Source organism: Saccostrea cucullata, unplaced genomic scaffold (assembly GCF_032062105.1).
Source record: "Saccostrea cucullata isolate Sc308-1 unplaced genomic scaffold, CSIRO_AGI_Scuc_v1 ctg5127, whole genome shotgun sequence".
NCBI classification, from domain to species: Eukaryota; Metazoa; Mollusca; class Bivalvia; order Ostreida; family Ostreidae; genus Saccostrea; species Saccostrea cuccullata.
Window position 1 is genome coordinate 1 of NW_026937415.1, and position 72,089 is coordinate 72,089.

The 72,089-nt window shown below is 32.0% G+C and overlaps 3 protein-coding genes and 1 long non-coding RNA gene across 7 annotated transcripts; 3 read left to right on the forward strand and 1 right to left on the reverse strand.

Annotated features, from left to right (window-relative positions):
• The first annotated feature begins 683 nt into the window (after positions 1 to 683).
• Positions 684 to 7,344, forward strand: LOC134248181 (uncharacterized). Of its 4 annotated transcripts, none has more exons than XM_062730606.1 (3): positions 684 to 1,644; positions 3,448 to 3,718; positions 6,026 to 7,344. In XM_062730606.1, exons 1-3 carry the CDS (start codon positions 1,642 to 1,644, stop codon positions 7,051 to 7,053), a joined length of 1,302 nt encoding a protein of 433 aa, XP_062586590.1. In that variant the 5' UTR covers positions 684 to 1,641; the 3' UTR covers positions 7,054 to 7,344. The 4 variants fall into 4 exon arrangements, with proteins under 4 accessions (XP_062586590.1, XP_062586591.1, XP_062586592.1 ...); XM_062730607.1 differs by having other exon boundaries at positions 684 to 938; XM_062730608.1 differs by having other exon boundaries at positions 3,448 to 7,344.
• Positions 7,345 to 10,161: 2,817 nt separating this feature from the next.
• LOC134248178 (nacrein-like protein) lies at positions 10,162 to 17,505 on the reverse strand. Its single transcript, XM_062730603.1, has 10 exons — positions 17,318 to 17,505; positions 15,415 to 15,585; positions 14,871 to 15,043; positions 14,495 to 14,591; positions 14,223 to 14,287; positions 12,803 to 12,865; positions 12,537 to 12,651; positions 12,057 to 12,283; positions 11,478 to 11,555; positions 10,162 to 10,381 (listed from the first exon to the last, which is right to left on the reverse strand). The coding sequence occupies exons 1-10, from the start codon at positions 17,466 to 17,468 to the stop codon at positions 10,349 to 10,351; spliced, it is 1,173 nt and encodes a 390-aa protein (XP_062586587.1). The 5' UTR covers positions 17,469 to 17,505; the 3' UTR covers positions 10,162 to 10,348.
• A 5,385-nt stretch (positions 17,506 to 22,890) lies between these two features.
• LOC134248179 (paramyosin-like) lies at positions 22,891 to 24,993 on the forward strand. Its single transcript, XM_062730604.1, has 2 exons — positions 22,891 to 24,235; positions 24,854 to 24,993. The coding sequence occupies exons 1-2, from the start codon at positions 22,891 to 22,893 to the stop codon at positions 24,991 to 24,993; spliced, it is 1,485 nt and encodes a 494-aa protein (XP_062586588.1).
• A 39,668-nt stretch (positions 24,994 to 64,661) lies between these two features.
• LOC134248182 (uncharacterized) lies at positions 64,662 to 69,924 on the forward strand. The gene is made up of 3 exons (XR_009987992.1): positions 64,662 to 65,062; positions 65,357 to 65,487; positions 68,173 to 69,924. It is a non-coding gene; the product is annotated as an uncharacterized LOC134248182 (long non-coding RNA).
• The last annotated feature ends 2,165 nt before the right edge of the window (positions 69,925 to 72,089 follow it).

Consider the following 72,089-nt stretch of genomic DNA (forward strand, 5'->3'; position numbering starts at 1 on the left):
AATTAATGACAAATACTCGTCTATAAAATTTCACGCTCTTTTGTGTAACGTTCTTAAATATTGTTGAACTTTGAATATCAAGTAAAATACATAAGATTCCAAATATACTGTTAAGGTCAAAATCTAGTAAATAAAAGTTACCTAAAGATTTCTTAAATTTGAGAAAGAAACTATTTAAGTGATGCTTTATAAATTTAACTTGATTATATCAGATGTTTTGGGGCATAATTTGTAGAGAAACAAGACGAAAAACATAATATGAACAATATTTTCAATAAAATGTTAAGAAAACCAGTCATGAATGCAGGATTCTTTTCCATATCAGACAAAAGAAATGTATCCAGATTGCCTACAATTTTTCGGAAAACTTTAATTTGTATGTTCTTGGCCTCTTCTCATAATGATGATGATGTTGATAATAATGATAAGAATATTAATAATTTATTTAGAAAGTTGGTAAGTTGGCCTGATTAGAGTGACACACTACTCTTCCTCATGGCCTTCTAGATACAAAAATAATATTAAATTGAATATATTTCATCATTTCGAAAAATATTAATTGAAACCAGATTAAAAACATCACTGGATTTACTTGAAATTGTCACCAGATTTTGCCAAAAAGTTGTACTGACTTATAAGCGGGTCAATAGCAAGTCCCACCAAAATAACGTCAAAAAATACTTGTATTTATGTGAAAACATAAAGTAATTTATAGCATCTCGATAACTGTTAAAAAAATTTCCAATTTTTTCCGGAATAACAAATTTTTCCCATTATGGTTTTGTAATCTATCTTCATATTGATCACGTGATATTTGTTTACTGAACCAATGTAGCCACTGTTTTAATGTGCAGAAATTTTTTGGATTTGTATGATATTTCCTTGCTTTGTGTCTAAAATTCTTATGCAAGACAATTGCTAGCATTTGACGGTGCATCGTAAGTACATTCTCCTTAATTTTCTTTAATGGAAAGAACGTTGTTTTTAGAAGTTGTGGATGCGTACAAACGATTACGTAACTCGCCCTCATCATGGTTATGAAACTGATAGTGTTAGGACATTCATTTGTCAGTAGATTGGAAGAATTTGTAAGTAATTCTACGGATAATCGTGTGACAAAAAATTTGAACTTAAGTTTGGAGACCGTTCACGTTTCATATGCAGGATTTAGGGGAGCGACATTGTCAAAGATTAGGGCGCAAGGTCTGCGTTACGTAAGACTGATTCATCCAGATGTGGTGGTATTGCAAGCCGTATCAAATGACCTCTGCGATCCTACGAAATCAGTAGCAGATGTCTTCAAACAATTGATTGACTTTATTATATCCCTTCGTTATGCAGAATCAGTGAAACATGTTGTAGTTCTACAAACTTTACACAGAAGACCCCCCACTTACCGCATACGCTATGAAGTGGATACTACTTGGTTCAATGACAGAGTAGATGAACTTAATCTGAGATTATCATCCTATTTATGTAATGTGGATGGATCAAAATTTTTCCGCTTATCAGGTTTCTGGTCCCCTGCAAGTCAGGACATGGTGTTTTCTAATGATGGTGTTCACTTGAATCCGCAAGGACTGAAGAAATATTATAATAATTTGCGAGCAGCAGTAGTTTCTTCAATTAAAACCATAACATATGGTGGGTATTTATTTTGTATTGAAACACAGGCGGATAATTGAATACACATGGCAGTCCAATTTAGTCAGTTGGGCCTATGGTTTACATTTTGTTTTAAAATCTCTCAAAGGTAGAGCTAAATACATCTTTGAATATACTTGTAAACAGCATAAAGGCTTTCTATTGCTATTCAATACAGGGCTTACAATATTGTCTCGTTAGAGTAAGATCCCAAAACTTTGAATTGTTGTTCCCCTATATGGTTGGGGTAAATAGTCGTGGCGAATTACAATAATATTACCCCTATGGTTAGGGTTAGGTTTTTTAATCATATTAATAATCCATTGGTCTTTATTTGCTCCATTTATTATATATATTCACGGTTTTATCTTAAGACGATTAATATCACTTTATATAGGTGTGATGCATCCGTTAGATATGTCCTATTTGTGCATACCCCTATATGGTTGGGGTTTTTGTTTTTATATATGAATTAATTATTTTACACTATTTCTACCGGATGTTTTTTGGATATGAACAACATATTATCTTACCCCTATATGGTTGGGGTTTTCAAAATATCCTGGCTAACTGTTTGGAGTTTGTATAACATATTATCTTACCCCTATAGGGTTGGGGTTTTCAGGATATCCTGGCTAACTGTTTGGAGTTTGTATTTATTATTCCCCCACCACAGTTTTTTCAAGGAGTATGCTTGTGCTTCTTCCTGCTTTATAATATGTGTCCCTATATGGTTGGGACATATTTTCTAACTCTGAATATTTCATAATCATATGGCACAGTACATAAATGATCATGCTTGATTTCTTTATAGTAATTATAAGTTATTATTATGTCTATATATAATGTGGGTTTATAAAAATCTGCCCCCCTTTATCTTTGGGGCTTCTCAAAAAAGGTTCAGTAATACATGTATATATCGTGGGGTTATGCGCTGTTGCCTAATTGTGAATACAGGTTTATGATTGTGCCCCTATATGGTTGGGGACTTAATGACATATGCTCTATAGATATGGCAGTATCTTTTATGTTGATTGAAGTATATGAATATGTGCCTTAAGAGATATGCTGAGTTTCTCAGTTAAGTTACAGCTAAGTTATGATTATGCCCCTATACGGTTGGGGTTTTCTGTTCATATCCATGCTCCTATATAGTTGGGGTTTCTTCCTCTACTTGATTATCATCAGGATGATTCTCATAAATTAAATTATTTGTGATTCAAGTTGGATTGTTACACCTAATAGGACGTGTAATAAGACTATGGGTGATTAAAATTATGTAATCACAAACAATGCTGAAGTTTTCATGGCACATATTTTTTTGGGGCTCCTATATGGTTGGGGCCTGAATGTTTTATCATGTGTATCTTGCGATGAAAATTGTTTACCCCTATATGGTTGGGGAACACTGACAATTGATAAAAGTTACAAAAGTATTATGCACCTATATGGTTGGTGGGCAAGTTTAAAATTTTGAGTGCTTAATTATGGCATTCCTGTTTATAGTTGCTTTTGATAAGTAATTTTATCAAGTCCACAGTGAATATGTTCATGGAAATGAACTAAAATGAAGATTATAAGTGAATTTACATACATGCTTGTATTGCATGATGAAAGTACTTATATATAATAATTTTTACACATTAATGCTATGTTTTTACATAGTCAATGAAGTTATTGTGGCACAATACATGTGTTTGATAAATACAGTATTTACTAATGAAGCCTAATTTATCAACCAGAGCTGTGGTTAAGAATAAAATATATTTTATTTACGAATATCATTTTGATAACCAATTGCAGATGAGCGAACTCAGACGCCAACCAAGAGGGAGGCGGACTCAGAAGAAGCCAGCGGCAGCAGGGTCAGCAGAACAGGCTGCGGAACCGACCGAAACGTCTGCTCAGGACCAACTGGTGGCGGCGGTGACCGACAAAGTCCTGGAAGCAATCAAGAACAATCAGGAAACCCAACAAGTGGTGGAAAATGGTTCTAGAGGCAGGAAAAGGCACAGAGAGCCAAAGAAAAAGAGGAGAAGAATGGCGTCACCTGACAGATCAAATTCCTCTTCAGGTACCAACTCTGATTCAGATGAATCTAGTGGTGAAAGTTCCCCAGGTGCAAATACAAGTACTGATGATTCCTCATCGGAGGAGTCTGATAACGATGACAGTTATTTACTATCAACGCCCATATCCGCACAAATTGAATCAAAAATTAAGAACAAAATATGGCAAAATAAATATATTGACTTTAGTAAACTTTTGCCAAGGGATGATGTCGCCTCAGACAGGTCGGTTAAAATTAAAAGTACAGGCAATTCTGAATTAAAATTACTTTCAGCAAAATCAAAAACTGTTATTAAGTCCATAGATCAATGGACAACAGCTTTCCTCAAATTTCTGGCAATCTATTCAGAAAAATTTCCAAAACAAGTTGCATCAGTTATTAAACATGGAGAAATTGTCAGAGAACTGGCAAATAGGCATGCTGGATTGTCATGGATGACATATGATAAACAAGTACGTAAAGACATTGAGGCGAGATCTATCCCTTGGGGACAGTTACATTATGAATATTGGGTTATGGCCACCACATCTCGAAATTTTCATCAGAATTTCCAAAACAATTTTCGAGGCAAAAACTTTCAAAGAAGAGGGGGGCCCCCAAAAAGTAGGAAAACACCACCTGGGTTCTGCTATGCATTTCACAGGAATGGAAAATGCTATCAGAACAACTGTCAATACAAACACACATGTTACCAGTGTAAGAAAAGTCACTCAGTCGTTCAATGCCCAAGAGGTAATCAGTCAGCCACAAACAGCAGCTCATCAACCTACCCTTCAAGTTCAAACTCATCATCTACCCCTGCAAACAAATAGTTATGTTGTTACTCCAGTTCGGACAACTATTTTGAAACAGCTATTAGAAGGGTATCATCAAAATTTGAAAGAATTCTTATGTGAAGGTTTTGAAAAAGGATTTAGATTAGGTTATGAGGGTCCAAGGCAACCACGTTTTTCTTCCAATTTGCTATCGGCCAAAACTCTTCCAAATATAACATTAGAAAAATTAAACAAGGAAATTTCACTTGGCAGAATTGCTGGCCCATTTGACGCTCCTCCTTTTGCTAATATGCAGTGTTCACCAATAGGTCTGGTTCCCAAAAAAGAAGCTAATGAATTTAGAATGATTCAGCATTTGTCATTTCCTGACGGGCATTCAGTTAACGACTTTATACCTGACGAATTATGCTCTGTTTCCTATACAACAATCGATGATGCTATCAAATTGATAAGACAGATCGGTCGTGATTGCCTTCTTGCAAAAACTGACATTGCTTCTGCTTTTCGGATAATACCTGTTCACTCACTTGACCATGAGTTACTAGGTATTCAGTTTCAAAATAAGTTTTATTTTGATAAATGTCTTCCCATGGGTTGCTCAATATCATGCTCCATTTTTGAAACTTTCAGTACAGCATTGCAGTGGATAGCTTGCAACAAGTTTGGAGTCCCTAACATGTTGCATATATTAGATGATTTCTTATTTATAGGGCCCAGGGACTCTTCAATATGTGGTCTAGCATTACAGCAGTTTATATCTTTGTGTGAAGTGTTGGGGGTTCCAATTAAATCAGAAAAAACTGAGGGCCCTTCTACAGAGATAGTTTTCTTGGGAATACAACTAGATACAGTGAAGTGGGAAGCTAGATTACCCCAAGATAGAGTCCAAAAAATCCGCGAGGCAGTTAAACTAGCCAAAAATCGCAAAAAAATGAAACTTCGTGAAGTTCAATCTTTGATTGGGCTGTTAAATTTTGCTTGCTGTGTTGTAGTACCAGGGCGTGCATTTTTGCGTCGTCTCATCAATTTAACAGTAGGTGTAAAAAAGCCCCATCATAGGATTCGTCTAAATAAGCAAGCAAGGTTGGATTTGTTAGCTTGGGAAACTTTCATAGACAATTTTAATGGCAAGTCAATCTTTCTAGACGATCAATGGCAAAATTCCCAAAAACTTCATCTGTATACCGATGCAGCAGGAAGCTTAGGTTACGGGGCTATCTTAGGTAAAAAATGGTTTTTTGGAAGTTGGGAGAACATAAACCTTCAAGATCGCAATATAACATTCAAGGAACTTTTTCCAATTGTGGTTGCCATTGAAATCTGGGGAGAAACCTTGGCTAACTGTTCTATATTGTTTCATTCAGATAATATGGCAGTCGTCAACATTATTAATAGACTTTCTTCAAAAGAACCATCAGTTATGTCCTTAGTCAGAAGACTGGTTCTAGCTTGCTTGAGATTTAATATTTTATTCAAATCTGAGCATATTCCTGGAAAAGATAATATTTTACCTGACTTACTTTCGCGTTTGCAGGTAGAAAAATTCAAGGAGTTGGCACCTTACATGGACAAGTGCCCAGTGAACATCCCTCAGGAGTACCTACGCATTTAGTAAAGTCGACATCAAAACTACTTGATGCTGCAATGTCAAAAAATACCCAGGTGTCATACGAGGTTGCTTTAAATGCTTATCATAAATTCTTTTGGAAAAATTTCAGCTCAAGTCCAACATTTCCAGCTCAGTTGAATCACATTATGTCTTTTATAGCATGGTTATACCAACATAAAAAATCCTACAATACGATAAATACCTACATTGCAGGTATTTCTTACTATCACAAAATACATGGCCTTTCTGACCCAACTCAGTTTTTTGTCATCAAAAAGCTCCTTAAAGGAGCTCAGCATTTATCCAATGCACCAGATATCCGTTTACCAATAACACCTCATATTCTTGTCAAGATAGTACATGCGCTTAAACACACAGTGTCTGGGAAGTTTAACAGACGCCTTCTGACAGCCATGTTTACACTCTGTTTCTTTGCATTCCTGCGGGTAGGTGAAGTAACTGTGAAATCTCAGAAGAATTCAAATAGAAATCTTGTTCTTCTTCAAAACTTGTCTATTGATCCAGTAAGAGGGGGAACTAAATCTATGACATTAACACTCAGACATTTCAAACATCATGACTCAGGTAGACCCGTGTCTTTGCAAATAGCAGCTCAGACTTGTAAAAGTATATGTCCAGTAAAAGCTATGCAAAAATATTTATCAGTCAGAAGTAAATGTCAGGGTCCTTTATTCAGTTTTGATGGTCAAAAACCAATTAGTCAGGCTTACTTTACAAATGAACTAAGAAATGCAATATCATTTGTGGGTCTTGACACAACTAAGTACAAATCACACAGTTTTCGTATCGGAGCAGCATCTTATGCTTTTAACTGCAAAATTCCTGAGGATAAAATTCGTTTAATGGGTCGCTGGAATTCTAGTGCTGTCCGGCGATACTTTAGAATACCAGTTTTCGACACCGTAGAAATTTCGCCCGTTAATTGTGTGTGATTCACATTGTAGAAAGTTAATATGTTGACTTTGCTATGGTACAATTGGCTTTTACTTTATAATTGGACTGTCTGAGGCAGCTGATTATGATATAACGTAAATGAAAAATTGCGTAAACGGAACTAGCTTGGATTCTAAACGCAGTTGATTTAAGAGTAAGTTGACAATTTTTGTATTATCTAGGCAGACTGTCTGAGGCAGCTGCTGAGTGAGCAATTTTTTAAGGTGGCCATTACCCAATACCCTTAGTTTTTTAACATTACATGTTTGCAAATGACTGTCTGAGGCGGCATTTGAATATGGTAGTCAGCCGATAGTAGGCCTTTCAACTAATTTTATAAGTTGCACATATAGTAAAAAGCATTTCATTAATAGATTTATAGATACATGAAATTATCAAAAAAGATTAGAATTTATGTATGCATTTAATTGAATCTTTAAGAGTTTTATTATTTATAAATGAATTGTACGATGTTGTGTTTTAAAGACAGGGAACTCACGTGCTAAAAATGACAAACTAAGTGCCGATTTTTAAGTTATCGTTTACAGAAATGACATATAGGCTACTTCAACATTGGTATTCTTATGTACACAAAAGGGTTCATTACATTGTTTTGTACACAAAAGCATTGGCCAAAAGAAGGAGAATGTCTTCACTCTACCTGAAATAACAGGGTCAAATGAATGGAGAACAGACTATATTTAAAATAAATTGACATGATTTTGTGCGCACTTTTGCGCTTCCTATATAAATATATATATATATATATATATATATATATATATATATATATATATATATATATATATATATATAGTAAATATGTAAGTATATATAGTAAAAATAATTAAAAAGAAAACACGAAGACAACAAAGTAAAGCATAAGCGCTTTCATTTAAAAATCTTCAGATGCTTTACAATCAAGTTTTTTAACTGTCATATATATTATATATATATATATATATATATATATATATATATATATATATATATATATATATATATATATATATATATATATATATATATATATATATATATATATATATATATATATAAAGCACTAAAAAACCAACAACACTGTATATCCTAAATGTCGGATCTACCAAGTAGATACAAGGTCACGGATGGAAATTTATATAAAGCACTAAAAATGACCAACAACACAACAATAAAAATTGTCAAATTTTCGGGACGCCCTGTCCCTTCCTCAGGACAAAGAAAAAAGTTAAAAAGTCATAAGAACAAAGGAAAAATAGAAACAAAAACAACTAGCACTACTACTAAACTACTAAAATACTAAAATATCTAGTGTTTAGTAGTTTAGTAGTAGTGCTAGTTGTTTTTGTTTCTATTTTTCCTTTGTTCTTATGACTTTTTAACTTTTTTCTTTGTCCTGAGGAAGGGACAGGGGTCCGAAAATTTGACAATTTTTATTGTTCGTGTCGTTGGTCATTTTTAGTGCTATATATATATATATATATATATATATATATAAGTAAATGCAACAATTAATTATCGTATTTGTGTTACCTAGCTAGGAGGGTAGATTTAACTTTTTATTTTAATTTAAAATTTTATTTATATCTAATTAAGGTCAGACGAGACGTTCCTTAATAATAGACAATCTTTTCATGGATTTTGTCATTGAAGTATTGCTACTTAAACATGTTTACTCACAAAAAATTGAGGTACCTTACCAGGCAATTCTGCAAGATACCAGGGGTAAGTGTTCCTTCTAGAATTCTTTTGGGAAGAAAAATAATTTTCCAATTTCAAATGTTTAAGTGTTTTGTAAAAACGTTTAGAAACTGGTTTAGAAATCAGAATGTTATTAAGATTTTGAATATATTTCATACATTACGAAGATATACAAAACAGATATTGAGTAACGTCTCTTCTGACCTTAAACGGTGTCCACAACTATATATAGTAAATACATTTAACATTAGTGCTAAATTTTAAAACCACTGGATTCTATGGACAGCAAAAAAAAAAAAAAAAAAAAAAAAAAAAAACACACACTTGGGAAATGCTAAAAACTGACTTGCGTATAAACAGTTAGAAACCTCGGACCTGCTCTCAACAAGTTTCAGCAACGAGTTATCGTCCCTAACAGGGAACCCTAGCGGCAGTTGAAAGGCCTAAATATAGGTATCGGGATAACTTTTCAAATGATTTCAAATTGAATTCAATGAAAATACTTTATGTTGTACATAATTCTATTTGAGTCGTAAAGTACGGGAAAAAGAAATATGAAATTGATTATGACGTCATAATGGATCTCACACAAAAACTTAGATTAAAGTCATTTTCTTGATCTTGACCTTAACACAAGGGAACTAATAGTACGAAAGCAAATGGTAAAAAGAGAAAGATAAGTAAACTAATCTTTAGAAATACTTAAAAAGTTAACCATTAAAATTTTTTGATGTCTTTTCAAAAATCAAACAATATTATCAAATATTGCACTGATGCAGATTTTGAATTTACAGGGAAACCTTTGACAGGTCCTTGTTTTGTTGTTTAAATATATGTAGCTTCTTCTTTAAAAAAGGAAGCCCATATCATACATTTTATAAAGTATAAAAATCTTAAGATATGCAATTAAGATTTGAGCAAATATAAAAAATAAATTCCTCAATGTTTTGAATTAAAGAAGCGCTTTTCTAACAGAAATTTATGTTGACGATTGTGAAGAATCCATGGTACAAAGAGAAACAGGGAGAAAATATATATAAAAAATTAAATTAAAAGAAAAAACAGAAGTAAAAATCGAAAGAAATAGATGGGATTTTTTTGCATTTTAAAATGTATTTTGTGTTTCATATGCACATTTCGCCATGTAATTTAATGAATATTCTTTAAAAAAAAATTCCATTGTTTTTAACAAAAAAACAAAAAGTAATCATTGTAAATAACAAACAAACATAAACCCAAAGAGAACAAACACGAATATATATGAACATTTGCATATAGTAGATCAACATACAAATAAGCAAATGCTGCATTAGCTAACAACTTGCCTTCTATAATATCAGAAGAGTAAAAATGACAATAAAACAAAATGAAAAAAAACAAAACAAAACAATTTATTGTCTTTTAATTAAAAAAGGAGTAAACAACATCTATTTACAAGTTCTGTGTATTAACAATTCACTCATTTCTAAATAATTTTAAAATTACTAGAAACTGCAATTATGTGATCATGGATAAGTTAAAAAAAAGTAATGTGTTTTCTTGAGGTACATGTATCCACCAGGCCGATGATACCTCTGGTGTGCTTCAATCTTACTAGAAGTTTTTGAAGACAGGATGTTTATTTCTCTGAAGAAAAAATACTTTAACTTATATGAACATACAATACATGTATACATGTATGATATACATGTGCATATCATGTTTCCTTAAAGTTAGCTTAATGTTTATTTTTATTACTTTGAAGGACTATATATCTTATTTGAGGTACATAATATTAATATTAAAATGAATATAAATAACAAAATCATGTTCTTGTTTTACTGACTAAAATCACGTTGTTTAATGTGTGATGGAGGTCCGTGGAATATTTAGCTATAAAAAACATTTGCAATTGATATATTTACAGTGTTTATACTGCAAAAGACGACACATGATGCGGTCTAAACAAGTAATTCATTCTACAGCCAGACATGATGAATAAGATTTGATACGTGTTTCTGATCTGATAAATGATTGATTTAAAATACTTTAGTTTTCAATAACCGTCTGATCCTCATAAATCACCTAATCATCGATAGGCGCGGTTAAAACAAATCACGTGCAGGCCGAGACATGCAAATAGAGACAGAAGCAGGACTTGTAGCACGTAAATTTGCGGAATCAAGAGCATGTAAATATAAGAAATAACTGTCAGATTTTTTTTGTTTCATGACGATGATCAATCGATTGGCTTGGATAATAATTATATGCATGAACGCCTTCGGCAAATTATCAAGCACGTCACTTGATTGATCACATCAGAGAACCGAAAAATTAGACAACTATTCCATAAATATACCATCACATCGAGAAATTATCTAAAAGAATCACTATATTAACACTTCTACTTTACTTCCAATATGTAAATACTCGTGTAAGTATAACCTTGATTTATATACTGAGAGTGTTAGAATTGTTTTCTTTTTAAAATAAAACTTATGCTTTTTATGCCATAAGCACCAAATCTCTTCTGATTAAAAACATATTTCAATTCTATTTTTTGTTTCTCGAGTTTTTTTAATATCTTTGTATCATTTTAGTGCATTAAATCGTAGTGATATTTTTAAGCACATCTGGCATTAATCGGAATAATTCCTAAATAAGATAATTTTGTTTACTATTGTACTTTTCTGTCCATATACACAATTACTCTCATTTCTAGTTTATAGAGCTTTACACTAACCTGTTGTGGTCTTCTTATTCCCATGTCTGACAGCGGATCAAGGTGAGAATCCTGAACATTCCTTAGTGCTTGAAATGCCTAGAATTGCATTTGTTTTAATATAACGGTTTCAAAGATAATGTGCTTCTGTTGATTTGAATTGTATACAAAGAAGAATGCTTTTAAAAGAATAACACAAGAAACATTAGATATATTATATTTTTTTTATAAACTTTAGATTTCTTTACTTAAACTTTTAGTTTTTTTCTATTATGAAATAATTTAATTCTGGTTGTAACACTGTATTTGATTGGATAAAAAAATTACTTAATATCGTATAAAATGGGTTGCCTACGTCACAATGACTTGCGTCTAAAATGTATGAAATCCTTAGAAATGCATTCAAATTTTTAATATAACATTTTAAAGAACAATTTGCTTCCATTGACATCAAATTACCAAAAATTAAATCATAAGCAATGTTTTTAAAAGAATAATACAAGAAATAACTGGGTATGGAATATATTTTTTTAAACTTAAGATTTTATATTTATTAAAATGGGTAGTTAAATTCATTTAAAGGAAAGTCTAATTTCTTACCTCGCGTGTTACTTTTATTGGGCATTTATGAACTATCCATTGTACAGTTTCAAAACATGGGGGTGTGGTTAACGATCCCTTATAGGTATAAAATCTACGGTCGTAGGGGAGGACATCTAGAGGTGATATTCCACAAACTGGGATTTTCGCATGTGAAGAACCAACTTTCATTATGCAGTGTTCTTTGATGAAACTTTGTTGAAGTTTCTCTGGATGACATGGCGGTTCTACAAAAATGTTACTTTTCTGTTCACACAGAAATTGTATGCAAATAGAACCTTTAAGCTGTTTGACAAAATAAAAATAATCCATGCAACATTACTGTAAGTAAACTTTTTTATGAAACAGACAATCTATACTGATGATAAAGAAAGAATAGTTTTAACTTTGTAATTAACATTCTCTGCAGATTATTTTTTAATCATCATAATAAATGTTATTTGATATTTTATACACGTACATACATATAACATGACTCACGTGTTTCTCGTGTCTCTATTGTATATCCTTTACCATTATACATCCTTATTTTCCTGTAGTATGTAGTCATCATTTCACTCAGTGTTTTAGCAAACCTCACTTTACAACGCCGATGCTGAATAAAAAATGTTTATAAATTAGCATATTATGAATCTATATATGCAAAAATAAAGAAAGATTTTCGATTTAACAACTACTTTTACAAAAAAAAAACAAAAAAAAAAAAAACATTGTAAACATTTGAACAAGTGAAAGTTTTACAATACCCCTTTGTAGCGTCTCCTTTCGTAATAACGTGCATAGTCCTCGTCGAGCCCTTTGTTACAAATCTTTAAAAAAGCAGTTTCCTATGAATTGATGTGTGTAAACAAAGAATATTGGAAAGCAAAATGCATCTAGCTCACCTGATCATGAGCTGAAGACTCAAACAGGCTTTTAAAAAAATTATCCATTGTCGTTAACTTTTGTATTTTTTCCAGAACCACTTGGTCAATTTTCGACTTAAAAGAATTCAAAGTCAAACGTTTTAATTAAGCAACACGTGCATACACTCATATCAGGAGGGAGAACCTAGATTATAAATAACCAGTGTAAATTTGATGGGGAAGTTTTAAACCTCTTCTCAATACATCTCGGAAAGGTCAAAAGAAAGAAGAGTGAAAAAAGCTTTATTACCATTTTTACGAAGCTATTCCCCTGGCTGGGTTAGAGCGCGAGTTTAACAGTCGATGAAAGCCTTTCATTGGACTATATAGGAAAACTTCTTTTAAACAAGCTCCTTGTCAAGAATAAAAATTTAATATTAAGTCATTTTGTAGGGAACATTCTCCTGTACAATGTGGATTCAAATTGGTTAATCTTAAGGGGAGATAAGGCTGAATAGGGAAATGAAGAACTTAATAAAGGAAAAGAAAGGAAAGATCTTGACATATGTTCTTAAAGGATTCATATTCATATGGAAACGTCCTCAGGTAGAATAGATTCAAGTTTATTCAAATCATAATCCTGAGGGTATGAAGAGCCACATCAGGCAACTACATGTATTTTTAATTTTATCTTTAAAGATGGACGCCCCTAGCAATATGGTTAAAACTTTTACTTCAGAGTCGTGGTGTAGGGTGTTAAATCTTATGTTGTTTGTATCAGGCTCAAATAGGTCATTCCGATAAGACCGTAAGTATAAACAGAGGTACCATGTCAAAGTAAGTGCAAGAACAAAACAATAAATCTCTTACTGCTTACTGGCCCTAAGGTCTTAGTTCAAATCTAAATTCGAAGCTTTTCACCAGATGTATATGCATGTACATGTACGTAGATGCATCTGATTATGAGTGAAAAATTTTCGGTTGTTTTTAAACTAATAATCGGCAAACATGTGGAGGCTTCCTCAGCTTGTTTCGCATGAGATTTTTTCAAATGTAGCGAATTCATAATTAGTCATTTAAATAAGTAAAACTTATCTAAATTTTAACGAATTTTTAAATGTTGAGACAAATAAGAGGATTGTTAACAATCTTGACATATCTTCTTCAAAAGACAAAAGCTATGAGAAGTCCTATCATGATACCCCCTCCTCCTTTTACCTGGTATATACTTCAAACCAATAATTGGACCAAACATAATTTCTACAAATTCCCTAAATATTGTTTTTATGGATTACTAATTTAATAATATTATTTTACAAACATCTTTATCGTCTCTTATATGCCCTTGTTCATCTTCTTCCTCTTTATTGTTGTCATTATCATGTTCTACCTTGAAACATGATAGATGATATATTATTTCAACTGAAAATGAATTTAAAATGTTTTTTACAACTGTATAGTAAAACCAGAATAACATTCACAAATATATTCTCTTAATTGTGTATCGTAACAATTAATTTTATCTTTATATTTTGACATACTGTTTTTCCACGTTTTAAATGCTAAATGCCAGAAATCTTTAGATGAATGTACTTACTTTGATCATTACGGATAGGACAACCAATCCTTCTGGCCTGAATTTAGCGTATGTTATGTTTTTGTACCTCCTGTCATAAAACACTAAGTGAGCCTGAAAGGAAAACATATCATAACATAAAATCCATTTCATGCATTAAAAGAGAAATAACTACCCATCTGTACAATATAAAGAAACAACCGTTGACATGGTTTTATATATTTTTTTTTTACATAAACGATAATCTTATGCATCTAGCGCTTTAACCGTTATTCCTCTAATTTGAATAAAAGATTTTGTTCTACATTCAATTGCTAAGACATGTAAACGGAAATGAAATTCAGAATCTTTTGTTGTTGTATTTAGGACTAACAAGAAAAATCCTTGTCATACCTCCATGGGATAAAATTTGTTGTTTATAGAGTGTTCTGAACCTTTACTCCTCTTTTTGCCAACATGAATGTGCAGCTGTTCGAAGTTGTATGTTCTATGTCTTCTAAAAGGAACATGCGTAAGAGTTATTTTTCTTCGTTCTTCTTTATTCACTTCGAAGTGCGGTGCATGTCCTTTTGAATTAAAGAAAACGGAGATTGTTTGCTTATTAGTGAAACGTTCACGTGATTTTCTAATGTTAACAGGTCTTATAGAATCTTCAATAGCGGATAAAAATTATGAACAGTGCATTTACTTTACAAGCTACATGTATCTAGAATTGTTAAATTAAGAAAATTCAATGGATATATATTAATATAATTTTGTATATACCAAGCTGTGTGTTAATCATAATTTTTTTTACATTGTACCAGTTAATCCAATAAGAAATACAAAGCAAACGACAAAAACACAATTATTAATTTTGTTTAGTGCAACACGTTTTTAATCATGTTGCTGCATCGTAAACATTTTAATGTTAATAAAAATTGTCAGTATCTGATACCATTATTGTAGATTTTGGCATTCACTCTTGTATCAAAACCCTTTAACACAATGTATCCACGGTACCGATTTAAGGACCTTGCCTTTTTTGTTTTTATGTTGATGGGCGACTGTCTTTCTTTCGAGCCACAGGTTGTCCAACATTTGTTTACATTGCACCATTTAAAAGGACCTAAAATAAAAAAACAAAATGTACGCTGGGAAATTAACTACTCTGATCACATGATCAAATCCTGTGAAGCCCGAACAATTGAATACATGTACATGTATCTGAATTTATGTTCAGTTCAGAAATTCTCTGTTTACATATATAATGAAAAAAAAGATGGATACTGTGAATAATCTCCATTTTTATGAATTTTTAATATGCACATATATTTGAATTCAAAAGCGGTGGGCTCTCCCGTCTTAGCGCTCCCTAACATCATTTCCAATCATTTCATTTTTTCCATCACTATTAACTTAGAAGTTCAAAAACTAGTTGCAGCTCTGACATAAATCAGAGGCACCTGACTTTTTGGCTATTTGTCTAAATTCTACCCCTAGTATTTTGTTTTGATATTTGGCTCTTCGAGTGACTGATTGATAAAAATCCAGGTCCCTGAGGAGAAATATGTCGACAAAATATCATCTCGCTCTGTTTTTCGGTCATGCTATAACCTCTGAATCCCTAATAAATTCATACAGAATTGAACATATTTTCTCTTTAATAGATTCATATAAGAAAAATATTTGCAGATGTAAATATTTTAAGTTGACTGATAATTGTCTGCGTGGCACAGTACAATAGCATAATAATTATGCTCTGAAGTGGCTGAATAAGAAGGTGATCCTTACGTCGCGAGTTTTAATCCCATCGCAGGACATGGTGACAGGTCCTTCGGATAAGACCATATAAACCGAGTTTCAGAATCCATGTTGCAGTAGGTTTTTGCACAAAAAGATAAAGTTCTGCTGGGTGGCAAAATAGTTCAAATTTGTAGTCCTCTAACGACAAGTAGTAGCATCTCCATATAAATGAAAACTTCCCGAAAGAGATATGATGTTAAAAAATAGACACGCATAAACATTCTTTGATGTTCTACACACGTTGTCCCTAAATATGTTTTTCTTAAGAAGCATGAACGCTAATTTGATTAAGTGATTTATTGTATGTTGTTTCACGTTCCATACCTAAATTTTCTTTCATATAAAGATTTTTCGGCTCTCAAAAACATTCATCAGTGTGTGTGTGTGTGGGGGGGGGGGTTATCCTGGCAACGCCTATCTTGACACGGGGTTTTGGTATTTAAGATTCCATCCAATGGACTGGCATCTTTCACTTCAAAGAACCCATCAGCGCCTGGCAAAGAGATAGTGTTGCTTCCCGTTCTATTGATTTAGGCTAGACGCGACGGATATTCAAACTCTTGAAATTCCGATCACGGAGTGAGCGGTCTGCCGACTGAGCTATCGTTACGGTCTACTCTACATCAAACCTCTGATCAAAGCATGCACGGGAACTCAGTTTATACGGTCTCATCCGAAGAACAGGTCTCCACGTCCCACAGTGGGATTCGAACCCGCGACGTAAGGATCATCTCCTTACTTAGCGACTCTAGAGCAGACACTCTATCCACTGCGCAAGGTGGGCAACAATTCTTCAAAAGAAAGTATTTATTACCTAATATATTTACAGGTTTCTTAAATTACAAGTTCCCTAAATCAATTTAACATTGTTTTAAAAATACATTCCAATAAATCCTAATCTTACCCTCACAGAAATCTGCTACGCGGACGACAATTCATCAAAAAAAGTATTGAATAGCTTTCGTTCTATATTTTCAGGTTTCTTAAATTATTTCAAAACAAGTTCCCTAAATTAATCTAACATTTAAATCCATTCCAATTAATCCAAATCTTACCTTCACAGAAATCCTTTCTATCGTAACTAAAATGAGCGTCCTTGATATTTTCGTAATAGCATTTATTACGTGAAGAAGGTCTGACACCAACATAGCCTACCCCGTCTACTGTACTAAAATACAGCAAACAAAGGCAAACTAACACTAACATTGCCAATTTGATCTAGTGAGACGAATACAAAATCGTTGCTTCTTTTATGAAAAAAATAAATGTGTTTTAAGCCACGTGATTTTGTGATAACCTTTGGATGGAAATATACTGCCATAATTTTACCGTCATTTATTATGTGTCGATTACTTTTAACTAATATTAACACAAAAGTTTAGAAACATTGCATGTAGGTACCATTTATATGAATTTCATTTTGTCAACGCTAACACATGTAAGAACTAATTTCTTTAAAAAAATAATATACAGTTATTTAGCTTAATTCTAATGAAAGTGCTTACGCTTTCAAAAGTTATAAATGATTAAAAAAGGATAATTGAGTCATATAGTATACAAGAAACAGAAGACTATGTTACTTTGTGGAATTGATTAGAAAACATATGAAAACTACAAAGATAACAAGCATGTAAGTATTGGGTTTTTTGGGGTTTTTTTTATAATGTAAAACGTCCGTCTGGAAATGTTTTCATTCTTCTGGAGGCACTCAGTGACGAATTTATTTTGCGCCAGTACTTACTGCGACACGGGACCTCGGTTTTAACCAAATGACTGGTCCTCCAGTCCTGCAGTGGGGGTTCATCCCTCGACATAAGGACTAAAATTCTTGCTCTGCGACTCTCACCGTCGCGCCATTGTGGAGACGTAAGGTGTTATGATGTAAAATATCATGAAAATGTATCTACAGAAACTGGAATTTTTCTGAAAGTTTATTATCATGGTGAACATATTTTGTTCTCAAACAGAAAGAGAAAATAGTCAAAAGTATTTGCCAATAGCAGTAATTGTTACATGTAAATTTTAATTATTATCATGAAATTAAAATTTTAAATTAAATGATTTAATAAATCTTTTGAAACTTAAAAAAGAACAAGTACATACATGTATAAAGATAAAATTTGTAAAGATAATATAAATGCATAAGTGAAAATAATTATAATTGAAGAGTGGGTAATATTAAATTATCTTTACATTTGATATTTTGAAATTTAATGCACATTTCATAAAAATGATTGGATATTTTTCTTATGTACAAAATACTTTCAAAACAGATGAAAAACAAACAATTGAAATGGCAGCTTAATTCAGAAGAGATGCACAGGTTACATTTACATGTAATAGCTCTACTTTTAAAGAATAGAACTTGATTTTATGTAGGTCTTGTTAAGGTCTCTTTCTGTCTTACAAAAATGTAAACCAATATTTCAACAGATGGTTACATTGCTTGCATTAAGGTACATGCATATTAAATATTATATTCTTGTTAAATAAACGAAAAATGCAAAATTCTTTAAAATTCACGACAATGGTCTTAAAAGCCTCACGCAATCTGCTGATGTGTTATGTTCATGTTTAAGTATTTAGATAATTATATGTGACATAACGTATTAAGGAAAAGTAAACATAAACTAAGAATTACAGAGGAACAGTGAAATGAAAAAATAATTTTAAATGCATTGATGTAAAAGAGAAACTTCAGAAAAAAATCAACAACATGCGCTTGATACATGTAATATAAATAATTAAACATAATATATTGACATATTATCACTTCAAATTTCTAAGATATGTGCAACTTTGTTTCAAATGTCTATTCTAGAACGGTTCAAAAATATGGGGACATCATCAATATCTGATGAAACGATTTCAACCTGTATTCATGAAAAGTGCTACAACTTTTATTCTTATTCAATAAAAACACACACTGGAGTTTTATTATTTATTCAGCTTTTCCTATAAATTTTGCATTTACAGTGAAATTACATATGTTATTAAGATAGCATTTATTTACATAGCAAACGTTTTTAATGAGAATTATTATTAATAACAATCATTAATGTAATATGTTAACACTTTTTGTCACTGACTACTGAAGAGCATAATACATTTATTATACTTAATACATGTAATGGGGCTTTGAATTCATCATGTTAATTTCTCCCTTAAACAGTGACATTCAGAGTTTATAATAATAAGCAATGAGGACTTGACACCGAATGGTTTTTATACGACTTTCCATCATATCATCAAAAAGATTTTTTTATGATACAATGTAAGCATGGGGAAAAAGATTATGCTAGTCTGACTATGAATCCGTTTCAGAACTTATCAATTATGAATAATTGATGTCGAGATTTTCAATTTTTTTGACTAAATATCTAAAAAAAAAAAAAAAAAAAAAGCGGTGATAAAAACTTGTACGAGGGTTGTTTGAAAGTTCCTGATCGATGTCAATCTTCGTTATATTACTCACTAGAAATTTAAAATAAGCACAAATATAATATATAAAAATACGAGGGACATTCAATAAATAATGTCATTAGCCCGATGACATACAAAATAAAAGTCATAGGACATTAAGCTTGATTTTCTCTCACTATTGAATCTTTAATGAATTGAAACAGTTTATGTGACCACTTCTTATCGCATTATTTCATTGTGGGAAGCTGGAAAACAATGGCTATTCGAGACACTCCATGAAAAATGAATGGTCAATATTCAGTAAACTAGAGTAAAATTAAAAGCTTCATTAAAGCAGCTGTAAAACTTGTTAATATCCAAAAAATATATAAACTGAAATATGTGAAATTTACAGCAACATATGTCTGTTTTATAGACACGTAAACAAGTAGATTTCAATAAACAAAAATTATATGATGGGCATCAAAAATGGATACCGTCCTTGACAACAATGACTTACAACGACCGATGTAAATTTGCGAAAATAAAACAAATTATCACTGATTATGTTTTATTGACTTTAAGACACATAGCAAAATTAATAAAAATCATTTTGAGTAGTTCACACGGTTTTAAAGAAACATTTGATAGTAAAAAAGTTAAAAACTCAAAGGTCAAATACTCAAATACTCAAACTTAGAAAATCATCTCTCAGAAAGAAAAAAAACCAAGTACAGCAAATCATAGGATCTGCCATATTCCAGTATACGAAGGAAACTCTAAAATGTGTTCTAAAAACAATTAGAAATTGAATGAAAATGTTACAGACATGTGTTTTAATTAAAAAGGATATTTTAGTTTAATCATTAAGACTAAATCATAGAAAAACTTTTTTTTGGTTTCTTTCCGAGCCCCAATGACATTATTCTTTGAACATTATTGAACGTCCCTCGTATTTGTTGTGTTTATGTGTGCAGTTACATTCTATTCAATTTAACAGAAATCAATTTACTTATTTTTAAAATCAACATGCCTGTTTTGTACATATGGAACACACTTAACGGCAAGTAATGTCAAACATAGTGTCAATAATTATTTCTAAAAAATATCCCTATAGATTGTCCTCATCTAATACAGAGTATCTGTTATTTAAATACTGCCTATACTATTTGTACATACATGCACAACTCGCGTGTGACATATTTTTTCATTCTTCCAAGATTCTTTTAAGGTTTATTCAGGATTTTTGCTGAGTAAAACACAAAATTGCATCGTTATCTACTGCACCGCGACGTTCTTAAATGTCATCGTTTTTGTCGTTTTCCATGATTACTACCTATATTCTCAAGTAAATTTCTTTTCAACAAAGCAAAATATCAAACAATAGTTTTGAAGACGAATTTATGTGACAATTCTGAATTTGAATCTCTCAATCTTTCAAATGAAGGTTGTTTGACTTGCTCCGCGATCCGATTTTTGCATTTTTAAAATTTTTAAAATCTGACGTTTTCCAGGCCTTTTTATGATTTTGATATTTTACATAACCGGCGCCATTAAATCTGGAAATCAAACAGAGATATCTAAATGCCGAAAAAATTTATTAATAGCACAATGTGTTCACCAAATCGATGAAAAGAAAATATCACTCCACATTTCAATACAGATCTTGCAAGATTTTTAAATGCACGAAATGAAGACAAATTTGATAAAATGTTTTAATCGGATTGCTATTTTAATGAACCATAAAAACGATATAAGTAAATACTTAAGGTGTTGTACTATTGATAACATCTGACTTTGAAATTTAATTCGATTCGCAAGATATCAACAGATGCCGCCTCTGGTTGGAGGCGGACGTATTGGCACCGGTTCTGACGGTTTCCTGGCATGTAAAATATCAAAATCGTAAAAAGGCCTGGAAAACTTCCTGTTTTAAATAAATCATGATATCTAAAAAAAAAATAGTGTTTTGGATTTAAAAATTAAATTTTGATTACTCATGACGTCAAATAAAAAGATATAACATCGAACAAATTTCATCAAATTTTAAGTATTCAAATAAATTAAGGAATTTGACAAATAATGACAAACGATTGAACATGTGCGATAAGTCAACAAATATTTTTTTAAATGATATGGGATTTGAATTAGACATTGAAATAAATTACGTAATCTGAACTTTTTTTAAAAGAAAGCGGGGGGATGTGTCAACAAATAAACCGTCAGATACTAAATTATTTTTGCATGTGCATGTATGATATCTTTTGCTGTCAATTATCATTAGGAAAAGAAAGAAAATCATACATTTTAATTTATAAATAAAGTCTATAAGCTCTTCTATTAAGGGAACCAATATAGTCTTAAAATGGCCAAAACCACCCAGCCGTGTTAAATAGGAGCTGGATACGCGAAGTGAAATGTTTAATTAATGCTTTCAATTCTAGTAATGCCTACCGGACAATCTTGATGATTTCATTATCCACAGTTGTACAACAACCTTCCCACACTTGAGATCCCAGATCAGTATTTTTGAGCAATTGATTTTATAGAATAATCATTACAATTTATATCCTTTGTGCAATAAAATATATCTATCAAAATCGAATGACAACTTGTTATCTCAAAGGAGAATGCATATTTATACGCATTAAGTCAAAGATCAAATGCAAATGTACATTTAAGTAGGAGTTTACTCTCAGAATCAAATCACAACTTAATCAAATCAACGTTATTGATAAATGTTATATATTCTTTTCACTTCTCATAAAAAGTATTGTTTATAAGGTTACTTAAATTGTCAATGATGAATTAAAAAAATGTTATAATTCGTTAGTAACCTTTGTACTGATTAGGTGGCTTGTTACAAGTATTTCTCTGTAGACAAGCAGGAAGTTCTCTTCTGTGAAGAGAGCTACTAAATAAGCTCGTTGATGGAAAGTGAAAGTGTATCATTAAACTGAAGTATATGTCATAACGAAGGAGGATGAGATCGTGGAAAAGATCTACAGTGTAAAAGCTTTCCTAAACCAAGTAAGTGCCATATTGAATTACAGAAGTTTCATATCTATAAAAGCCAAGGATAAAAATCTTAACATCATCATCCTAAAGTTAAGATATTGTTCAACTTACCCATGTGATTTGTTTTGAATACTGAAAGGAAATTCACTTCGAAGGAGAAAAATCTAAGACATTTCTTTTCTTGTATATTTCCTAAAGAAGATTTAGAATGGATAGGATTTTATTATCATTTGTTGTCATTACTGGTGCAATACCTAGGAGCACACAGCAGTTGCTTTACGATGACAAATTGGCAGGCACAGATAATAGAATGCACCGTGATTATGAAATGTTCAGTCAAATGAAAGATGTGATGTTAAGTAAATTATCTTCTATTGAATCCATAATGGAAGAGAACTGTGAAAAACGTCAACATTCTTTAATTGGGAGTATACAAAATGAAATGTCTCGGATTGATCAAAAAATTTCAAATCTCAAAGAAAATATAAGCAACGAAAAAAGTGGATACAAGGATTTTGTAAGGAAAGAAATAAATGTTATCAAAAGCAAAACCGAAGGTCTTGAGTCGAATATCAGCGAATTAGTGAAATATGAAAGTATGAAAAATGAAGAGAAACTATCACAGTTGAAGAGTATAATGACATCTTTTACCAATGAAAAGACTAACAGCATCAATGAAACATTGCATCTATTACACCTATCAAATGGTACAATGTTAAGGATTTCTAATATGGAGACATCTTTAGCAACAGCAATGAAAACGCTTGGCAATGATACAAAAAGTAAATTAAAGGAATTACAAAATGAACTCAGAAATAGCAGCCTTCAACATTATGGATTGATAGGAGAGCGAATTGATGAGATTGAAGCAAAAACATTTGAAGTGTCAAAAGATATCGCTAAAAACAGTCAAGTATTAAGTCGAGTTTCAGAAAATGTTTCTTTTATAGAAGATAAAGTCCGAAATATTTCTGGTTCATTATTTGAAGCAAGAGACAATATGTCGAAAAATTTCCACGACATTGAGATTCAATTTGAGGCAAAAATACATGAAAAATTTAATCAATCCCAGAAAATTGTATCGACATTGGAAGTTTCCTTAAATGATCTCACAAACAACAAAATTAAAGAAATTGAAATGCATTTAATTGAGACCAGCAATCTGACTCTTCATTTGAATGAAACATTCTTAAAAGTTGCAAACAACCTTACGGCATCATCGATACGCGGACTGCCGTTTTGCACGGAAACGACCAATGAAATAAGAAAAACATTAAATGAGACAATTCAAAATATATCATCTGCAGATGATGATATATCCCAAAACTTTAGAAACATTAGGAGCAAAATAAGCTTACTGGAATCGGATACTTTGGCACAGCAGAGTATCAGTATCAATTCTCTTACCGGAGATGTGTCGAGTTTGCAAACATCGCTTCAGAATATCCAACAGTTGGCTTCAGATCGCAGTTCAAGACTAACCGCCATTGAATCACAACAGAGATCTTACAATATATCATTGAATACTATTTCAAATGGTTTGAAATCATTTAGTGAGTATACATAAATGTTTTCGTCAATTTTGTCGGTTAAATTTATTGTAGTTGGTTATTAAACTAAAGAATTTCACGAGTAAGAGTTTGTAATTACGATTTATTTTTTACGATTTCGAAGTACGGGGTACAGGAGAAAATCATATCACAATTTGGCCCCTATTGCTCAAAACCCATACTTCCTTAAACTAAACCTTCGCAACATGTTCGAGATTATAGGTAAGCGGCTGTAAGGTGTCATTACTACATGTAGGGCGTAGCATTTACTATTTCATATGTTACAGAAAGTCAAAAGTTTTAACCTTATATCTAACTGACACTTTTTAAAACCCTCTTGAAACAATTTTTTTCTATATGCACATAATTGATTTTTTAAAAAGAAACTGTTATCAAGAACATATGTTATCTATGCTATTAATTTCATTATCATACATCTAACATTAAATAAATAAAGTTAAAAACATTGTCAAAAAATACTAATGATCCTCGCTCTCTATATTTCTGAGATTAAGACGTAGCTCAACTGTACATGTGCGTTTAATGTGTTGGTAGAGCTGATAATTAAACAAGAGTTACTACATTATGGTATAATATTTTAATATTTTTTTTATTTTATAGTTAATGTACGAATCACTGCTGGTGGGTCTACCTACGGGAGAGTTGAAGTATACTATGATGGATCATGGGGGACTGTTTGTGACGATGCCTGGGACGATAATGATGCACGAGTTGTTTGTAGGATGCTAGGTCGCAGGTAGAAGTGTTTTATAGAAATATTTCTTACAAGGCCTGCCGTCACTGTAGCTCAGTCGTTAGAGTGTTCGAATGGCGTCTGCAGCTGATCTACGTCTAAAAAAAGCAGCTGTTCCAAGCGCTCAGCATTTTGAAGTTAATGCTGCTGGTCATTCTTATAAAACCTTAAAAACCGAGGCCATGTATCACGATAGGCGTTGTCATGATAAAGAACCTTGTGTTCTGAGTAGCCATAAAAAGGTTTAAATTTGATGCCTTTCAGCTTCTCTGGTACTTGATAACGTGTTTATACGAGTGAACAATTCTCGAAATGGACGAAAAGCATCAATTAATCAATCAATTTTACATAGCCTTATTCATCTTAAATGTCGAACCTGAACCTATGAAAATTTGTACAAAATCATTTTAGTCGTCCGCGTGTTCAGTGTTAAAGCATCTGCGTTAGCGTAAGGATTGGATCTTTAAGGATGTACAACACACCTACCCCAAAAAATTCCTGTCGTTTAATTTTCGTTATTTTCGTATATTTAGTACATGACTATATCTACTGCATGTATGCATATTTTGGACAAAATCGTTCGAGTGGTTTTTGGACAGGAACTTCCGAAAGTTACCCCCCTTTAGTTGTTTACAAGGAGAGAAAATTTTTAATCAATGAACTACTTAAACCTTGATTTTCAAAAAAAACAGGTTAGATATAAATGTCAAATTTCATTGGCTTATTCCTTTAACCATTTAACACAAAAACATAGTCATCTTTTTGATATACATATCATCAAAACAATTTTTAAAGACCTTAAACTGAAAAACTATGAATTTTCCAAGACTTGAAAATTGCGTATTTTTCAAATTCAAAATTTTTTTGTGAAAAAATCTGTCGTTTAATTTTGGTAAAAAACTTTCTTTAGGTAGCTGGTAGTAAAAATAATCTTCATAATTTTTTGTATAATTTTTGTACGACCAGTTTTGATTTAATAGAGGAAAATTACCCCCTCCCCCTTTCTCAATAAATCACGTTCCCGCGCGTCTTTTTCGATCACTTTGTTATATGACTCTACAAATACACATTAAAAAAATTAAATTGGAATATTGCTTTTGCTTGAAAAATATATTAACTTACAAATTTAAAAGTTCTCATATGTAAAGCGTATTTAAATGTAGATTTTTAGGCAATTTTTGAATACCCCTATCACCCCCACCCCTTCCTATTTTGCGTCGCAGACCATTAGCGTTTGGCGAAACGTCGTTTACAGTGCAAATATACTGGTATTTCGTCAAGAATCCCGGAGGTATGCATTAGTTTTGAAATTCATGAATGCAGAATAGATATTGACTACTCTTTTTATATGTATCAGGAAAAAAATTACTGAAAGATTTTAGTGTTTAGTCCATATACATATGCGTTATGCATTCCATATCACCTGAAACCTGGATACGAATTCAAGTTTTGTTGAACTTGAATATGTTGATTTTTAATTTTATTTCTTTAATTTTATTCATTAAAAAATGGTGTTTGTTCAACTCTCCTGTGATATAAATGGAATAATTGTAGTTTCTTTCATGTCATTATTTTCAAACGAGACAGTATGTGGCCGTGGGGATACATCGACATTTGCATTAGATGTACATACACCCCTCACGATATTGTACGCATTTCTTTCAATGTCGTCGCTTCTAAAGCTAAAATGAAAATTCCGTATTCGTCCACATTAACTCCAAAATATCAAACATTAAACTCTTCATCTATTTCAATTTATATCAAATCGCACATTGATATTTTTTAAAATCTTATAGGCTACGTTTTGTTTTGATTCGAGGAAATGCGAACCGACATTGTTGACAGAAAGTCAAAGTTACGATTTGCTGCAATAGGATATTCATAAATGCAGATAATTTCAGTACAAGTGAACAATTCTTTTCAATTCTATACTTACATTGTGTATGTGAGGTCTATAGTATTCAATTCTCGGATTTATCAGGTCTTGCTGTAAATGTATCTGATTCTGTGGAAAACCGTGAATAAAGGGAGGAAAATAAACATCTCCTACATTTTCAGAGTTGTTCCTCTTTGATCAGTAAGGGTCTGAGAACAACATCGATTTTACATTGTAAAAAGTTTTTTGTTTATTTATTGTTGTTTTATTTAATTAAAGAAGAAAAACAATACATGTATTTATATCGTGTATGCACAAATTGTAATGAAGGTCATTAATCGGAATGTTATATAGCCAATTGTACATAATGAGAATTTCGGCAATGTAAAATAAAATTTTCAGAATAAAAGAAAATTCTGCGCTTTGATAAAAAATACAATCTATTGTATATGAAATGAAATGAAATAAACATTAAGGGATGGTATTTTATGTCTTGCTTTTTACGGAGTTTAATCGGGTTAATTAAAAAAATACTTATTGATTGAGTATGGTACGCACAATCACAGCCAAGCCCCATATCCCAATTTTCTTTCATGATTGATATACATCGGGATCGTTTTACTCGTCGTTTTGACGCTTTATTTTTGACGTTAAATTTGACGTCACGTCAAACGTTCAATTGAAATCGCAAGAGTTATCTCCCCCAGTGTGTTGTACGTCTTTAAGTCGCGGGCTCGAATCCAATTGTAGGGTATGGAGACTGGTCCTTTAGAACGTATAAATGGAGTTCCCGCTTGTTGCAGTTGGGGCTTGCACGAAAAAGATCATGAAATTCATTACACACTGGCCCTTAGCGCCTAGTATAGGTAAACAATTTGCAGCTCTCCGACCGGGCAATACGAGGGCTTTCAATAAATAATGTCCTGGACTGTATGACATACAATACAGATATCGTATGACATTAAACTTAACTTTCTCTCATTATTGAATCTTTAATGAATTTATAACAGTTTATGTGACCACTTTTCATCACATAGTTTCATCGTGAGAAGCTGGGAAACAAGGGCTATTCGAGACACTGCATTATAAATCAATGGTAAAGTGTCAGTAAACTAGAGTGAAAATAAAAGCTTCATTAAAGCTGCTGTAAAACTTGTTAAAAATCCCAAAGAAATATTCACTGAAATATGTGACATTTACAGCAACCAATGCCTGTTTTATAGACAAATGAGCAGACGGATTTCAATTATAAAAAATTATATAATGGGCATCAAAAATGGGTACCGTCCTTGCCAACAAAAATTATATCAACTTATGTACTGTTTGCCAAATTTCAACAAATAATATTTGATGATGTATGATTGACTTTAAGACACATAGCAAATTTGAAAGACATCATATCGGTAGTAGTTTACTCTGTTTTTAGGACACGTTTGACGGTAGAAAAGCTTAGTACTCAAACGTCATTCTATATTTTGAAATATGAGTGAAAACGACAGCGTGCACGAATGTCTTAACAATTCTTTTAAAATATCAGTAATTGTAGTTATCCACCTTTGTTTGAAAATCAAACAGATGATGAAACTTTAATCTATTGGTTAAAACACTCAAAACAAAATTTACCATAAGATGTACGTTTACTTGATAAAAACAGCGAAAGTCTGACAAGAGCAAAGATATGCAAGAGCAGAAAGACAGATCTATATGCAATTTTCTTGAATATTAGTGGTATTGTTGTTCAAATTCGTATTTGGGGAAACGGTTTGATTTCTGGAGGAGTCTAGAAAGCAATTTTTTGCAAAGAATTCGAAAGGTTTATTGGAGGTAGGACCAAGAATCAGGAATCCACTATATTAAATTTCTTCATGACAGCGTCCAAATCCGCACGCCCTGAAGAGTAAAGAGGTTTTTGGAATAGAAAGAAGGTTAATGTTTTTTCACATTAACAATATTCGCCAGATCTTTGATCTTTTGACTTGTTTCTATTTCCAAATTTGAAAAAAAACACCTTTCAGAAGGAAGGAACAAGTCCTTGAAATCATAGGTATCTGCCATTTTCAAGTATACTAAGGGTCATACCCAAAAATGAGTTCTAAAAACAATCAGAAATTGGATAAATAATGTTACGGACATGTGTTTTAATTAAAAGAGATTAATAAGTAAAATCATGAAGACTAAATCATTGAAAAGCGCCTTTTGCTTCTTTTCGAGCACCGAGGACATTATTTATTGAACAGCCTTCGTAGTTGGCGTCCACACAGTTAAAAATTATCGAGAAGGATGATAAGCAAAAAATAACCACCTCTTTTCAAGCAATGGTCATTTCAATTGATTTTATCAGCATTATTTACTAATTAATTATTAGTATGACTTTATGACTTTAAACGAGACTGCTTAATATATTCCTGTTTTATCAACTTGTTGTCAATAATTAACATCGTTTTAGAAATTGTTCATACTCAGATCATGCTCTTGCGTATCGAATCAACTGCGATATACAAAATCCATATGCAGGTGATGAAGGTATAAGAAAGGGAAGTTGACGATAGATAAGTTAAAGTCATCACATTTATCATAGAGCTTAGTTATTTACCATTTACGTCTTTTTCAAGTAAAATATCAAGTATGAAATATGTGTGTCAGACTGTGCTCTGTGATATATCGTATCGACATGGGAATGGAAATTACTCTTGTTAATTGACAATACCTCATCGATAAATCTAAATGTCGAGTTGAAGGCCACAACATGTGTTTTCTTCCTTTCACGCATAAGGTTTTGCACAAGTTCTGCTTCATATACAAAAAGAAGGTTTCCTAATAAGGGAACGCAGTTGGTACCCCTGGGAATTTCAATAGATTGTTTGAAGACCCGGTCTCCTGTCAATCAGAAAGTCGAGCATATTTTTATGTCAACTTCAGAGTACTTGTGAGTGCAATCAGAATGTAAAAACTTAAGAGTGTATAGGAATATCGTGACAAATCTATCATAATTGCAATCAAAACTTTTCAGATGTATGTAGTCATTATCAACTGATACAAAACATGGAGAGGTTTTCCTTTATAACACTTTATGCATATGAGAAGCTGTGCTAGAAAGACTTTTTTCCAGAGAAGCTTAAGTTATTTTGAAGCTTGGATTTTACCAGATCTACGTCATAAAAAAAAATGCCAAATGTCCAATCACTACTGCGCCATGTAGCATTTATCTGTTTTTGCCCTCTTAAATATTCCCCACTTGTTAATATTAAGTGGTACTTTACTCTTAAAGATGATCGCGTACAAGGATTAACGCTGGTCGATGAATGCACTAGAAACTAGCAATAACAACAACAAGTTGCTGTCCTTTAAAAACGGACTGCAATACGTGGACCATATGCATGTTTTTCTAACCGAAATTCAATTAAGAAAATTTCTAGGTGTAGTGAATATTCATGTAGGTTTGTTAACATTTTCTACAATGATCTGCTTCCTTATGACTGATTGTAGTCTCAAAGCAAAATTGTAAAATTTTATCTGCGATTAGCGTCGTTTAGTTTTGTCAGTTTCAAAAATCGGGCTATTTTGATACATGTAACCCATAATGAGCTTGACACCTGTTCTGAAATCTATCAGGGGAAAATAGAGATCTGTTGGTTCACGTGTATCACAGCTCTAGCTGTATGTAGCACGCAGATTTTTTTGTCCCCCCCCCCCCCGCATCCACACATACACAGTAAAATTCGTTGCTATAAACCTCTATCAAATGGTATTTGGATTGCTGGAATGAAAACTTATGTTGCGAGCCTTGATGCAAAAAACTAATGGCGGTGAAAACATGGTCTATCTTTTAAAAGCTAGAACTTGTCGTTGAATGACGTTTTTCAATCAAGTTGTTAAGTAACATGTATCTATATACTGCAAGGTCTTCCTACTTTTTAAAATGTTTAAAAAATAGAATCAAAGTTTAGTTTGTACCATAGAATCAAAGTTTAGTTTGTATATAAAGGTATATGTATAAGAGGGAAAATCGGATCCGCCAATGAATATGTCAATGTGATACGCGGATTTAAAATTAAAGCGCGATTTGCCAATGAATGGCATATTCTTATTCGAATAGGGCAAATTACTCTACGGGCAAATTACCTAAGGTGCGAACTCTCCAGCATTCTCGCGCATGCGTAGCCTGTCGTTTGCCCTTGGCATCCAGTTTAGCCTCGCTTATATATTTACTGCGTGGACCTCAGGGTCTACGCAATGATTTTTTTTAAAACTGTGAATAAAACTTACAAGCACTAGGATCACAAGAGGGAGAACTCGGTCAGAAATTGGAAAAATGTCTACATATTTATACACGAAAGAGCATTCCTAACTCTTTCACCACATTAATTTTGTAAAGAAATATAACAAAGCTTTGCTTCAAATTCTCAAACTCCAAGTGGTTCAACAATTTTGTTAACAAACGAGTACCTTCGGATGCACGATAGGATATTTAATTTAAACAAAATTTTATTCACGATAGAATACGGGACTTTGTAAATTAGCACAATGTACACCGATACTCCATATGTATAACTGCAATGTACAATGGATCTAAATTTATTATACCCCCCCCCCTCCGCTTGAAAAGTGGGAAGGTATACTGTAATCGGTACGTCCGTCCGTTCGTCTGTTACGCTTTGGGGTACCCTTTAATTATCCGCAACTACTCTTATACCACTGACTGAAATTCAATGAAACTCTCGCAGAATCTTTGTCACATATTGCCATTGTGCAGCTTTTATTTTACTTTTTGATCCTACACATATCTTGGGTTTCCCGGCCACAGCAAAACATGGACTTTGCCATTATAACGATGTGGGAGGCGGGGGGTATCATTTAGTGAGCTCATTGCTCACAGTACCTCTTGATGAATAACATTTTAAACTCTATATTTATATTTTTATTTCACAATCAAATGTAAATATAGGGAATCACTGTTTAATTTAGTGGGTATTCCAGGGACATCAACGATGGATGGAAACGTGGGATAATTCATGCATAATGGGCTTTCAAGTTATCCCTCATTTCCAACCATCGTTGATACCCTTGCATAAATATCGTTGATACTGTGAAATACCCAACAAAGTCAATACTGATTCCTTAATTGAAACAGATTCTAAATCATAAATGCCCTCTGTGTTAAACTTGAATAGGAAATAATTCCTTATGTCTCTATCAATTCCGTGTGTCGACAAATCAATGGAAGTAAATTTTACTAACTACATTGTTAGTATATATCTTGATGGCTTTTTTTTTCTTCATATATTAGAACAAATTCTGTTTCATTTTCATGCAAAAATTAGTACGTTAATAACGGGACGCAATTGGTATACCAAAAGAAATTCTGATATTTTAATTTGTTGAAAGACACTGCCTCAAAAAAAAAAAAAAAAAAAAAAAAAAAAAAAAAAAAAAAAAGAAAAGAAAAAAATAAAAACAACAACAAAAAAAAGAGAAAAAAACAACAACAACAAAAACAAAAAAAAAACAAAAAAAAACAAAAAAACAAAAACAAAAACAAAAAAAACCCAAGATATTAATCAGAAATTCGGGCATATCATCAGCTTCAGAAATCTTGTGTGTAGGATTGGACCGATTTTAATTTTCTTTTTTTTTTTGTAATACAAAATTCCGATATAATCTGCATATTGCATAATTATATGATACTTGTGGGCATATACATGTTCAGTGTACGATCAGTCTTATCAATTAAATTATTATAAGAAGTTAATCCCAGACGTAATCGAATGGATAGAAACAAATATTGAATTTAATCACGTTTATTGTAAAACAATGATTACATTTTGTGGCAAGTATTTGTCACAATCTATTTATACATAGATGTAAATACATGTACCCCGGCAGAATCCAGGGAATCACTACATGCCTACCGGGATAACCTCCCCACTGACCTGGCGCGATAGCGCCCCCACAGGTGACTGTGGTGGGAACAGACCTCTTGGTACCAACAACAGTGAATGCCACATGGAATGAATGGAATGAATGAATTCAAGTTCTAACTCAGGCCCGAGCTCTATACCTGCTCCCCCTGAAATACCACAACAACATGGGGATAATTATACCCCCAGGGGTAGACCCCAAAAGCCTGTCCTTGGTAAATTTTATAAATTAATGTTCATGTATAATAGACACTTGTAAGCTAGTCTCTCCATGTAATCAAGATTCATCTTAGATTAAACTTATATCAGACCAATTAATTGAATTTGGACTAATTACTTGCGGGAAAAGCAGGCACTTTCTATACTATGAAACCATAATGGTCCAGGCAAGATGTCAAACCAAAATGTACCATCCTAGTGCATTTTAATTTATTCTAAAAAAAAAAAAAGAGTTAAATTCTTTTAATTTTTTTTCCCTGACTTTTAAAATAAATGGGTTTGGACCCATTTTTTTAAAAAGTATTTTTTTTTTTTAAATTGAGGGCTTTTTCCTCAAGGACAAATGGTGTCACTTAATCTCAGTATCCTATGAATGCCATATCCAAGACTACACACAATGTGTGGATTCCTACTGGCCAGTTGTTTGAAAATTTGTTCAGGAGTGACCCTTAATGCTGCTGCTGAAAAGAGTGTGATCTAAAACAGCATTTCTTCATGTTACAGATTGAAATGAAAGGCAGATTTTTAAAGCACATGTCAAAGGGGCAGTACAATATTTTGTCCCTGACGTCGTTTCAACTGACTGTATTAAAACATAATTTTTTTTATCGAACGCTGCCCTGTGCGAACGGCCGACGTCGCTTTTTCTGTCGAGTTTTGACACATATTCTTGTGGAGTTTTGTTCAGTTTTTCCATTGTCTATGTAGTAAGCGATACCTAAGATATCAAAAAATAATAATAGCCTTTTTATTTGTGTAACATATAATTTTTATTAAGCTTTGACTTGTTTTATATTAGAAGTACTCATTTTAATCCAAACTCTTATTTTAAAGTTTATTACATTTAAATCTTGGTCCGTTCGCACTATCCGCGACCTTTAAAGACCCCAATTTTTGTAAAAATATAAAGTTACATCAATAAAAATGAAATCTATCTTACTTGGTCTTTCATAAAAATTGTTTGATATGCAAATAATATGTATAGAACCATTTATTTATAACAAAAACGTCATTGTCCACAAACTTTTTGGACAACCCTCGTATTTAACAAGGTTGAAGGAAATTCGATTTATCGTAGGATTTTAATACTTTTCGGGACACAAATGTGCAACATTTCCCCCGTTTTTACTCTACGAAGAATTTGAGTTGCGTGGATAAAAATTGTTGCACGAAAAGATTTGAATTTCAAGCTGAATTTTGAGTCTTTGTTGATTAAACGATCGTTTTTAAAAGTTTTCCCTCTTCGCTGGGGAGTGGATATTACTAAGAAAAAGCTACTTTTATTATACCCCCGCTTGAAAAGTTTGAGGGTATACTGTAATCGTAGCAAAAACGTGGACTTTGCCATTTTAACCAGTGAGCTCATTGCTCACAGTACCTCTAGTTTTCTGTTGTTTTACTTAATTTGTGTTTAGCAATAATAGTCAGATAAAGGATAAAATTATTAAAATGCTTGAAATTTATAAATATTGAAACCATGGTCTTCTTTGTTAAGATGTTATTTCAAAATGGGAAAAGCGCAATCTCTTTATAAAAAAGACAAGCATAACATATTACTACAGTATTGGAATTTTTATTTGTAAGAGTCCTTATTATTTGCAAAGTAAGTTATTCAAATAATAATCAGCATACATTAATCCAGCTAATAATTGAAACAGACCTGATATATCTTGAACTGATGGGTCTGGTGATAAAAGTGCTCGTTAACACCTTTTATTGTAAGAATTTCAAAAACAATCTAGCTTCATATATATACGTTTATTAGTTTTCCAACACTTTACATGTAAACTGCTCGGCATTTTGTGTTTATTTCAAAATTATATTTAGATAACGAGACAGAACAAGAGCTTACAAAGCTAAATCCGTGACAGAAATACAGGATATAATAGAATAGAACTGATATCTATAAAGCTAAATCCCTGATGACGTAATTGTCATATCCTTGTCAATACTGCCTAATATAAGACATATTTTCTTTGGAAATGAATTATAAGTCAGACACATTTAAAACTTCAAAGATGAATCATCTAAATCTATGGTCGTTAGTAATTTGTGTTCTTTTATTTGAATCTGTGACTGATGCTTGTCCTTTCCCATGTGTCTGTCGAGGATCTTCTTATTGTACAGGGTTAAAAGTTGACTGCTCTGATAAAGGCTTAACTCATGTTCCCAACAACATCACCACGGACACCTGCGAACTGTGAGTTAAAATTACTTAAGCATGGCCTTGCCTGAAATAAATACCTGAAATGGAAATTAAGCAAAAATTTAACCAAGCCTACACCAAAAAGAATTTGGCTTGAATATATACTATTATACCGATATTTTTCAGTAAATTATGTGTAATGGCTGACTTATTTTTAGTAAGGGAATAGCAATGATATTTTGGTTTTCTTTTGCAAGATATCTTCAAATATTTGATAAAAATAAGGCCTTTTAGATGTCAGAAAAGTAATTAAATTTCCGAAAACAATTTTGGACTAATTACTTTTCAGGAAATAAGTACTATACTATATTTGTACTTTAGCACATATTTCTAAGCTTCTAAGAATAAGCTACAATAATGCAACGAATTGACAACCTGTGTTTCAAAATTTTAAAATTAGTCATTTTCAATAATTGACTTTTAATTTCCGCAATTTATGCAGTTGTATTGAAAATTTGAACCCCGGAGACTTCGATAGATGCTTGCAAATTAGCAATAAACAAGTATATTAACTAAGACGGAAAATATATAAAATACATAAATATAAAAACATGTGGCAAGTGTTTCTTTGCCAACTGCTTGGCACTCTGAAGTAAAAATTTCAGGTCTTTAAGATGAGACATTACAAACTGAGGCTCCGTATCAAAGTGTTGCTCTTCACCGTTCAAAGACCCTGGATGCCAAGAAAATGTCAATTTGAAACTCTTCACAGGCTTTTGATGATGTCTCTATATGGTAAAAAGTAAAATAACTACAATTAATCAAATAAATAAATGTGATATGTACATGTAGGCAATAATACACTGTTTTTGCGCGTTGTTTTAGAGGTTTTTTCCTGAAGCAAATTGTGCGTTACAGTTAAATGTATAAATATGGGACTGCACATACTATAAAAAGAACTAAGCTGTTTCTAGAAAATTGTTATGGGATAGAAAAATCAAGCCAGTCAAAATTATTCAGGCAAATGGGCACAACAGCCTTACTTCATTATAACTCACTGTCAATTATCAACAATAGACGTACGTAAACTTAAGTTCAGTACAAAAAATTGCTGCTATAAGATTAACAGTTTTATACTTTAAGAATGTATTTCAGAGATCTAACAGAAAATAACATAACAACAATACAGAATAGTTCATTCAACGATTTGCCAAATTTACATCGCCTGTAAGTATTGCAGTATTTCATATTTTCCAAAGAAATGATAGATACATATCATAGCATTATTGTAAATAATAGCCTTTATGTAATATATGATGTATTACAGTAGTTTTATTGTTTATTTGAATCTGTTATAAGCATTTCCCTTGATAAAAAGTTTTTATTATCCAATCGTAGTGCGTATTCAAATCACGTGACACATGAAAGCGTTTTTTCACCTATCTAGACGTAGAACTGTTTTGAGATGTTTACTCACCCTCTGTCCCCCTTCATGCTCCATGATTAAACCGTTTAAGTCTATTCATATTTGTAATTTATCATGTAATTTATGCTTGTGCTATCTTTCTTGCCATGTGACAACTTTTTGTTTTGTCAACTTTATGGTTTAAGTATTTTATTTTTTTATTGGCAGCTTTTGTTTTGACAACTTTGATGCAACGTCAGGAATTGCTACTCAACGTTGTAACGTCAAAACGACGTCAATATGAATTGTTTACGTACAGTGTTTAAATATATTTTTCAAGAATTACATGTAATTCCATTAAAGTAATTATTAATAGTAATTTGTTGACAGAACCTTGGGTAAATATACTTTTTTCGATGAAGCAGATCATCGAAACAAATTAAATTAAGCTGTATTTTTAATTCTCTATCATTGTTTTCTCTCTTGCATATGAAAAGAAAATTCTGCACTTGCATGGATTTAAAATTGTAACTACATTTGTATGCGATAATCGTTTATGGTGACCTTTTTTTAAAAGAAAAATCCACAGAAAAAACAATCTAAGAATACAGAGAGGTGATAATCAAACATTAACATGTTAAGTATGAAGGGTAGAGCAATAGGCAAATAAATTATTAGGAAATGCACATTGACGTTTGTCCCAACTCGTGCACTCTTAGAACGTCAGAGTCATTTTAAGCAGCTAGGGACATTTAATTCTGCAAGACATTTCGATTATGCTTGATTACATACTTCAGCGCCTGGAAAATTTTCGTTATGTTTTTGGAACAAGTTGTTTAAAAGTACTCACTGTATGTCAGTTCAAATTTGTAATTTTTACCGGCAAAATTTTCTTTTTTCACTATGGAAAATGCGTTACACTAAATTTTCATTAAATGGGACATCTTGCAGGACTTTTATTTCAAAGGATGTGGGTATCTATTCTCTTAACAAAGGTTGTCAACAAACATAAATATGTCTAAATATGATGTAAGAGAACAATCCTGTAAAATATCAAAGAGATACGAGAAGATTTTTCAACTTTTTTTCTAGAATAAACTCCGTTGAAGGTATTTGTCTGTTACAACGGGACAAGACAAAAATTGACGTTATTCCGGAATATAGTAGTCTGCCAGTGTGTACATACCTTGTAATATTACTTCATTTTGTTACATTATCGGTGAGAAAAAATCCTTTATTTTCATATAAAACACTACATGTTTATTATCAAGACTGTACTGCAAATGTAAGCTGAAAACGGATTAAGCGTATTATTTCCTATTAGTAGCAATTCCTGACGTTACGTCTTTGTGGTCTATGTACTTTTTATTTGTAAATATTTTTGCCAAACTGAGAATTCTTTGCAACAGGGGAGATACCATTCATTTGCCAAATTTATTGATCTTTGTACTAAGGAAATAGCCCAGTGATCTCCCCTTAACTATATTTGTGTTATATACTATTCTCACTCAACACACATAGTCTTTGTTATATTTCAACTATTATAGCTATAACCTAGCCAGATCACTAGGATTATATAATATATATGTATATATTTATTAAATATGTATACGTAATTGATGAATCGCCGCTGATACATTGCGACAATTTGTTTTCTTATGGTTATTAATAAATTATATAGTAAATGTGTAAATGTTGGAAGAAATAAGATTATTATTCAAACTAGTTTTACGAATAGATTTTAAATGTTAACATTAATTCATTAAATATAATTTTTCATCAAGTGTTTGAATAAGTTAAATAGAAAACGATTTCAATAAGTAGTCTTGCTCTTGACATGTTATTTACAAAACTTTTTTTCTCAGATTTTTGACGAACAATGATCTTATCAAGATAGAAAGAAAACACATGTATTGATTTGCAATATGTAATGTTTTGTGGCTGTAAGTACATGAATATCTTAAAAGTTAAAAAAAAATGAATATTCTCATTATGTTTAGACTTTTCGATATACCTTTTAGATATCTACAAAACAACTTGATAACAACGATGGAACACAATGCATTCAATGGATTAACACAACTACAGAGGCTGTAAGTACATGACATAATCATATTATTTGAATATGAATATTTTGATTGAAAAATTTTTCTGTCTATGAATAATATATTTAAAGAATTCAATCACATTAACATTCAAGCAAATATTAAATAAAAACTGAAAAGGAAGTAGATAAACAAGAATGATTAATCTTTAAAGCCGCTAGGTCCGATTCTAATCGCGAAAAACAATATATTCGTTTTCTTCTTGAAAAATAATTGTCCATAAATTGTTTCAACTTTTGTTAAATTCACGCTTCCACGCTCCGCCCACCGATGGCAACGAAAGTCACGTGATTGCAGACTCCGACAACCTAACGTAAACAACATGGATGCGATCTACAGCATCGTATGGGGAAAAAAACTTCAATGAACTTGTTTGCTCACATTTTTTTATAGAAATGTCGAACGGCCTATAAGTTTAAATGAGGTTTCAAACACAAAATTTTAGTAGGTAAAAATGGAAGGAAGAGTGATTTTAAATCAATCAATTTTAAATCTAAATCCGTATATCTGAAGGTCAGTTCAACGTGTCGAGTGTTCTACAGGGTAGATCGGAAACGGAGATAAATTAATTGTCATTGTTTACAATGAATTGACAAATTTTGTTTAGTAAGCATTGCAATTTTAACCGCCGAGACACCCCCCCCCCGATGTTTAAATCTTTGTTACCGGGCGACATTGGAGAAATAATCTTTTGCTGTAGGCCTATTTGATGTGTTTTAAAGCATTTTATTCACCACATCACTTCCTCAAACAATAGTTTTGATTTGAACAAACTGATAAATATTTTTATTTAATTATTTTTATATTTGCGTTAGAATCCTCTCTACACTGCTCATTAACAGATCTGATTCTGTAGTATTTGTATTGCAATTAGATTATAAGATTCCCCTTTATCTAAATTTTAAAAAAAATGAAATCTACAATGTTTTCTTCATTTTGTAATGAATTCGAGCAATTTTAACATATTTTAATAGGTCAAGATAAATTAAATGAATATATTATGCATATGTTTTTCTCAAGCAAGTTAACAATATCAATTAGTGATTTCTGTTCATCTGTATTTCTCACTTTTATTTTCTGTGGGTTTATGCAAGGTACCCTAGGCTGAAAATGGAATGGCTATGCTTAAAATTTCCACCTTCATACAATAAATTTTCTCAATGTCTGACAATATTTTGCTTGGGTGTCAGTACATGTATATAGGGGGTCCTTAAATTAAGATCATAAACAGAAAACAAATTTGATTAACAAATTCAGATGTTAAACTTTTCACATAAAGTTGAAGAAAATTTTTTCGTGTCTGTATCTTAATATAGTACTAAATAAACTTGCAGGGTTTTTGTCATCTTTAGAATATAAGTGAAGCTTTTCATTCAAAATACAATTTTTGACTCATTTTTTCTCAGTTTATGGTTCTAGGTATATACTTTGTGATATACGTTTCAGAAGTCCTTAATGTTTTTTGGGTACCAGGAGGGGTATTACTTGTATATGGAAGTAAGTGTACTTCTAAAACTAAAGGTGAAGCACAAACTTATGGGATTATAGGAAAATATTTGCATACTGTTGAACAAACAAGTTACATTCAGTATTTCAAACTGCATCTAGGTTTAAAGGATTTCTTTGCAGAACAATCATGATATCTTCATTAGCAGTGACACACTCAAAGAGGAATCAAAATAATTATGTTTTAATCAATGATATTTTACTTTGATTTGTTAGGAAAACAATATTTTCCTCTAAACAATGAAATAATGCCCTCCAGCATAGCAGCAGAAAACATTGCTTGACGGATGATATTCCAGAAATATTTACATGCTCAGAATTTATGCATGCACGTTCAGTGTTACATTTCTTTGTATCAAACACTTAGTATAATATAATAAATACAGCTTGTAGTTGAGGGTAACATTGAATATATTCTCCCCTCAAAATAGTCAACCTCAGCTGCACGGCTTTTCCTGGGGTGAAAATTTTCAATGTTACCCTCAAGTACATGCTGTATTTAATAACAATATCATAGAGGTTAAATACAAAATAAGCAATGGTAAGATACAATATGTGCAGAAGAGATAAAGACAAGGTATCATAATGGGTATACAGAAAAGTTTATTGATACTGTGCATTTCATATGTAGTAAAAATATATTTGTTTATGTCAAAGTCTTTTTAATTCCTTCTATCAAATTTCCCTAGGCAGGGACATACATGTTTAGGACTGGATGTTAAAACACATTTGTTTCTCATTGTAATATACATGTATTGTCATGTCACCTTATAAATCATTTACTTATATCAGTATGATATATGTATCAGAATTAAACAGTGATAGTGATTTATGAACTTGTCTTAACTGATATTACATAAATTAATATGAAGTATGTTATCAGAATTCCTGTTGTCAGCAACAGAATCACTAATCTTTTTAAAAACTCAACATAACATACACATTAAGTCAACACATGCATATGATTAATCACTGATATATCAAACGTTGATGCCTTAACTTAGCCTTATCAGTATTACCTCTAACACTTTTTTCAATGCTCTGATTACAAAATATCTTTAAAAATTTCAATAATGGTTTGTCTTCGTATAAATAATACACAAACAATCGTGATGTTTTTTCATCTGCTGCATGTTTTCTTAATGGTTAGGGGGTCTTTTTTTTCTCAAGCTGATATGTGGATTGTAGAAGATTATTTGGTCTGCTCTGTTGATTGAAGATTCTCTCTGGTAATGATGTAGTTTTAAAACTTTACTGCACAGCTGATTTTGGTAAAATCCTTAAAAAACAGAAAAAAATGACTTTAAATCTATAAGTATGCAATATTAAATATATAAGTATGCAACACAAATAAATGTAACAAAATCTTAAAAGTGCTTCCTAATCAATTAAAAAAGAAATTTCAGAAGTATTGATTTACTTCAAATATTACTTCAAGTATATACTGATTTGCTGGGGTCTCTATAGACTAACAGCATAAAAACATTAATGTCAAGAATAAGTGGCTCAAGAGATTTTGATATGCTTTGTGGAAACATTTGTAAATCACCAAACTAACCGAAGATGCTCATATTTTATATGTACATACATGCACTGTAGCCAGTTGAAATTCACTGGGACATTGTTTAATGGACTCTGAGATTGAATACTGTTCGTTATCTCCATATCCTTCTGTTAAGACACTCGAGTGAAGATTCTTTTGTTTCCTCTTGTGTGTCATCATTGATCCTGAATGCAAACAACATTTCATTAAATATAAATAATGCATTTGACTTGGAATTTTTGAATGCATTTTAAAAACAAATTTGCAATTATCTATCCTTAGTCTTTTCACCAACACTAAATAAGTACCAATAATGTTCATAACAAAAATAACAATTCATGTTTCATTTTTCTGAATACTCAGGTTTTCATATAATTAAGCACTTTACATTGATATCTTCTTGAATGACGTATACAGGATTTACAACGTTATATAAGTTTTTTTCCCATAACATATACTTTTCTAAACCAGTTAACTTACAACTCATCTTGATACTGAAGTAGTCTGCCTTTCTGGATCACTGACACTGGTGCCTATCATGTTGTATACACTCAGTATGACATGACCCTCAAATGCTACAAATAAGATTCAAAATGCTATACACTAATACAGTACAGATACAATCACAAACATTTAAAGGATAATTCAGAATATATTTTTGCAGCATTCTCTCTTTCGAGAACCTATATTTTCAATTCACCGAGTCCACTTTAGACCTGTTTAGGTCTAGTCTTACCGAAATACCCCCTAAAACTACCGAAATGCCCCTTGAATTATATTCTAATGGTCATTTTATGACAATTTATGATAAATTTTATTTATAAAACTGTGTTTTTTGAACAAAAATAAAAAAAAACCTTTTAATTCGCTCGAATATTGTGACTACTAAGAGCGATAACTCTAACTTGCAGCATTGTCGCAGCAGGAAGCGTGTTATATTGTCCGTTGTTATATTATTACTGTATGATTTAATGATCCATGTTCTTTTTTCTTTCTCTTTTAATTTGTTGACAAAATTTTATACGGTATGTCTTGTTAAATATTTAAAAAGAAGAAGAAGAAAACATGACAGAAGTACAAGTAAGTACACTTTATTATTTACACCTCATATAAGTATAATAACGTCAGGTTCAAAAATAAAAGAGATTTTTATTTATTTTTTATTTTAATTTGGAAGAAAACATATCTTTTTTAATAAAAATTACTTAAGAATGTTCGCCGGTTTCATTAAATTACAATCTACCACCCACCGCAACCCCAAGATACCGTTGCCCAGCTCTTGCCACGTGGAGGCCTTCTCAATAAGAGCCATAATTTTGAAGAAAAAAAATTTAAAGCCAAAAATGAATTATTAAACAATCAAACTAGAAAAAATGTAACACAAATATCAAGTTTAAAATCATAATAATTTAACCCAAAGACGAAAACTGAAATATGAATTTAAAAAATCTAAAGATGAATAGTGGGGGATCATTCTTGAAACAATAATTGATTAAACCCAGATTACCCAATAAGAAAAACCGAATCGATAAAAAATAATTCTATAAGAAATTGAATACGTCATGGTATTTTTGGCAAATTTTCAAAAAGCTTAACTTGAATTTAAAAAAATCATTAAAAGAAAGAAAACTTGAATTAAAAAAAATCATTAAAAGAAAGAAAAAAAAGAAAACGAAAAAATCCTGAAAAAAAAGACATGGTTAATGAAATTAATTCTCAGCTGGATCGAGAGTACTCTATGTCATTTATAAATACAAAAATTCTATGAATAACTATGAAGTGAAAATAAACTTTATTTACAAATACGACTTTCGAATAAGGAGAACCTGAAATGCAAGAATTTCACATATTAATTACATGATTAAACGTTAAAACTAATAATATATACAACATTCTTCTGATAATTAATACTATTTACAACAACTGTTATGTACATTATTTTTTAGATCCCCATGCATAACGCAATGTCGCGACACGGCGACGTAGGGCCTGAATGTTCCCGGAAGAGGATTACTAATTGTCAGGAAATACAATCAAATTTGGACGGTCGAATCCTACCCCAAAAGGGGGCATCTCGACAAGGAGATACGGCGTACGCACCGTCCGTATAATTTAATTACATTTTCCCTTTTTGAAAGTGCTTGTCCTCTCATTGATTTTTCTCTTCCTTTGTCCTAATTTCTTACCTAACGACTTTGGCCTAACAATCGTCATCTTTCCGTCTGTCGAGGTAACCGTCGTTTTTTCTGTTGCCTTGAAATTTCGAAATTTTTTATAATGTCTGTTCCGTTCATCTGTTGATTTAGACACCCACACAGACTTTGAAACTTGTAAGTTTCTATGGGTGTCCGCTAGTCTGTACTGTCCCGTCCCTACTAAAGCTTTTTTCAGATCCTTAAATTGTGTGTCTATAAGACCTGTCAGGGTTATTGTCAAATCTAAAAGAGGCTGTGATTTCCAGTTAATTGCTTGTTTCAAAATATGATTTAGCGATTCTGAATTGTTGTTAGTCCATGGACTATCAACGAATCCAGATGCCATCGGCTTGTTTACTTTTTCTTTCAAAGTAGATTTTAGTTTGTTTTGGAAATATTTTAAAAATTTGCCCGACAGCTCTCGAGAGACATCTTCAATATGCTTACAGTTCCAAACTCCACAGTCATCGGAAAACGAACTTCTTTTTTATATTATTTCCCGGTGGCAATATCATTTAATTTAAAAACCATATAGTGTACATTTATTTTCTATTTGGTAAAATTTATTTCTTTTAATAAAGTGACATATTATTTTATTTGGATTTTAATATTTTAACGTTATTTATTATTTTTTATTTATAAATTTTAAGCGTAACTTTCATTAAAACTGGATGGATACAGAACTACCCAAATGGCAATTAACGAGGATGACACGTACTTGTCAACAGACAGAACATCAAATTTTTGAATGGATAACGGTACACAATCATAATAAACAGTAGTGTATGCAGCAGGGGAGACTAAACCCCTGGGGTTCAGAGTTGTATAATTTAATACACCAATTAAGCAAAACTATGAAATGCTTATAGCATATTAAACTTAAAAGTTTAAATCAATGAATTTAAAATATTCGGCATGTAAATTGACAACATTCAGAAAATAATTCTGATTATATGAAAACTAAATTACATTGCTTTCATTTGTTTAAAAAATATATATAAATGTACGATTTTCCTCGGATCGGATTTAATACCGGTAGATTATTGTACATATATGTCTCATTTTTATGAACTATTAACAAATATATCAAAATTTATTTTGATTAGATATGAAGTTGCCTAGCTTTAGCTAGGTTATAACCCACCGGCAACGATTTTTTTCTCGGGATTTAACAACGAATTTTAAAAATATATATATTATATAAATGATCGATGAGTAAGCATTACAAAATTTATATTCACGTAAAAAAAAATTCGATAGTAATATAGAATTATTTTTTCGAAGAAATATGACATAGAGATTGATCAACTACACATACCAGAGTTATCTCTCTTAGATAAACACACGTTTTTGAACAAAAACACACATTTATAATTTTTTTTTTATTTTTAAAGTTTAAAATATGTATAATAAACTCACCACCTTTCATATTAATCAAAATATTTAAGTTTCTAAAGGGCATTTCGGTAGTTTTAGGGGGCATTTCGGTAATTTCCAGGGACATTTCGGTAAATCAGGGGCATTTCGGTAAATTCGAGGTACCGCTGCCTAAGTTCAAAGTTTGTAAATCACGATATTATTGTACGTGAACTGATATTGCATAATCCATACATTGTTCGCTTTAATTTACACTACATTATCACCAACTTTGACATAAATAAACCTAAAAGACTTATTGTTTTAAAGGATAGTCGTTTTCGGTCTTACAAACGACAAGACTTGATCAGCTGTTTATGCATATAAACACTTGCTATTTCGTGTTAACAAATAAATAAATCTCACCTTGTGAATTCTTTCCGGGTACCTGGTATCATTATTACATCTGACCTATTCATGGGACTTCACAATTTTCTGCTATACAGCAGATAATTTACGTTTAACGATGTTATCTCGCAGCCTCCAGCATCTGTGTTTTGTCGGAGTTAATGGCGGACAATTTTTCTGCGATTCTGATTGGCTCTGCGGAGATAGCAACTGTGTCACCCGTGACGATGTGGAAGCGTGAAATATCCCGAAAGTTTTTTTCTTTTAAGATATCAAAATTCAAAAGTTAAAAAATATAATTTTTGTTATGTCACACAAAAAATAATCCTATGTTGATATCGCGTAAAATCATCTTCGCAAAATTGAATTTATCGCTGACATGTTTATCTCATGAAGAACAAACCCGAGCATTTTTTTCACAAGAAAGTACTTTTACATGTACCTGTACACAGACAATATTTTAGCCTTCCTTATTAAACTTCCTTAAAAAAATCTTTAAAAATATCTGATTTAACTTTATTCTTTGAATATGCATATCAATATAAAAATTACTTTGGATTCAATTAATTTCTTAATTTTTAAAAGATATATTATGAATTAGGCTTCTACTAATTGAAAAAAAAACTCGGGTTTGAATTATCTTTATAATTAGATATAACCGATAAATTTATTTTTTTCAAAGGTGACTTCACAACTGATCTTAACTTCCCCTCAGGAACTGCTGTTTGTCAGTAATAAGGTTTTTGATCTATGTTTACCATGTAAGGATTGTTGTAGTAAACTGTTAAATCAATCTTTAAAATCTATTTTTATATATTATCTATGTAATTACTTACTTTTATTGTGTAAGATAATATGTGCCTGTTTCGGATTAAGCGGCTTTAAAAAATCATAAACCAAAAGAAATCTGTGAAGAGGGTATACATGTATACACGAACCCCTGAAACTTCCATAGGTGGAGTTCGGGGCCTTTAAGTAATCATCCTATCCCATTTGACCAGTCAGCAGAAAAGCGTCATGTAATTATTTTTCTTAGAGGGAAAATTGAACAAAAAAGCAGTAGAAAATTAATATGCCAATGTTTCTTCAATAAACTCTTTGACTGCAATCAAACTTCACGCAGAGGTCATCATTTTGCTGATGTACAATCATTATCTCTGATTACTTCTCAAACAGACTTTTTTGAGAAATATTGAATTGCCTTTGCATCCCCTAAATTGATATTGTAGCACATATTTGATCAGAAATTAGTACGGTGTAACTTTTAAGCGGGAAGATTTCAGAGGCGTATTTAGCCTAAATCTTCCAACGCGAAAAAGAGTACGTATCCAATAATTAGAATAAATTTTGAACTATACACGAGTCATTGCTCTGATCGTAAAATTTAAAAATGATAAAACTAAAGGTATTTATTTCTCTCAAGTAGTTGAATTTTTTTCTCGTCACCTTTACCTGGATTAGAACGATAAAGGATTATAATATTTTTTTTTCTTAAGGCGTCCAAATATTGAATGCATTATTTAAAAATCTTAAGAGCCCTCGTTCATAAACACACTAGACAAAAATAACTAACCAAAATCTTTTTCAGATATTTATTTGAAAACAAGCTAACCATTGTGGAGGACAATGCATTTTATGGTTTGTCAAGTCTAAAACGAATTGTAAGTATTTCACCCTAAAGTTTAACCTTGGATATCTATTTTCTTAAGTACATGTATCTTTTTAAAAATTCATTCTACATTTTTATGCGCCCTGATCGAAAAATCGGGGGCGCATATTGTTTTTGTGTTGTCTGTCTTTCTGTCTGTTTGTCTGCAAAGTTTAACCTTCGCCATAGCTTTTGAACCATGAAAGACAGAGAATTCATTTATATTTGGTATGGTACTTCACTGATTAGGCTCTTTCAAATGACACCAAGGTCAATGATTTGGTGACTACCTTGACTGTGATCTATTTGCTAAAAGTAGCTTTTCGTCAGGAAACTTTAACCTTCGTCATAACTTTTGAACCATGATAGATAGTGACTTCGTATTTGTTATGAATACTCCACTGATATTAAGCTCTTTCAAATGACACTACGGTCAATGAATTTGTGACCTTGACTGTGACCTATATGCTAAAATTAACTTTTTAAAATTTTTTCCATAACTTTTAAACCGTGGGAGATAGAGCCTTCAGCATTGGTATGCTAACTCCACTTATCATGTTCTTTTAAGTGACACCAAAGTCAATGACCTTGTGGCCTTGACTGCGACCTATATGCTAAAAATACCTTTTTCGTACCTTGTCATAATCTTTTAACCATAAGAGATATAGACTTCATATCTAATATGCATAGTCCACTAAGTCTTTCAAATGACTACAGGGTCAATGAACTTGTTACCTAGATTGTGACCTACATACCAAAATAGCTTTTTTCGAACTTTGTTTCCAACGGGCGCATAGTGTTTCACAAATACATTTTGTTTCAGATATTTATACAGCAACGAAATAACCACAATCTAATGCAATGCATTCAATGGTTTGCCAAAAGTAGAGGAGATGTAAGTTTCTTTTCTTGTTTGTACTTTCCATAAAATATATAATCGAATGATATGTTGTAAGTGAATCCACACTTTTCAAAAGTTATGTCCTTTGGACGCCTTTTTTTTGGGGGGGGGGGATTCATAGAATCCTCAGAGTAGCCTTTATAGTTTACTAGTTTATAACTTTGTCATCTGCCTGGAAAAATTATGTACATTTTGTATAACGATTGCCCAAAGAATGTGTTACCTTAAATCTAAACACAGCGGCTTTATCGGGGCATTCCAGAATGTTTAGTAACGTAAAGAGGAGAAATGTCCTTTTTTCCCTTTTGGCCTTTTGGATGACTCTGCAAAGGAACATAACTATTGCAAAGTGTGGATTGGACTTTACAGTCAAATATCGTTATTTCCAAATCGATGGGACCGAGAGAATACTTATATAACTATTCGAGACATTTAGGGTGAAATGGTTGAGGAATAAAGTATGTTGACTTCCAAATGACTTCAACATATCCATTGTGTTCGAAATACCTAAGTTTCATTGTATTGTGGAATTGATTGCGTGGACCCTGAGGTACACGCAGTAAATATATAAGCGAGGTTAAATCGGATGCCCTGGGCAAACGTCAGGATACGCATGCGCGAGAATGCTAGAGGGTTTGTAGTCTGTATCATCCAGATGTTTGCGTTTGGAGGTAAACGCAAACGTCTGGATGATACAGACAAGAGACTTTGCTCCTAAGACAACTTGCTCGTAGAATACATCGCCCTAGTCGGATTAGAATATGCAATTTCATTGACAAATTTTGCTTTTAAATTTGCATACTTCATTGTATTTATATCTTTATTGGCAGATCTTAATATACAAACTAAACATTGCTTCTATGGCACAAGCATTTTAAAAAATAGGAAGATTTTGCAGTATATACTATTAGAAAATTCAATAACTTGAATTTAAAACTTCATTCAACGACAAGTTCTAGCTTTTAAAATCGGCATTAGTTTTATGCATCAAATGACAAGGCTTGCAAAATAATTTGATACACAGCAATTCAAATACAGTTTGATATATGTTTCATGTATACATGTGTGTGTGTGTGGGGGGGGGGGGGGGTGAATGTTAGAAAAATTAAAAATCTGCGTACTATAGAGCTAAGCTACAATTGTACCATCAGATCTATTTTCTAATGATAGATTTCTACCAAAATAGCACGACTTTAAAGATTTAAAATTAGAAAACTAAAGGGTAATCGGAAATGAAATTTAATAATTTTGCTATGAATGTAATATCAGTCAAATAGGCAGGTCATTGTGGAAATGTAAACGAACCTACGTGAATTCACTAAACCTAAACATTTTCTCTAATTGAATTTCGGTTCGAAACACATGCATATGGTCCACGTATTGCAGTCCTTTTTTTAAAGGACAGCAACTTGTTTATTCAATAAATGATATATCTTATCATCCATATGTAAGGGACAGCAAAATAAAAAGGTACTGTGCTTCACCGTACCTTTTCCAGGTTTCAATTCAGAGTTTGATATGATTTAATACAACCTCTGTAATACGAATAAGAAGAAACAAATCAGAGATATCTTCTTAAAAAATTTATTCATATTTAGAACAGTCTTTCAACAAAACACTAAAGTATGGAGTAAAATTCTCTGTAAATATACGCACATGTACGAGTGTGACAAAAACTTCACCCCTTACCTCCGGAGTAATAATCCTCCAGAAGACCATTTAATGCAAAGCTTCTGAAGTCTGAAAATTCACTACAGAGTAATATTCTTCTAAAGATATTTACAAATCTAAACTAAAACAAGAATGTTGTAAGGTTCAAGTAAGACAAAATCTCGTATACAGGGTAATATTCCTCTAGAAGATTTTGTACGATGATTATAAGAGAAAATCTGAACTATGTAGTAATATTCCTCTATGTGCAGCTCTACTACGACGAAACTTATCTACAGAGTAATATTCCTCCAGAACGCTAAGTATGCAGTTATATTGAAGCAATATCTGTATTACGGAGTAATATTCCTCCAGAAGGCTATATCTATGTCTGCACAGCTCTATTGAGCCAAAATCTAACTAAAGTAAAGTCTATTAAGACAAAATATGAACTACGGAGTAAAAGTTTTCTATGTACAGTTCTGCTACGACAAACACTTATCTATGGAGTAATATTCCCCCAGAAGGCTTATATTACACAGTTCTATTAGGACTAAGCCTAAGCCACAGAGTAATATTCCTCTTTGTAATGCTATACTACGACGAAAGTTTTTCGACAGAGTAACAATCCTCAAGAACGCTAAGTATGCAAAGTTCTATTGAAGCGATATCTAAACTACAGAGTAATATAAACGTCTGCTAATATCTACGGAGTAATATCCTATGGACGTCTGCAAACACATCTACGGAGTAATATTCCTCTGGGCGTTCACAAACACATATACGTAGTAATATTCTTATGGCCGTCTGCAAACGCATCTACGGAGTAACATTCCACTGGATGTCTGCAAACACATCTACGTAGTAATATTCCTCTGGGCGTACACAAACACATCTACGGAGTAATATTCCTACGGACGTCTGCAGACACATCTGCGGAGTAACATTTCCTCTGGACGTCTGCAAACACATCTACGGAGTAATATTCCACTGGGCATCCACCATCACATCAAAGGATTAATATTCTCTTGGACAGCTTTACTCTGCACTAACAAATCAAATTCTATCTACGAATAATATCCCTCTGGAGAGCTATGCGACGATCTAAAATGGTAAAAAATTATCTAAGAAATAATTTCTCCTGAAATGCTATATACAGCTCTTAAAAAGCTTATCTAAAGAGTTATGTTCCCCTAACCCCCTGTGTACAAATTTAAAAGGCAAAAACTTTTAAGAGGAGTAATATTCCCCCGAACCGCCAATGTACAGATCATCTAAAATGCAAAACTAAAAGATGGAGTAATATTCCCCCGGACGGTCACGAACAGATCTAAAATGCAAAAAACTTAAAGACGGAGTAATATTCCTCCGGACGGCCATGAAGATCTTAAGGGCAAACCTTAAAGACGGAGTAATATTCCCCCGTCCTTTTCTGTTGTCGTTTGCTACCAGTAAACTGGTTCTTTTTGATTGATATGGGACCAGTTGACTCGCGATGCATTTTGATTCATTAATGAACATTCATGAGTTTATTCGGAACATTTCTAAGTTTGTCGTATGTTGAAAGAAAATGCTGTGTTCCGAATAGGTGTGTATCAGTTCATCAAAAAAAAAAATCGTACTTTTTTGCAGGGAATCAGTTTGTATTGCAGGGAATCGGTTTATTCACGGTGATTTTCAGGAAATCAGCAAAATATATCGATTTACTTTTTTACAGTGAAAAATCAGTAGGGGGTATAATACAAAGTTTTTTTAAAAATTGAATAAAATGCAGATAGAATTAAACAGCATAGAATATTTATCACATGTATCGTTTCGGGTTTTATATGACAACAGAAGTAAATAAACACTGATGCAGTAAGATCAATTAAGGTCAAGCGATTATGTGTCCTCAGCGGGGTTTTGCATCAAAGCGTACATCAAGACCTTAATAAGAAAACATTCAATGTAACCATCAATTGTCGCCCGGGAAATATAGGAATGAAAATGAGTCTTGATCAAAAAACAGTTTCGATATGCGTCTATACAGTGTAACTGATGGAGACGATAGTCTCGAATATTTTGAAAACTTGTAGTCGGATAAAAATAAATCAAAAACGATACCATTTTAAACTTGATCAATTCCTGAAGTAAATGATGGCTGCATAAAATGTAAATTGAAGTAAGACATGCATCACCTATATTTAAAAATGTATTATTTTTCAATTTTAGAATATAAAATATGAACGTTTTTTTATGCGATAAGTGAAATTCGATGTATATTATGTATATCTCGTAATTTATAAACGGGAAGAACATTCTGATTGACAATCTTTTCAATATTTAGAAAACCTTTAATTCTAAATAATTACTCCCACCCCAATCCCCATACACCAACACTTAAACTTATATGTATAAAGCAGCCCGGTCCTCCGGGCTTCAATGATATTCCCATCATTTGTGTTAGCCTAATAGCAGCCACGAAGCATCGCTTTTGAAAGGGGGCAGCCAGAGAAAAAAAATAACTTGAAAAAGTTGTCAAGCAAACACGAAAATCCTATTTCATGGGGGTGGGGGCAACTTTTAAAGTATGTGGGGGGGGGGGCAGTCTTTCAGTGAACATTTCCAGAATTAAAAGTAATGTTGGGAGAAAATAAGGAATGATGTGATCCTGGGACAACACGTTTCACTGATTATATCTTGAAATAGCAGTAGGAAATGTCTATAAGCTACAGTGAATTAGATCTTTTCTTTGATAATCCCCCCCCCCATTCCTTGTTATATTGCACATATATTGGGACGGCTTATCATTATTACTTACACTAAAAGTTGACTTGTCTGGTGCTCATAAAAATTGTTTTAGTACAAAACTTATCAAACTTTATCTTAGCATCCTGGGGTCTTGAAAGTTACATTTTTTACAGGTCGATCTCTTCGTAATGTACTCAATGTGTTTGTATGCTAGATAAACAGATTTTGATGTCGAGGAAAAAACAAAAATATATCTAAACAGAAAAAATAAACTCAATTCTTGTATACTCTAATTTTGCTGTTATGATATTCAAACTTTTGGTAGAATCAGCGTACTTTATTATAAATAAAAATATAGACTCTGTCCATAAGATCTATTGTCTTAGCATTTTATGGTCCAGAAATTTACAGGATTTTTTTTTTTTTTTTGTAGAAGCTTCCCTTCCTTACCCTATCTGAAGATAAAAACATGTTTTTTTAATGCGATTCTTTTAAGAAGATCATGAAGAGTGCATTAAAATTTTAAATTGCTCTCATAATTTGCAATTGTTAAACAGATAAATGCTGCTGAGAGTAGGGTTCAAGAATATTACGATAAATGTTTACGACGATTGACAAACAGTGGTTGTAAAACGCCATCCGTAAAAAGTGGAGCATAATTGTTTATAATACGTTCGCAATAAAGAATATACTCACACGTGTGTGATTTATAAACCATCCTGGCTTCACATTTCGTTCAAAATATTTCCAATATGCTGAATTGGGCAAATGTCCGAACTTTTCATCTATATTTTGTAGGTTTTTAAAAATAATTCCTCTTCCGGTTGCAGCCAATAGTGGAATGAACACATGATAAACGAAATTACCGATGGGCTTCATCATGTTCATTAGAAAGATAAATGATCTCCCCGAAACCCCGACATGGCAGTGCTGTTGAGCATTTAGACAGATATATTCAAGAGAATAAATAAAAATATCACTGGCACATTGATCTACAAAATCTTTGATTTTTTTTACATGTATAATGTAAAAAATTAATAAAGAATATTTATTTAAAATTATAATTTAAATAAAAAAAAATTTTGGATAAAAACATAATAGATTAAGTACAACAATTATTTGTAAACACAGATGACTGGTTTTTTTTCTAAATTAGGATTCATCTAGTTAAATTTGTAAAAATAATATTCGTGCCAACAAAGCTTCGATATAAGTTAAGTATTTCAATACAAAAGCAGGCGCGGATCCAGAAATTTTATATAAAAAGGGGAGGGGGGGGGGGCAAACATGCAAAACCTATTTCGGGGAGGGGGTACTCGATTACATTTGAAACATCATACCTATAGAAATTTTTATATCAACTTAAAATAGATCCTTGTTTTCAAGGAGGAGTCCGAGGGGTCCCCGTTTTCTAGGGGAGGTCCAAGGTTATTCATATTTTCATGATTTTACTTGGTTGACTTCCTTAAGTATATACATTGAAAAACCTTGAAATTCCGGGGGATCCGAACATTTATCGTCATCATTATATAATTAGATACATGTTTATTAATAGAAATAGTAATATTTGTAATCTCCTTCACGCTTGATAAATCTAGTAAGGAAATAATAATTAACAATAACAAATAACATATCTCATATTTCATGTATACTTACATAAAATGCAACTTTTCATGAAATATGAGAAGCAAAGTGGTAAAAATTATGATTATTAATTAAAATAACCCAGGTACCGTAAATACACGTCCTTATAAAAATAAAAAAAAATCAGAGTAGAATACGACAGGTTGAGGGTTTTTCTGTAATTTACTTTAATACTATATAATTCAATTTTATATACACTGATGACACGCATGGTCAAAATCTTAATCAAATTGTAAATTTGACACCCATGAAATGTTGATGTTTTATTTATAAGTATAGCCAGCTTTATTGTTACAACGTACATTGTATAATTTGCTAACCCCTATCTAATGTGATGCAGGTGTCATTTTCACGTAGGAGTGTTAGGATCGGTCACACCTTATAAAGTAGGGTAATTGGTAGTCTGGCCTTAATTACAAAGTAAAGAGCTGCAGCCAGTTCAGAAATTAACATTGCCTGCAATAAATTACCGAAATTCTGCCAGTTAAGTCAATTTTGTCAAACGCTTTTGTCTATTCATGTGAAGAAAGAACACAATGACCTTGCTAGGACCTTGTGAGAGTAACTTGGAGCGGAGTAAAAGAAATGAATGATATAAGCGACGGAAGGACTTTTTGGGGGTTAAGTCCAATTATCAATGCTTATATCATGTGTATATTTTGGAAAAGGGGGTAAAGACACCCTCTGCAACCCTCCTTCCCGGTTTCGACGCCTAAGAATAAATTAAAATTTTTTGCTTTGAAACTGAAAACTTTGAACCATACACACATTTTATTATAATTTGATGCTGCTTATCAATTAAATTCACGAATTCTTTATTTCTTGTGTCATAGAATGACTTTAAAAAATATGATGCAAAGAATGAATTTTTAAAAAAAATATGAATCAAGATTAAAAAATGCAGGGCGCGCCTTTTGCATTTGCACGTATTCCTATAAATTTCAACTGTGTTATTATTATTAAAAGTAAGGGATTTCAGAGGGAAGGGGATTGGTTTTAAAATTAAGTGACCAAACAATTATTTGAAAAATTATCATACACTAGAAGTTCAAATATGAATGAAGGAAAAACACATGTTACATGAAGGACTACTTACAATGTAATCTACACCATGCGATTTTAGCACTGTTGAGAAATTCTAAATTTTTGTTCTTTTTTTCCAACATGTTCCATGCATATTAATTTCCTCAGTAATAATGTGCTTGTAGATATTGTGGTACGTAAAGCATCAACACAAATTGATCGTTTATAGACAGATTTTAATCCCATTCTCCAAATCAACTAAAACATAAAACGCACACATTGAAAATCTGTTTAATTGAGCATATACGCGGTGCAACACTTGTTTCTACAAATGGGGGAAAATATCTATTCCAAAATTTCTGATCTTTTAAAATTATTAAAAATGTTAAAAGTAGAACCTCTAAGATCTGTATTTAATCATGCTGAAATGATACATGATGTATTTCAGCAAATGAAGTTTTAAACGCGGTGATTTGGACCCATTTTAAAACTTCATATATACAACAGAATGTTGTTTCCTTTACGACACTTTCTAGCTATTTAAACAATTAATGTTGTCAATAAAAATGAATTACCAACCTTAAGCTTAGGTGTATGATTGAACTCAATATTGAAAAGAAACGTAATGGTCTCTTATTTACGATAATCATGTTTATCAGCTCTTAAAATATTTTTAATCAGGAAAGAAATACATGGACCTGACACTGCCTCGATTCCACTCCTGTAGTCTTGATATCAATATTCTTGATTAGGTCTAATTTTAAAACAATGATTGTATTGTATTGTTTATTACAAAGAACCAATCAGTTGTACAGTATAAGTATATAATATTTCACAAAATTTGCTAACCCATCTACGTAAAAAATGTACCGTTATTTTTAAATTCAAACAGGAACTATTTGTATACAATAAGACACCTTGTTATGATACTTTAAAAATTGTACTTTTTGAGAAATCATACAGAAACAATTAAGATTTCTCAAACACTTATGTCCCCCTTCGCCAACTTTTGTCGAAGGTTGAAGTTACTCAAATGCAAGTTAACGTACGTCAAATGGTCAAATTTAAGGTACCCAGGGGAAGAGTTTGTCAAAAGGAAACACATGTCACATTGTGAAATATTTAAAAAGCCCTAGCACAAATCATCAATTTTACAATCAAGATTAAAGTTTTTTAGGTCAAAGTTCAAGGTCAAGCTCAATAGGTAAAACTGTTGGTATTCAAATGAAGCCTTGTCGCATTGAATGTATTGTGAAGTATAAAGATTCCTGTACTAATTGTTCAACAGTTACATCTAGCACAATTAAAGGTTTTTAGAAGAAGCTCAAACTTAAAGATAAAGGTAAAAAATATTTAAATCCGTAAAAGATCTTATCACAAAGAATACACATGTGAAGTACAGAGGCTTGATACGAGCTGTTCAATAATTATGGACAAGGTTAAAGTTTAGTGATGCAGATGTTGTTTGTAAATTGGGTCAAAGTCCAAGGTCAGGAGTTTAAATATTTTGGTACCGAAAGAAAAGACCATGTCACACAAAAAATGAATGTCTTTATACAATAGTTAACGAAAGAAAGGCCTTGTCACAAGACAGGGGCGTAGCAACCTTACTTGTATTATAGGAAATGTTAATTGAAAGCCTGGTTGCCCCCCCCCCCCCGAAATACCGAAAATGTAGTATTAGAATTGGTACTAAAAGTAGTTGACACTGAGGAAAAAGTTAACCTACCCCCCCCCCCCTCCACGAAATAGGATTTTCGACTTTCGGCAACTTTTTCCTTTTTTTTTTTGTTTTTTACCTTTTTCAGGTAAGTAAAATTTTTTTTTCTCTGGGTGCCCCCCCCCCCCCCACTTTCAAAAACGATGCTACGCCACTGCAAGAAATGCAAATGTATTAAATATGAAAGCCAAAGTTCCAGCCAATCAAAAGTTTTGGGCATAAGTTTTCTATGGACAAAATAAGGAAACAGAAAGCTATATATACAAACAGACAGACAGGCGGACGGGGCAAAACTGCTGTATATACCTCCGAATCTTCGATTGCTGAGACATAAATAAATTAACGATCACGTATTTTAACATGTCAACGAATTGACTTCTATACCCCCCAAAACTAATACATGTAGTAATTTTGCGAAACCAGAGTGTTTGTAAAAAGTTGTCTTTTGCCCTTTGGTTGTAAGTTGATATATTGAATTAAGTGGAGCTCCATAACTTTCCGATTGATACACTAAGATATGAAATTTTATTTCATCTTTCCCCATATTTTAAATTTTTATCTCCATTTAGCCTAAAATAGATCGAGAGCTTTCTATCTGATACACTCAGTATGAATTGCTTTTGATAGTTCTTTCAAAGATATTTTTTTTACATCACGCCAAAAGAAAATTCCGATTTATTTCTTGCTTCCTTCTCTGCGTTTAGCTACATGTAGGACTTTCAAAACAAACGTGCTTACTGAGTTTATAAAAAAAATCATACTGCAGTTTTGGGGGAAAAACGTAACTTAATTACATGTATCTTTGGTCAATACTTACGTTGATTTAACCACCCTGAGTACATATACACGTATATTTAGTACTCACCTCGCTCTTTGGTTTTTTTTTTAATATATTGAACTACTTATTATTTTAAATTCTACTTTAATGTTGAGATGAAAATGTTTGTTTTATTGAGTACATAAGGAGTACATGTACAACTTTTTTTTAAATTTACTGAGTTTTTGTGTTATGTGTATTGGATATATGAAATCTGAAATAATTCTCTCATCTTTGACTTGTCGACAGAATCCCCCCTCCAATATATACACCCTGGGTTCATAATAAAACACAAACTCTTCTTTAAGCACTCATGAAAGGCACATATTCGTACATACGTAGGGCAATAAGATTTTCAGTGTTTTAAAGGTGCGTACCTATGTATATTTCAAAATATTTTTGTAGTGAAAATCCTAGATATGCCTAAAACTTTCAAAGGCTAATATCTGTCTAACGCAGATGCAGTGAAAGTCTCATTAAATTCAATTAGTGGTTTAAAAAGAGTTGCGGATAAGAGATGGGTACCTTTACACGTAACAGACGAATAGACGAACAGATAGACGGACATTATGTTCACTATACATGTATACCCTCCCACATTTCAAGCGGGTACGGTATTATGAATGTGAAAATTTCAAATCTTGTAATTTTTTATTACGACATAATAAATACAGACTGAAAAAATATCACGGCGAACCTTTTTAAATCTGAATTTGCTCAAAACGAAATTAAATTTTTAATGCACTGTCTTATGTACTCTGACGATCGGATCGGTCAGAAATTTTCGAAAACACTGGTTGTTACCAAATGCTTGCAAATACAGATGTAACTTGTTTCAAATTACGCTCAACAGTTTGCAAAATGTTTTGTATTCCTATAGTTTACATTAAGACGATCACCCTTTTTCAGAAAATTTGAAAAAATAATTGTACTTATATGGCACACGATTTTTCAATAGCTTGTTTTGGTAGACATTTTCGTTTTTAAAAAATCGTGATTTCTGTATACTCTCAATATCCATCATCAAACTCGAAATATGCTACAAAATTTTGGAAATGACAAAGCTACGAAAGTAAAACGAAAACAAAGAGATACATGTAATTATTACTGGAATGTTCCGATATGTTAATGATTTAAGGGAAGAACTAGAGGTCTACAAACGTTTGCGGAATTTCGATGATTCACCCGCCTTTCCATGCTTGAATTTCGTTCTTTTTTCATCGAAAGCATAAGGAACATGAAAAAAGCAATTACGCTTACATCTCTAAATTTCTTACACAATCTTCTTCCTTATATACATTTTTTTTATTTTTGTCCCCAATTTTTAAATATTTTTAAATATCCCCATTAAATCACCCGCATCTAGGGTAAATTTTGTTGGTGCTCATCAGCTGGGTCTAAACAAGCTTAGACCACGACGGATGTTGTGAGCTTTGTCAGCCGCAAGGGTCATCTTATTTTTCATGTCGCGTGAGTTCGAATTTCTTGTAAAATCCAAACATGTTCACATGGCACTTTCATCCGCAAATTTCTAAAATCTGAATATACATTTAAAAGAGGATTTAATGGATATATTAAATGTTTTTAAGCCTTTGCAAAGATAATCTTTATTCATACCGACATAAGATGCAATATCCATAATATGCAATATCTATATCCTGTACAAGACTTCTATTCTCCATTTCAAAAAGGTGAGTTATTTCCCCTGAAGGGAACTCCTTTACTGTGTCTAATACGCATGCGCTATAAAGAAAGTGTATGTTCATGGTGTAATGCCTCTGTCATACGACAAACTGTAATTGTGTTTGTGAATAAAAAGAAATCTAACTATTTCGTAATTTTTTGAATTGCTCAGTCAAAGAATCTTTCTGGATTTGTATTAATCTGTATACTAGTATAATAAGGCGTTGTGTGACCCCCCCCCCCCCTTCTTACAAAAGAAAAATCGAACCAGATTACTGATAAAATGCTGATATATATTCGAATAGGCCTATTTTTTGGGGTGGGCGGGTTGTTTTAAATAAAAGCTAAATTTCATTTTCGGTAGTGGATGTTCTGCAGACGGATAGTCATTGTTTACAAAATGTGCAGAACAAATATAAGATTTTTTGTTTTACGAATTAATCTAGCCCTCTGCAGCAATATTTTCTTCTCCGCATCTCTAGGAATGTTTTGGAGACTGATGACATGCATCGTCTCAAGCAACGGTCCGGAGTCCGCATATGGGAGAGGATCGTATATTTTGGCCGTGGTTTGCGACGATGGATGACATGTCCATCTACAGTTTTACCTCTGAAACTGCTGCATATACAGCAGTATAGTTCATCTTGCGCGACCGATATCAAGAAACTGCGTTTTTGCTCGATTATATGTCATAACATAGTTTACTTAGAAGAACATTTTTGGTGACAATTAAAGGCCTATTTCATATGAATTAATGGTGTTTCTAGAAATTTATATTTGTAAAATAATTTATTCAATTTTTCGTATTAAAACTTTGAATGGAATTCCAAATGAGTAATTTAATCTCAGACCAATTGAAATAGCATCGACCTGAATTCGTGTTAAATATGTCGAATAAAATTTGAGCTGTATTTAATCAAAGTTTTAGTGCAGGATCTAAGTGAAAGTATATTCCTGAGTATAATTGACTTAAAATTTTGTTTTAGATCAGAGAATTGACAGCAGAAACACGAAATTGATATAATAATATCTGAGCGTATTTCTCGTCCATACGGAAAGCATTCTTTTCGTAAAGTGTTATGTTTTTAAATTATATTGAATTCACAATTAATAATTCTAATGATTTTTAATTTCCACAACTTTGGTTTATATTCATCTGTTCAACCCATTTACACGTTCGTTCTCTGAGCATGCAGTACGCACGAAACCCTCATCAAATTAGCATGAAAGTCGATTTGAAACATTCTTATGGTCAGGTGTAAGTTCAAGTGTGTAACACACTCAACTGACATGCGCGGATCTATAGGGGGGTCGGCGGGGTCAGGACCCCCCTGGAATTTACCAGGTTAAAAAATGTATATATACTAAAACAAGAAAAAAGTTACCATGCACCCCCCTTGGAAAACGCAGACCCCTCTGGTAATATATTTGAAATGGGTATGTAAGGTGAAAGATTTGAGGCAACAACAGAAGTCACCACTACATCCCCCCCCCCCCCCCCCCCCCCCCCCCCCCCCCCCCCCCCCCCCCCCGCGAAATAGGTTTTTGAAAGTTAATGGTTTGTTTTTTGTTTTTGTTTTTTTTTTTTTTTTGCTTGTCAAGAAATTTCGATTTTTTTTTTGACTGAAGTGGAACCCCCCCCCCCCTTGGAAAAAATTTATGGATCCGTGCCAGACTGACATCCAGCGAAATTCATCTTCCCGGTTTCACCACGATGCGTATTATTAACTTACATGTATTTTGTAAATTATCCTTTTTTAGACATAAATAAGACGAATCCCGTAGATGATAAGATTTTAAGAAAAAAAATACAATTTTCAGACGAGGAAACACATATGGACCTCTTATAAATACGGTACAACTGCATCTGATCATTATACGTCGGAATCTAAATGATTCCTTATTATAACTTCAAGAAACCCACAAACTTTTAAAGGAAATGATTGTACAATGAAGAAAATCAGTAACATGTACATGTACTTTTTATAAAGATATGACGTTTCTTTCGTTTTCAAGTACCTATAAGTATTAGTAAGAGTAGATTTGTGAATAATATGCACAGTTGAGCTTGATAAAATCATCAAATGCATCACTGCTCAACATTATTATCTTTCTATAACAATACTTTATATCGCGATTACTCAACTTAGCGGAACTCTTTCGCGATGGAGGTAGGAAACGTCTGTTGGATGGGGTCAAATGTGCTATTGAATACAATGCAAGATCGATTATTGTAGAGTTTATAAATAAGGATAGATAAGTAAAAAAATCCTTTTGGAATACCTTGCTAAAAGTCGCTGAACAAGCTTAATTAATTTTTTAGATCAGCTAATCCCAAAATGCGACATTTTTTAAGGATATTTTTAACTCAGCGGGCTTTTCTCATTAAATTTTTATTGATAATCGTCACATTTTAAAGCCATTCAATATTCTAAACTTTCCTTAGTTGACAATCTACTACACCTGTATTTGGAGTCCAATTCTTGGCAATACATTGCACCTTCGACATTAAATTGATCGATGTGTCCCCAAAATCTAGAGCTTTCTCGACTCTCCCGCAAAAGAGCGGCGGTAAGTTAAGACAACTGCGATATTACGTATTCGTAAATTTTAACAATAAATATCGTTCATTTATTTATGCACGCTGGTATAGAGAAACAACTTGTCCCACCTCCATGCTGAAATGGATACTTTTCGCGCTTCTATCGTAGGAGAAGTGCAATCTCGAAACTTGCGTATTGTATCCTTAACCTGCCACAAAACTTCTATGAAACTGCAACAGCGGGTAAGAATAGAGAGGGGGAAAAACCACATTGACCACATGTATGATATAATATTTAATTAAATCATAGTTTTATCACCAGTGTGCATTAATTCGTATGATTTATTGTAACATTCTTGATTTTCTACAACGCATCCTTTGATCGATTATCAGAGCAATCATGGTTACTTTGCGCAGAAAAATAAAGCTCATTTAAATCAAATATCAAATTGTCTCAAGAAAAACATGTATTTTTTTTTGTCTGAACGAAAGCTAATTTGTCCTAAAACTATTTAAAATTGTCCTATCAAAATGTCTTATTTCTTCAAAGACATAACTTCCATATAACTACATGTATTTCCGAAAAATATCCGAAAAAAAAGCGCTGGTGCATTTTATTTCTGGAAATCTGAATATAGCATTTCCGACAATTTTTCTTTTCATTTTCGACAATTTTTCTTTTCATTTCTGATATATATTTATTTCACTTTTCATTTCCGAAATTTTTGCAAGGTACCTCTTGAGCATCTTAATGTTAATCAAGTAGGAGGAAATCAAATTTTAAAATTAATTTATTTCTGTATTTCAAAACAATTTTCTCAAAATATTAACAGATTAAAAACAAATAAAAAATCTGTTGTAAATATAGATCTGTCATGAAGCACTAAGTCTAAATGAGCATGCATTTGTAAAAATAACATTCAGTGTTCATAAAATTGTCAACGACTGCACCGAACTTATGTCCAAGACATATGATATACTATAATTTATTCTTTAAAAATTTTCATCAGTGAATTATTCAATCCTACTTTCATTACCGAAAAGCAATACCTTAAAGATGTCGAAGATGAAAACTTTAAAATGTTTGGGGGGACTAAAAATTGTCGGAAATGAAAAGTTGAAAGTTTAAAAAAGTTCCGGAAATGAAATGCAACCAAAAAAAAAACATTTTATTTTTTTTGAACAGGTTATGTATATCTAATTAGTCTCAACTTCTTTTTTATAGGACTCTGGGGTTTATTCTGCAACGCCTTCGACCAAAATTAGTCAATATATCAATTCTGGCATATTTTGTTTGTTTGTATCATACAGACATACAGAACCAAGTCGAGGTAAAAAAAAAAAGTCATCGTAGAGGGGATACTTTATCGGTAGAAGAATATTTTAAAGAACGGGAACCTAAGTAGAAGATTAATTTAATTCAAACAATATTTTATTCACTGGTGTTATTGTGAATAGGATTGGGCAGCAGGCGCAGCCTATTTTAGCCCTCTCCCTGAAAAATAGAAGATTGAGTTTTACATTTTTCTACCACGTAGTTTACAATGAATACGAGTTATAAATTTTTTTTTAATATTTTGCAATAAATACTTTTAAATTCCATTTTCACTTACTTGGCAAACATTAAGTTGCTGGACAGGTAAATTCCGAAATTGAAAAAAAAAATATGTCGGAAATGAAAAGAAAAAATGTCGGAAATGAAAAAAAAATGTCTGAAATGCTATGCAGGTTTCAGGAAATGAAATGCAGCGATTTGGTTTGAGAAATATTCATAATTTTGATATAGAAAACATTTAAAGATAATACTAATCATAGAACTATAGGCGCAATGGTCATATGGACATAGACAAGATCACTGGTTTGATGTGTAAAATTGTTGTCTCATATCTTTATAATAAAATATGAAATTAACCAAGGTAAGAGTGCCCTGGAGATAAAAATTGATCATTTGATGTGGCATTTTGATCAAAACTCATTACGACAAGGTCAAATCACGCGGATCAGAGAAGCATCAGGAAGCACAAAACTTTTCTTTTATTGGAAGAGCAAGGCAACAAAAAACTATAGTCACGTAAATAAAATATTTTGATATTTGGACTTAGAATATATTTTTCGTATTTAATTTTAATACGACTAGACAACATTCGATCATTCTGTTTTTACATTTCACAAGACTAATGCCAGTGGCTTGGAGGGATAACTGTTTGACAAGATATTTAAAATTATGTTTTTTAAGGTAATTTTAATCTTAAATTTCTACTGATTTGTTAATAAGCAGCATTTCTCTTCCTTCTCCTATCAATCGGCAATCAAAGGATATTTTTTATTTTCAGTAGTATGCTTTTACGTTAGTAACTGCTGATTTGTTAAATTGCACTTTATTGTACATGAAATTTGTGGAGAGACAATACGCACCAAAAGTGATTTTCTGTACTTTTATCGCAGGGACGTAGCATCGTTTTTTTTTATAGTGGGGGGGGGGGGGGGTTAGCTAGAAATTTTTTAATATCAAAATTCAAAAGAAAATCCTATTCCTGCGAGGGTGTGTGTGTGTGTGAGGAACGGTGTCTGTGATGGGGGATTTACTACGCTGAGTCTCATATTCATGATATTACGAAAAACATACATGCAGGAATCGAGTTACAGCCTTAGATCACATATCAAAATAATTACCGGTAGTACTTCCTGGTGGTGTTAGGAATACACGTGTGCATTCTTACAGTGAACCACCAATAATAAACAGACATGAGAAATGAGCTGAATCATTATAACAGAAAATGGAACAAAAATCGAACTTTTATTCACCGTCCTTTGGGTTGCAGCAAAAGTGATACATATGAACGGTTTGTTTTGTGATACAGAGTATGCGGGATATTGAGGACGTATATTACAAACCTTGGACTTCTCAGTACATTTACAAAGGAGTCAATCAATCCATGATATTACGCAGCATTAGTTACTGAAAAGGAGTTTGGAACACCCTTGTGACGAATCTAAATATTTTTCTCAACATTGAAGCAACAATAGTCTTGGATAACTTGGTAAGTCTGAAGTTGTATTTCATTCCTAAAAAATAGATAATGGATTTATTAAAAAAAACAAATAAAATAACGATTGAAGAATAAAGATTTAAAATTGTTACAAATTAGTTCCAGCCTTAATACAAGAACAGGTACTTATTTTTACAATAGCTAGATCATGTAGATATACACTGAGTATATGATACGTATGTTTACACGTAAAAACACTTTTTTCAGGTGCTCTGCATGACTTATTTTAAGCTGTATACAATCTGGGTGCAACATGTATCTTAACCCCTTATTTTTCCTGCAAAGTTTTAGGAAAAGAAAACTGGCCTGAGTTTGTTTTTTGTCTGGAAATTTGGATCTTTTCCTTAGGAAAAAATTCCACTACCGTCTAGAAGTTTTGGTAGAAAAGCTTTCCGTTTTGGATTTCTTGCAATCAGGTAAGACTTTTTGGTTTCTATAGTTAACCGAAACTAGGACAGACAGAATAATAAATATTAGGACGTAGCACCTAAATATACATTAAATGCACACCTACTTGCAGTTGGTACAGGTTTTAAAAAAGGACGGTGTAAATAGAAGTCTGTCTTAAATCTTTCTCCGTAAACACAGTTTCTTTACATGTCTACCATTTTCAACATTCAGATACATTGTAAGTTGAAAGCCCTTTCATGTTAATGTCTTGTTCATATAAAGATCTAATATCTACATGTATTTGTGACGGATGTTACAAGACATTACATGTATTATACACATTTTCGTTTACTAGAAGACTACAATTTGCATTTTAAGTATTGTCAAGTTTCAATTAAATTAATCAAACTTGTGCATCTTTGGTTCATGCAATTATCGATACTCCTCAGACCAATTTAAGGTTCAAGTCATACTTCCACACTTGATTTCAATTATTTTTTTGTGTTAAAATAAATATGAATACCAAATTTTTAAAACTGCAACACAATTAAAACAAGCACATTAAAAAAAAAAACGAGGAAGCCTTTTACAAAAGCTACGTATACGTTACAGTTTATCAAAGAGTGACATAATTTCAATGCTAAAATTTGAAGTTAGCTATAAACTTTATGTTCAAGGAAAAATTTGTTTTTCATTCCCGTTCAATCTGTGAGAATATTAACACTAAATTAGCCAACCCAGATGATTTCCAAAATAGTTTCAAAGCTAAGAAAGGCCTTTGTATGATCAATTGCAGACTATTTGTCATGGTTAAATTGCCATTATTGATTAGCGAACAGCTGCCCTCGATCGTTCTATGACCAGCACGCATAAAATATACTCTGCATCCTTGAGTATTACAAGATACTCGCAGTGGGTGGTGGCGGAGAAAAGTTTGATTTGTTGTTAATGTCTATTTAATATGCCATGTTGTTTTATAACAAGACTTTAATTACCCGTTACTAACTATACGTTTTCAAAATATTACTAAAACACTTCTGAACTGAGAGAGAGATCTTTTGGCAAAAATTAAAAATAAATATACCCTAAAACTTTTTCTCTAAAAATAATTTATTATTTTTAGTAGGATAGGGTTATATATTACTACATGTAGCAATGTGTGCCTTCATTTTATCTATATAAATATTTTATCTGCTTAAAATAAACGATTCAAAGCTCCACTATACAAGCTTTTAGCGAGACAAAAAATAGATAATATTTAAAAAAAAAATACAAAATGAATAAATAAATAAAAACAGGAACATTTTTTTTCATCTACAACAATAAGCAGATAAGTTTACTTAACCCTTTACTGATGTAATTTTTTTTAATACCATTAACTTCTGTTTCCTTAAACTTTCAGGAAAAAAACTAAAGCATCTAATAAGTGGAGTAAAATTTATTACTTACGATGAATTTTTTGTTTTAAATGTCAGTGGGAATGAGAGTTATGGCTCAGAGGGGTTTTCACTTAAAGGGAAAAAATACATTCTTTGCACCGAGAAATGGCGTTTTTACCCACATTGGAAATTTAACCCGCTGGTCCATAATGGTATATGTTTTGCAGGGTCAATTTACAATTCTGGATCCCCTCATCTTTTAAGGCTGAAACATTAATTACTGTGTCTATCTACATATTCGATAAAAGATATTGATAAGACTTTATATTTCTTCTAGGATAATATATTTCTAAACATATTTTGGTTTAAGGACAGATGATACAAACAAAAAATGGATGTCTGGATTGGTATATATTTTTTGGTCTAATTTCATTGCAAATGATGCAAATAATAAATTTCTAGAAAATAAAGAAATTTTAAACCTTCTTTAATGTTCAAAAGTATGCCCTTCTGAAACCATCCTTATTAATCTAATCAATTATTTTCACTTTTAATTCCATTTTTGTGCAAATTTGAATAAAAAGTTAAAAACTACGCGGTGAAAGTTATTCAATTTACACATTTAAACATGACCCAACTTGCTATTTTCAAAATCTTTGACAAAAGTTTGTATCATCTGTCCTTAAAGTAGGACTCCAAGCAATTTGCCCATTTTTTGAACTTTTCTTTTTAATCAGTTCGGTCGATTTTACTTGAGAAAATTACCTTCTTAAAATATCTTTTATTCAACACAAATAATCGCTTAATATGTTGATGATGTTAGGGATAAACAAGGCTTTATTTACATTGTAAGTAGAATTAAACTTAATGTACATGAATCTCTATATCATGTGTCCATCAAAGAAAATGCTTACCGGTTTATTATCTTTGTAGATTATCTGCTGAAAAAAAACAATTAATCTTTAAAAAATATATTTTCATACAACGTTATGTTTGTGAAATTTATTCATCGTGTAAGTACATGTAAACTGTTTCATTAAAATCAGGTTTTGAACGTAGCTATGTTAATAATTTGATATGCGTTTTAAAATAAAGAATTAATTTGACTTTGCACATGCCGTAGTTATTAAAGGAGCATCCTTAAAACCCTTTTTAATCATGACCGATATATAAATGATATGCAGATTTATCATTTCTGAAAAAAAGCAAGCACGGAAGAGATTGACCTAGTATGTTTTTGAATTAATAGGCGTGCTCAGAACATTACGTATTATATACATGTATGTAAAACTTATTCATGCTGAATTTTACATATAATATAACTCATTTTAGGGACATAAGAGTGCATCAGTGATTTCTCTCTATTGGATACGCACAAAGCTTCTAGATGCAGCGTTTTCTGTGATTGGAAAAAATATATGACAAGAAAGATGCTCCACTACATACCAAAGTTTTGAATGCTGAAGTAACTGTGCAAGGATACCATAGGATCTGTCCCTACGTGTTTAGTCTAATATACCACTATTCAATTCATCCACACGTTCAAAATGAAGGCGAGGGCAATACCTGTGCACTCGAAACCATCTCATCAAACCTTATTCACATCAATTTCAACGTAGCTATTTATGTAAAAACTATATGTATATAGAACTGTATTTAGCCTTCCGGTGCCTTCGGATATTGGTCTTGTCTCACAAGAGCTGCGTATATCTTTTTAGAGCAAAATACATGGAGTATTTTATTTTTCTCACAAAAAACTGTAAGGAACCTACTAAAGGAATGTACATAGCCTTAGCCTCCAAGAAGAAAAGTTTTACTCTGGAGCTAGTATTCTTTTCTTAGTAGAACTGAATAAACCCTCTAGAGAAATATTACTCCACAGTTTTTCAAATGATAATTGTACTAAGCCGTCTAGAGGAATATAACAGCATAGTTCACATTTTGTATTACAAGAACTCTACGTAGAATTCAAAGGAATATTACTCATTTGTTCATATTTCGTCTAATTAGGAATGTACAAAGTCTCCTAGTGGTGTCGTATTAGAAATGTATGTAAATTTCGAGAGGAACACACCTTCGTAGTTCTGATTTTGTCTATATAAGAAATGAACATAGCCTCCTAGAGGAATATAACTCCGTAGTTCAGATTTTGCCCTATCAGAAATGTACAAAGCATCATGGAGGAATATTCCCCCGTAGTTCAGATTTTGCCCTATTGGCTATTAGAAATGCACATAGACCTCTAGAGGAATATTCCTCCGTAGTTCATAATTTGTCTTAAAAGAGATTAATATAGCCTCCTAGAGGAATATTACTCTGTAATTCAGATATTGTCTTTTTAGAGAATGAAGTACATATAGTCTCATAAAGGAATAATACTCCTTAGTTCAGATTTTCTTATTTAGAACTGTACAAACTCCTAAGATAGTTCAATTTTTCCTTCATAGAACTGTGCATACATAACCCTCTGGAGGAATATTACTATGTAGAAAAGACTTTGTTTACCTCCACTTATGCTGAGTTTTCACCTAGTATTCTAGATGTCTTTTTACAACTACACAAATTCTATCAGATATATTATTTACTCTGTAGTTAATTTTCGTTTTGTAGAGGATGTAAATAAGATTTTGTTTCATTTGTGTCATAATAACCTTTTTGAGGAACCCCGTATATATTTTGAATTATTAGAATTGCAATCTTTAAGAGAAATATTACTTTTTGGATGAAATTTTGTCTTTTTAGAACTCCTCAAAGTCTTTCAATTGAATATTATTACGTAGTTTATTTTTTTGTTTAGTCAGAATTGCAATCCTCCAGAAAAATATTACTAGTATTTCAAAGATATGTTTTTACCTCTAAGAGTTGTAAATATCTAGAGGATTATTACTCCGTCGATAAACTTTCGTCGTAGTACATGTATAGCATTACATAGAGGAATATTACTCTGTGGCTCAGATTAAGACTTAATAGAACTGTGTAATATAAGCCTTCTGGGGGAATATTACTCCATAGATAAGTGTTTGTCGTAGCAGATCTGTAAATAGAAAACTTTTACTCCGTAGTTCATATTTTGTCTTAATAGACTTTACTTTAGTTAGATTTTGGCTCAATAGAGCTGTGCATACTTAGATATAGCCTTCTGGGGGAATATTACTCCGTAATTAAGTTTTCGTCGACATAGAGAAACATTACTCCGTAATACAGATATTGCTTCAATAGAACTTTGCATACTTAGCGTTCTGGAGGAATATTACTCTGTAGATAAGTTTCGTCGTAGTAGAGCTGCACTTAGAGGAATATTACTACATAGTTCAGATTTTCTCTTATAATCATCGTACAAAATCTTGTAGAGGAATATTACCCTGTATACGAGATTTTGTCTTACTTAAGCCTTACAACATTTTTGTTTTAGTTTAGAGTTGTAAATAACCTTAGAGGAATATTACTCTGTAGTGAATTTTCAGACTTCAGAAGCTTTGCATTGGTCTTACGGAGGAATATTACTCCGGAGGTAATGGGTGAAGTTTTTGTCACACTCGAATTGTACATGTGCGTATATTAGAGGAATGTTACTCCATACTTCAGTGTTTTGTTGAAAGACTGTTCTAAATATGAATAAATTTTTTAAGAAGATATCTCTGATTTGTTTCTTCTTATTCGTATTACAGAGGTTGTATTAAATCATATCAAACTCTGAATTGAAACCCGGAAAAGGTACGGTGAAGCACAGTACCTTTTTATTTTGCTGTCCCTTATGTATAATCGTTTGAAAACAACTCGTTAAATAGAATTGGAATCCTCTTGACGCGACATATAATAATCTCCTCCCAAATTCATTTAAGAGTACATATTTTAAAATTCAAAGTGCCAAGACGAGACCAGTTCTGGGTCCTTACCTAAATTAACCTAACCTATAAAATCTATTTTGAATTCTGGATATTGAAAAAAAAATAATCACAAAAACACATTTTAAGAATTGACTTGTGTTAGGAGATAAAAATGATCACAAATTTTCATTTTTTAATTTCTTGTCCCTTAGACAGAAATATAAAGAATTCCATTACTTTTTCTTATATTTTGTAGATTCTGTTGAATATTTATCAAGTTGATACATGCATATGATTTTATGACATTCAATTTCAAAATGTTGTTTCTTTAAGATTAATATCCGACAACAAGTTAACAACAATAGCGAACAACACATTTGATACTGTGACAAGTTTAAAAGAACTGTAAGTATCTTTGAATAGATCAACATTTGAACTTTTCAATTATAAATGCTATTTAAACTATCTTAATTGATAAACATTATTATTGCAAATGCATATATATTAAAGATTATTAATTATGGCTCCATAAAAAATATAAAAAAAATTACGATTGCTTTATATGAATTTAAATATTAGATACATGTGTAAGTGTAAGCTAAAGGTACAAAATACATATATTCAAACCGCATGTTTATACCACTGTATTGGCTTGCAATCTGAGCTTTGATTTGTCATGCCACAAAACGTGCATTAAAATATGAATTTAATAGATTTATTCCTTATGAATTAAAACAAACGTGTTTTGTGTGATGTGCCTATAAAATTTTCTTTAATCTTTTTTTGTCTTAAAGTTAAGTTTAAAGTGATTTAATCCATTGCGCGGATAATATTATGAAACTATTTACATGTTGCAACGCCCATCCCCTTCCTTCCAGATTGATCAAGTTTTGGGAGAAATATATACAGTGTATTTACTTTGTGCGTGTGGTCATGGATATACGAGGGTCATTCAAAACATTCGCAGCATTTTGTCCTAACCTTTTTATTTGACGTCATATTTTATCCATTATTTGGTGCACTTATTTTAACAATAAATTCGAATAATTTAAGTAATGAAATTGGAATATAACTCCATATTTAAACAACACTATCAAATGTATAGTAAAACAAAAATACGGTCACGGAACAATGTCAAAATTGAGTAATTTCCTAGTTTTCTCTTCATAGTACATGTACCTTTAGCCATATCTCAAATAAATGTAGCTGAAACGAAATAAAATTAACATGTTGAAATTAAAATTTGTTGTATTACTATAATTGCTATCAAGTAATGTAATATATCGCTCTGTTTAAAAGACATCAGTTTCTAAATACATATGGACTTGATTAAAAAGGGCAAAAAATCATGACTTAGAGGACGTCAAGGAGCAGCGAGTAGCAATAAAAGTTTGCTTTGCATTCGGAACTTCTTTAACAAAC

What these genes read in the sequence shown, in the direction of transcription:
- LOC134248181 (XM_062730605.1), top strand. Translation starts at nt 4,157, where the DNA reads ATGATAAACAAGTACGTAAAGACATTGAGGCGAGATCTATCCCTTGGG.
- LOC134248178 (XM_062730603.1), bottom strand. Translation starts at nt 17,468, where the DNA reads ATGTTAGTGTTAGTTTGCCTTTGTTTGCTGTATTTTAGTACAGTAGAC. An exon ending in ATCCGTAATGATCAAAGTAA is followed by an intron (nt 14,288 to 14,494) that starts GTACATTCATCT and finishes GTTTCAAGGTAG; the next exon opens with AACATGATAATGACAACAAT. An exon ending in ATATAAGAGACGATAAAGAT is followed by an intron (nt 12,866 to 14,222) that starts GTTTGTAAAATA and finishes GCTTTTTTAAAG; the next exon opens with ATTTGTAACAAAGGGCTCGA.
- LOC134248179 (XM_062730604.1), top strand. Translation starts at nt 22,891, where the DNA reads ATGGATAGGATTTTATTATCATTTGTTGTCATTACTGGTGCAATACCT. An exon ending in AAATGGTTTGAAATCATTTA is followed by an intron (nt 24,236 to 24,853) that starts GTGAGTATACAT and finishes TTTATTTTATAG; the next exon opens with TTAATGTACGAATCACTGCT.